At 37.9% G+C, this 72,089-nt stretch overlaps 1 protein-coding gene across 3 annotated transcripts; it reads right to left on the reverse strand.

Annotated features, from left to right (window-relative positions):
* Window positions 1–6,809: 6,809 nt before the first annotated feature.
* IBTK (inhibitor of Bruton tyrosine kinase) lies at window positions 6,810–59,781 on the reverse strand. 3 transcript variants are annotated; one of them, XM_082756620.1, is made up of 29 exons: window positions 59,612–59,781; window positions 51,345–51,999; window positions 49,445–49,541; window positions 47,967–48,091; window positions 46,211–46,321; window positions 44,831–45,001; window positions 43,522–43,639; window positions 41,671–41,851; window positions 40,300–40,423; window positions 37,324–37,501; window positions 35,994–36,168; window positions 34,582–35,178; window positions 33,293–33,379; window positions 32,283–32,365; window positions 32,152–32,189; window positions 30,373–30,469; window positions 29,900–30,001; window positions 28,706–28,823; window positions 27,814–27,874; window positions 26,994–27,121; window positions 26,100–26,212; window positions 25,577–25,725; window positions 25,003–25,166; window positions 23,132–23,224; window positions 21,700–21,858; window positions 16,490–16,642; window positions 9,848–9,916; window positions 9,612–9,744; window positions 6,810–8,224 (listed from the first exon to the last, which is right to left on the reverse strand). In XM_082756620.1, exons 2-29 carry the CDS (start codon window positions 51,666–51,668, stop codon window positions 8,099–8,101), a joined length of 4,074 nt encoding a protein of 1,357 aa, XP_082612746.1. In that variant the 5' UTR covers window positions 51,669–51,999; window positions 59,612–59,781; the 3' UTR covers window positions 6,810–8,098. The 3 variants fall into 3 exon arrangements, with proteins under 3 accessions (XP_082612746.1, XP_082612747.1, XP_082612745.1); XM_082756621.1 differs by having other exon boundaries at window positions 21,700–21,855; window positions 35,994–36,171; XM_082756619.1 differs by having other exon boundaries at window positions 35,994–36,171.
* Window positions 59,782–72,089: the final 12,308 nt, after the last annotated feature.

The following is a 72,089-nucleotide window of genomic DNA, read 5'->3' on the forward strand; positions in this document are numbered from 1 at the left end:
ACATATCCAGTAGGCTCCACAGAACAAGTTTGCTCTGCATAGTGTCACATAAATCATCACATCTGCTTTTCCACCAAAGCTTTATGAAAACTGTGATTTAGTTATTGCTGTTCATTATAAAGCTGCAAAAGAGGGAGAAAAGGACTGAGTAAATCCTAGAATTAGTGTTTCTAGGAAAGGAGAGGTTGGAGTTTGTAAGATGAGAATGATCATGGGACGGCATAAACAATTGCAGCTTGCAATTCACATTGAGTTTTCAGAAACCCAGCCAAAACCTCCTTTTTGATGCCATCAGCCAGAGGAGAGCCCTGGGAGTGGTTTCCACCCCTGTCCACTTGCATCGACGCCCAGACCTTGAGGCTGCTCTGAAAGTTCACACAGATCCAGTGACAACACATGCTTTGAAAAGTAACCAAATACTATTTTTTTTTCTTAAATGATGAAATCAGGCTTATGATTTTACATTTGTATCGTTTTGCCATTCCCCCTCCCCCATTAGTGTCCTCAAGCCCAGCTTAAGTATTTAGTAATCATTTTGATTTTATTGCTAAAAAATCTCTTATTGATTCACAAGGTATTTCTCCACTAGATTTTTCTAAATGGTCACCAGGAAGCCACAGAGGACACAAACTCGGTTTTTGTCCCTGCAGTTCACCCTCAGTCATGCCGTGAGCAGCCCCTCCAAGCAAGCAGCACGGGCCTCACATCTCGGTGCCTTCCTCCCAGGAAATCATCCCCACCGGTCCCTGCTTAAAGTGAAACCACCACGCCAAAACTGCCTGATAACAATCATCACAGGCTTCTCAAATGGTTCTTTTACAAGAATATTAGTTTACAGGATCAGAGAGCTGTGGCTTGACCAGCTTGAGAAGGGCGTGTGGCTCCGTCAGGCGCTGCCCAGGCCAGGCAGCCCAGACAAGCACTTTCTGGCAGCAGATCCCCTCGCTTTGTGAAGTGCAGAGATAAAGCTCAGATGAAAAGGTTTGCTACCAATTTATGTATATTAAGAAAAATAAAGTCTGCTGTTTTAGTGCCTGCACTATCAAATGAAAAGATTACTCGGTACATAAAGATGGAGATAACAGATAACATACTAACCGTTTGCTGAAGCGGTGCAATAATTCGATTTTACAAGTACAAACAAATCAGACAAAGAGTTCTGGTTATGCACACACATCCTCTGTCAGCCCCGATGCTATCGGCCATTTCTGCAATACATTGACAAAGATGGGATCCTGAAAACCCTGCTGTGTTCACAGCCTTACAGCTTCATTTCATCTTCACAGCATGCTTGAATGTGGGCAGCGTGTCTTGAAAACATCTTAAAATATACAGTTGGAAAAGGACTAGGATTTTAAATATATATATATGTATATATATATATATACATGTATATATAAATTTCCCCTTCCATTTCAATAAAGATAGCATTTAAAAGGCAGGATAAACAAAACAAAATCCATAAATTAAGGAAATTTCCATAAGGAAAACGAGATACCTTTGTGCTTAATAGTCTTTGTGTTTGTTTTTCTTTGTTGATTTTGTCTGGTTTTTTGCCAGGTTGTTCCAGGCATCATGTCAGCAGATGGCACGAGCACAGTTCTCTCAATGAACTGTGCCACAGTCGGTGACATTTAGCAGAAGAGAGGTAGCACCTGCTTCACAACAAACCTATAGACAGGAATAACCCTAAAAGCTTGGTCATCCTGCAAGGCAGCAACAATGATTTATCAGCTATGTCTGTAGAGCACTGAGCCGCAGCAAGTTGTTCGTATTCGCAGTGCAGTTCTCATGAACTCTTCACCTAGCGTACAGAGATCACGGACAGACTCACAGAGCAGACACAGCTCCTGTGCGTAAAGCAAAGAGCACCGGCATTCTCCCACCTAGAACAGCATAACCCACAAATCAGGCAGCTGTTTCCCTGGGGTCAGGGTTTACTGGCTGAAGAGTGGATATGACATATTTCTGTGGAATTACAGGATGGTGAAATGATTAGGTTAAGGCTCATCTACTTAAATGCCCCTTCAGTTGGAGGAGACGTAGATCTGTAAACGGCTTAGCACCAAAGAAAATGATTGAGAATTCAGGGCATTCTGGGTTGTTGCATTCCCCCTATCTTCCTAGAATAAACTTTCAAGGAATAGGAAGAAAGAAAATGGCAGGAAGCACAGAGAACCATAAACGTCACTTTTGTGTCAATTTTCCTTGCTTGCTACTTTATTTGAAAACATTTCATTATTATTTTTTTGTATAAGAAGAGAACATTAGCCAACTCTTGGTTTCCTCCTAGCTGTACATTATTATTTCAGAGAAAACCCTGTGGATCTGCTAAAGTGCGCTCTTATATAAACTTGCTTTTTGTGTGCTTGCTGGTTTTGATCAGTTTTTGACATGTGATGGAAATCAAAATTATAAAAAAACTGTTATAAACTGTTATAAAAAAAACTGTTGTAACAAAATTATAACCAAAGACTGACTTCTAACAGTGTTATTCCCATTGCTATTTGAAAAGCTTACATAAGAACTGGGAAAATTGGCCTGCAATGTTTTTTAAAAGGTATGTATTTTAAAGAAATTCTATAGACCAATAAAGAGTTGATTTAAATTGAGACTGAACTCAAGAGAATTCCTTTGCTTTATTAAAACATTATCATACATATATAAAACATATATTGCAGTCGTGAATTTATCAACCTTCTACAATTAACCTTGTGAAAGCAGTTACTAGATACCTGAAATGACACTACAAGAATAATTCCAGAAGGAGCATAAGCATTCCAGGCTACTTTAACCTAGGAAGCAGGTAACAAGGGGAAAATATATGTGTATATATATATATATATATATATATAATATGTAGATATATAATATATACACACACACAAGATGACAGTGGAATGTGTTTTTTGCCAGGCATGGTTTCTTGCAGCTGCTGTATGAAAAGCTGCTGCTTCTAGATAACATGATGAGTAAGAGCCAAAAGGAGCCATTCAAGAATCGATGGTAATTACTACTTCAAATCTAATCTTCCAGTTTTACATCAGAGAACAGACAGGCTGTTCCACCACCTACACCAAGTACAGGTGCAGGCACCCAGCTTCCTATGGGAATCACCATTGCGACACTCAAAGATGCTTTTCTAAGGCAGATTACTATGAAAGACCAAAAACTAACTTGAATGTACCAACAGATCCTGCCTGTTAACATCCTTTCAAGAGCATACATAGAAATAAATATATCTACATCGCTTTCATTGGGTTTAAGCATTTGCAGGCATAGAAATACACTAACAATGAACTTCTGTGTTTCACCATACTGCTCCATGGGCAGAAAGACTTCCGTCTTCCAGTGCACAACTGGCCGGCTATGCTGGGTCCCTTCCCTCTCAGCATTTCTGAGGTTTGCCACAGCTAGACCCCAGACAGGAGGGACTCACCTTTTGGATACCTCATCCATAACTCACTTGGCCAGGGTCACAGGCATTGGAATTTGTAAAGGAAAGAATTTTCCCTTAGGTAACCTAACAGGCTCTTTGGTGGAGCTTTACCTTTCCTAACCAGTTCCCTGTTACTGCAAAGGTCTTTGTAATGGTAGCACCTCAATCTTGCCCATCCTCAGATGGTATCGCCCAAGTCAAATATTCAGGGTTGAAGTTGCTTAATTCCAGTATAAATCTTGTATGTTTAGAACAAGATCTAGTAATCCAGTGATCTATCCTGACTTAAATTGTATGCATTAGAGCAAAATTGTAAGCATTAGAGCAAGCATTTCTTTGGGCATTGGAAAAGATTCATTTTGAAATGACATTCTCCAATCCCTTCGCAATAATGGAACAAAAAATGAACTTTTCAAGTTGAACACAAAGTCACTTTTTGTATCATTTTTATATTCCAAGTGTTTAAAAAAAAAAAGGGGGGGGGGGGGGACAGGGGGACAAAACCATTTAAAGTCCCAAAACATTTAAAGAAGTACCATAATTTCACTTTTCCAACAGAAAGCTTTGCTAGAGCCTTTATAAAGAAATTTAGGAATTTGTAGCTAAAATTTCCTGTTGTCACTTGTAAATAAGATTTACCCTTCTTGTGGGCTGAGGGGGTCTGTAAAAATTTGGTTAAAATGCATGCGTTAAGAAGGTATTATCCAGACTTGTAACACAAGTGAGATCAGTAATTTTCTCTTAATGCTCTTCTATGAAAAATTGCAAAATCAGTCTTTACAGAGATTCCATTCAACAAAACTCTAGTCCATTTATTCTCTAGAAATAGCCTCTCTTCCTAGAGAATAAAGGCTCAAAAGGGTTCTTTAATTGACTAAGTCACCTACTTTTCCTGCATTTTCATTTCAATACACAATGGAGAAGTTATACGTTTCAAAAATGCCTTGCCACAGACTTTAATAAGTGCTGAAGACACTGCAGCAGTATTAGAATTTGAGATGCAATTTTGTCTCAATTTTAATGTTAAAGTATTTTGAAGTTCTACTTATCCTTACATTTTTTTAAAAAGCAACTGAAGTTTGAGATAATGAATTATGAGGAAAAAAAAGCGTTTACCTGTGCTCAACAAAGTTTTGACGGTCTGTTTTTGAAATATAGCAACTATTTCGTAAGAAAGCTTTTGCCAATTTCATTTTTCTTGAGCCAAGTAGCTATAAAGTATCTCCTGGAAATTTATACACCAACATGCTACCTATATACACACACAATTCTCACAATAGCCTTCCACGTGGTGCCTTATGTTCATTAGGACCTGGGAATTCCACCCTTGACTTAGCAACAAGTTTTGATAGAGATGCTGTTCTGATGCAAGCTAAAGGAGTTAACATGCTCAGAAATGACTAGATGTTGTTAGAGCTAATCAAAGATGGAGTTCATCTTTAACATTACAAGAAAAAAACTCAAACGTAGGCATCTGAGCTAGAAAATGCCAGATTTTGTTGCTGAAAACGTAGCACACGCACTAGGTCATTTAATTTCTGGTTACTATTCCCTCAAACCTGAGCATTTTCCTTGTGTAGACTGGATGCAAGAGAGCAGTTGCACAGACAACTAAAATGTGATGTTTCTTTACATGCAAGCTTTGGGTATGGATGCCTGTCAATGACTTAAACTATGATTTCAGCTTGTCACTTTCTGCTTCGTATAAAAACAGTTTTATCAAGGTAAAACACCCAGGAAAATGTCCCTGTGGGATTTTGTTTTTAATTTGTCTAGGAAAAATAACTAGAAGAAATTAAACTGTGAATATTTGTTTGTCTAACATGTATAAAATCTCTAGCCAGTTCAATGGTTCTGCTTTTATCTCCTCCTTATATACAATGTACTTATTTCTTTGGCCTTAAGAATTCTGACAGACTAGAACAAAAAAATAAGATTGCCAAAAAAGATTGTGACATCAAATTTTCAAAGGTCATACGAAAATTCATTTAGAGAAGAAGGTAGCATAATGTCCACAGGCATGTTTACATAGATCATTAAAATCATACAGCCACCTACCTATTGAATGAAGTGAGCAGCACATCTCAGCACATTTCACTGGATGAATACAGATCCAGTGCTATATATCAAACAGGTATAAATAGAATCAAGTTTTAGAAGTCTTAAAATACCTCCTGAATATTTTTTTCAGAAGACATCTGGTAAAACACCTCTCGTGATGAGCTTGCACAAACTGGAGAAAACCCAGCAAAGGACCACAAAGATGACTGGGGCATCCAACATCACAGGATCGTCTAGGTTGGAAGAGACCTCCAAGATCACCGAGTCCAACCTCTGGCCTAACACTAACAAGTCCTCCACTAAACCATATCGCTAAGTTCAACATCTAAACATCTTTTAAAGACCTCCAGAGATGGTGACTCCACCACTTCCCTGGGCAGCTCATTCCAATGCCTCACAACCCTCTCAGTAAAGAAGTTCTTCCTAATATCCAACATATGAGGAGAGACTGAAAGAGCAGGGACTGTTTAGCCCATAGAAGAGAACGTTCAGAGGGATTTTAATGTGTGTAAATAACTGATAGGGAGGGACAGGGAAGAAAACGGAGAGACTCTTCTCAAAGGTACACCGTGTCATAAGAAGAGACAAAAAGCACAGACTGCAATACAGGAAATTCTGTTGAAATGTGAAAGTGCTTTTTTACTGTGAGGATGGTCAAACATAAGACAGATTACCCAGAGAACCTGTGGAGTCTCCATTCGGACTGGGCAATCTCCAGAGGTTCCACTCAGTCTTGATGATGTGATTATTATGTCTATATAAAATATATACACCTACATCACATTAATCCCTGGAAACGATATTGGCTTTAGATGAAAGCAAAGTATGCAACTGAGAATTTAAAGTTCTACCACTTCCACAGAAAGACGTTTTTGTCTGTTGAGGTAACAGATTTTTGTTTGGGCTTTCATGTGTACCGTATAAGCCATCCCCAAAGTGAACCAGTGAGTTCTTTACACAGTGACTACTTTATACTTGAGAACAAATTGGGTTCGTATCTGGAAAAGGCTGGTGCTTTTATAGCTATTTCTCACAGTACATAAGCTTTCTTTTAATTCAGGATAGTTTCAGCAGGCCCTAAGGCACAGCAGTTCATCAAGCAAAGCACTTAATGAAAGTATCCTCATCAATGTATCGATGAATCAGCAGTAGAATTTAAAACAGAACTAACATCTGCATCTTCTGTTCTCTGTGTAGCTCCACAGATCCTATAGTTCTTGTTTCACACACAGAAACTTTTATATTACTCTGTAGTTACCTAAAGCATTGATTATACATAAACAGCACAAAAAAGTACATTAACTTTGTGTAAATCAAGAATTTATGGTTTATTGCATTTGTTTACAACTTCCATGGGGGATTTTTGGTGTAGCTTAACCTGAAACCATTAGACATATCTACACAGTTGGTTTTTTTTCAAGATTCAACTCTTATCACACAGTGATCAATTCTCTACGTTCATCTTCTGTAGCTCTCTCAATTCCAGTTTTCCAGAGTTCATGAGTACCGACACTATTGAAAAAGTGGAAGTTCAAACACACCTATACAAACAAACTAGACAGAATATTGTAGATAAGGCTATCCTTCTTTTTTTCCCCATTTTTCTTTATATATATATATATATATATATATATATATAATTTGTTTAAACCAGGCACAGAGAACTTCAGAAAACACAATACTGAAAGCCACCTATGATACTCTTTGCAGGTTAGGAGTTTGCAAATTCCACAATCAAGCATTCATCCCCATAGCTTTAACAATGAACAAACGGGTCTTGTACTTCCTCAGCACTTCAAGTGAATTGTACCTTAAACACAGTGGTGCTAAAACTGTACCATATTCACCAGAATAAGACTATAGATGAGCTAATTAAGTGCCACCATGTTGCATTCAACTGTGTACTTTACTTCACAACAGAACTGACTGCTCTAAGGCCAGTCTCACAACAAGTGAAAAAAACATGCACAACTGAACTGAGAGCAGGCAATGGTTGGGCACTTAGGTACAGCATCGAGGTTCGTTGTGGAGCATAACAGTAAAGAGTACTGGTCACAGCAGTAAGAGAACCAGTGCTTACATACAGAAGTTAAGGAAAAACTGCATTATCAAACTGTACTTTTACATTAAGGTCAAGCACAAACTTTTTATCATATTCCCAATTTGCCAGAATGCTCTGAAGAACATAACCCCCCCCCCAAAAAAAAACTTTAAAGATGTATAATTCTGCACAATCAATTCCACATTAAATCACAAAATAAGCACTTGCTTTTCAGCCACCTGTGAATTTAACAAAAAAAAAAACCCTTACAATTTAAATTAGCAAACGCATTTCCAATCTACAGCTTCATGTGACACTACTAATAATAGGCCTTGTTAAAGAAATTCTCTCAAAACATACATACAATATATACTGTGGGTAAAGGACACAGTGAACAAATTATTTCCATTTTCTCTACCAAATACCTACTGATTATGTGCAATTTTTAATGCTGATGTTAAAAGTTACATGATTTGTGTTCTTCCAGTCCCATTCTAATTGTAAAAGAGTTAGGATTTCAGAAGTGCACATATAATATGGACTGTGAACAGTACAAATTAGTGCTTGTTCCACATAGGTGTTGCCATAGGTCCCTGCGGAGCCCTTTCAACAGTCACAAATTCATCAGGGTTGTCAAAAGCTTCATAGTGCATTAATAGGTCTTGAATAGCACACTCCTCAATCTGGAAGGAAAAAAAGAATATGTATTTCAGTGCCAGATCTACATTTATACCAGTAATTACACCACAGTTACAAACAGGATTTTGGGGCCCTGAGAATGTCTGCTACAGACCTCCTCAAGAGGAAGTAACAGTAGATGAGGCCTTCTTCATGCAACTGGAAGAAGCCTCGTGTCTGCAAGCCCTGGTCCTCATGGGAAACTTAAGCGACCCTAATATCTGCTCTTAGGGCATTTGCATTGGTGACAACTTCCTAATACAGGTGATCAGCCAGCTGACGTTGATCACACTGGTGGATCTCAGACTCACAAACAAGGAAGGACTGTTCAGGAATGGTAAGCTCAAGGGCAGCCTTGGCTGCAGTGACCCTGAGACAGCAGACTTCCGGATCTCAAGAGAAGGGACCAAGACAAATAGCAGAATCACAACACCCTAGACCTTCAGGAGAACAGACAATTTGATAAAAGATGTGCTTGGAAAAAAAATCATAGAACATGGCCCTTGAAAGAAGAGTCCAGAAAAGCTGTTTGATTTTAAGATCACTGCTTCTAAACTCAAGAATGGTCTGTCAATGAACAGAAAGTCAAACAAGAATGGAAGGATGGCTGCATCAATAACAAAGAACTCCTTACAGAACAAACACAAAAAGGAAGCACATACAAGGTGGAAGCAGAGACAGATGGCCCAGAAGAAAAACACAGACACTGTCTGAGCATGCACAACAGATTTAGTAAAGCAGAAGGCCAGATGGAGTTGAGTCTGGCAAGCGACATGAAAGGCAACAATAAAGCAGCAAAAAGATGGGAGCATCTGACATGGGAGAGAAACTAAGACAGCTACAGTTGCTAAGCATGGAGAAAACTCAGATCTAAGCAGTGTGTATAAACAGCTGATGGGAGAGTAAAGAAGACTGAGCAAGACATTTCAGTGGTGTCCAGTGACAGTCTGAAATACAGAAAATTGCATTCAAGCTTTTTTTTTTTTTTTTTTTTTTTAAACTGAGAGTGGTTGGATACAGGAACAGGCTTCCCAGTAAGGCTGTGGAGTCTCCATCCATTCTTGGAGATATTCAAAAGCTGTCAGGGAAAAGCCTTGAGTAACCTTCTCCAGCTGATCCTGCTATGAGCAGGGACATGGACTAGACAATTTACGGAGACTCCAGCCTCAACCACTTTTTGATTCTATGAATTGATCAGTTGTGGGCTCAATAGTCAATTTGACATTAATGTAGGCCTGCCTCATCAAACAGCGATGTGAAGCTATTAAATTATATTTACTATTATATACATGATACTGAGTGTATCAATACATAATTAGTCCTAAAAACTCATCTCTGTAACAACCAGTGGAAAATCCTTGTTTACCCAGCCACAGTAAATTAGCACTTTACCTGGATCAAAGCCAAAGGTTTCTCTCTGCTCCGAATAAGAGCAGCTTCTTGCTGGAGCTCTTCCTCTACAATAGATGCAAACATGACGGGTGCCATCACAGGAGAGTTAGCTGGCGATGTTGCTAACCAAGGACTGCAAAGAAAAAAAAGCTAATGATTATGAGGCAACATCAGAAACAAGGTCAGCACAAAACACAGAAAGCAAACACCAGAGTTTATGCCAGTTTATGCCTTACTTATGATTCTCTAGCGGCGGAGAATCCAGAACATGGTCTTCCAGACTTGGGCTACTTCTAGCTGTCCACCTGGAAAAAGGCAGTAAGGAGAAGTCACTGACAAAGCATTCTCCTAAATCATAATGAATTATGAATTCAGAGTAGCCAGTTACAAATTTTTATTTATTTATTTCCTCCATAAGATAGTCATTGCGAAGTAATGATGAGTTTGGCTTTAAGTGTGACATTGTGGCTAGTGGGGACACTTTGATACTCATTTCTGACTACCAGAACTTCACAGATTTTCAGTTTGAGCATTAACTGGCATTTCCCAACTTTTGAGCATTTGAACATGTTTTGGTTTTATTTTTTATTTTTTTAACGTGGAAAATAGTCAACTGAATTATACACTAACAGCATTTAGTATAGATCTGTTTGCAATTCACATGGAAAGAGTATGTCTTTAAGGTATAAAAACCCCTGTATTCAAATCAAAACATTAAAAGAGCCAGTACTATAAAAGCACTGGCAAATTATTTCCTGAAGTGTAATACCAGAAATTATGGACTTTCAGTGTGTAGCCTGCAAACACCTCCTATATTCATTAAGGACAGCATACAACTAGAATTTATGGAATTGAAAAAACAAACCCTGGAATACCAATAAAGAGTTCCCAACAAGAAGACATTTTATTCCTTTGTAAAATGTTAACCTGTCTACAAAAAGAAATCACATTTGGTGTATTTTATGCCTTAAGAGACAAGTATGTGTGTCAAAAAAATTCTACATCAGTAAGATGAGAGAAACCTATTCTTGTTATTTAAAATCTTTGGCAACATGTGCACTTTCCAGAAGTCTAATAAAGTGTTATAGCATAATATGAAATGCTAGCAGACTTTTTCTGAATTATTCTATGGCGCTGAAGTACTCTAATGGTGTTGGTATTTCAATAAATCAGTCTCAATTTTCTTCAAGGCTTTGGTAATCCTTCGTAAGTGGCCACAAACTCTTGGAAAAGAGGAAACATCTATAGAATGCTATCTATTAAGAGAATTCCAGTAACTGCTAAGTTCTCTGCCTGGAATTTTTTCCCCAGAACAAAACTCCAAGGACAACAAGAAGCACGATTCCTACTGCTAAGCAATGAGAGCAGGATGTCAAAAAAGCTGAAAGAAACATCCATCACCAAAAGTGACATTTAAATGAACCATGCCCAGCTTTTCGTCACAAAAGCTAATTTTGCCCACCAAACAGCCAAATACTCAATAAACAGAATGAACACAAACATTAACATCTGCCAAGGCACAACACTGGACTTCAAAAGAGGATCTCTGCAGTGTCACTCCCATGAATCAAACCCAGCAGATCTACCTTCTGCCAGCTCATATTGCTTCTGTGTTTCCACTGGAAAAGTACAGTTCATATGAGCCAAGATGATCACTTGCCTCCATTTTCAGTAATGCTGATCATATCAGACTCTAGCAAGACAGCCAGTGAGACACTGTATGGAGAGGAAGCCAAAAAGGTGTGGTACTTTCCAAACTGAGTGTTTCTGGATAACCACTGTTCCAGAAATTAGAAGGAACTGACACAAATAAGAGCTGCATGGCAAAAGAGGTCAAATCTGCTTTATCAGTCTCCACACTGAGTATCTATAGAGCCACAGTTATAGTAAGTGATGTTATTAATTTTAATTCTTTTTCCACAAGGATTGAAGAATAGATGGGGGAAAAGAAATAGAAAAGCAGTAACTTTTTTCTTCTGTTTTATCTTTGGTTAAAGAAAACTAATAGCAGGATAGACAGTCCTACTTTATTGAAGAAAGGTATCAGGTCACGCCAGGTAAGTGTGATAAACCAATTTAATAGTTACTATTAATTTAGGAAAGGATAATGTAAACAGAGTGCCTGCGAAACAAAGCAACTGGAAAGAAAATTCAGAAGTACAAGCAAAAGAGACTGTGTGAAGTGCAGCTATTTAAGATGGGAATTTTTCAGCTTGGAGAGAAAGAGGAGAATCCATGGTGTACTGATCACGAATCAGAAGTATGTGGCTGGGAGAAAAATCTTGACTCAGAAATATGTTGGACAAGTTTCCATTTGAAATAAATCTTTCTGCCACCATATACCACACAGGACGAATATTATTTGGAAGAGCTTTCAGTTATTGCCTTCTAGATTCCATGAAGAACAATCTAAATTGTCATAAATGCAGAGAAGGAAAAACTGGCATTGAGTTTTCCATTGATCATTTTCTGAGAGCCTACACGTAATCTCTAACCTTGCAAAGAAAAAAAAGAGGGAATACAACTGTACTTCGCAGACAAGATCTGGACTGATTGCTGATCTTCAGAACAGCCTCCTCCAGACACAAAACCAATCATTCCAATGTGTCTGAGTGCAAGTAAGTATGGCAGAGGTTGGCATGAATGAGCAGGCAACTCTAGACTGAGTTCAGATACAAATGGGACAACAGTCAAAACGGGGACAGACTACACAGGAGGAAAATGGAAACATTACCTCACTGTATAGGGACAGAGTTGTAAGAGCCAAAAGCTCAGATGGAGCTGAAGCAACCAGTAGATGTATGGGGCAAAGAGAAGTGCTTCTATAATAACAGGAAGAAAAAACAACCAATCAACCACAGAGGTTTCATGATGACTACAAACAGCTAAATGTTCTAATACCCACTTTTCACAAAGACGGATGTGGGGAACTACAGACTGATCAGTCTCACCTCTATCTCCAGGAACATTGTACAGTAAGTTGTTCCTCAAGTCATTTCTGAGCACACGAGACCAGATGGTGAGTGGGAAGAGCCTGCATGAATTTATCACCAAGTGCAAATTATCTGGAAACCTGCTTTCTATGAAAGAGTGACTGGCTCTAGACACAACCAGAAAGCAGATGATGTCATTATCTTTCTTTTTTGCTTTTGCAAACCAAATAGTTATACGCGGCCTTCACATAATTTGCACCCTTGCAATCAGTTTGAAAAAATATGGACTGGGTAAACGTACTATGAGATATGTGGAAAATGGGCTGGACTGCAAGGCTCAAAGGGTGCTGGATCAGATATATGAAGTCCAACTGGAAACCAATTACTAGTAGTGGTTCACAGGGACTGATACTGGAACCAATACTGTTTCATGTCTTCGGTTATCTGGAAGGAAGGATGGTGTGCACATTCAGCTCCTAATAAGAAAGAGATGGATGGGGCCAGGCTGGGGGTGCATGCAGCAGTCCACGTGCTGAATGCCAGGCTGCCCTTCAGAAGGGCCTCAAGAGGCTGAAGAAATGGGCAAATGAGGACTGATGAAATTCAAAGGCAAATGTAAAGTTACGTACTTGGAAGAGAATATCCCCACAGAGCAGTACAGGACAGGGGCTAACTGGCTAGAAAGCAGCTCTGCAGAAAAGGACCTGCAAAGTCTGAGCAGGCAGCAAGGTAAAGATGAACCAGTACATGCTCTTGCAGCAAAGACGACCAATGACATACTGGGCTAGCAAAAATAGCCATACAATCAAAGGAAATGATTCTTCCTCTCTGTGCTGCATTTATGTGGCTACAGAGTATCTTACCTATTCTGGGGCTCCTCAGTACAAGACAGATGTTGGCATGCTGGAAAAAGTCCAGTGGAGGGCTACCAAGATTAGGGACACATGGCAGGAAACACTCTGAAAGAACTGCTGCCTTCTAGGACTGAGCAAACAAAGGGGAGATCTCATTGCTGCCTTCAACTACCTCACTGGAGGGTTGAGGAAAGATGCAAGAAGAATCCTCTTAGAGGTGCACAGAGGTAGAACAAGAGACTATAGATACAGGCTGCAAAATAGGAAGTCCAAGTAAGATGTAAGGAAAAAAACACACCCTGGAGATGATCGTGAACATGTTGCCCAGAAAGGCTGGGGTATCTACATCCTTGGAAATACCACAAGTCAACTAGGCCAGGCCCTGAGCAACGTGATCTAGTTAGACCTCTTTGAGCAGGAGGCTGGACTACAGATTCTAAATTATTCTATAAGTTGTTCTATGATTTCAATACAGGGGGACTACTTTTGTGTGAAGTCTAGATAAATCAGCTTCCAGATTTTACTACAGATCATAAAAATAAAGCAAGAATAAAAACCAGGAAAGAATCAAAGAAAAGGAAGGGCAGAGAACAGGAAAAGATGATTTTCTAGTTCATTTAGTTAATTTAGAACTTGCTAGTTCATTTAATTAAGAGCATGTTTGTACAGCTTACTGAATGCCTTTATTCTGGTGTCATCTCTACTTTCCCTTTTTCCACCCGCTCTAATAATGCTCACCTTCCTGCACATCGACAATAATCTGCACCTATCCAGCCCATTTGAAAGACATTCTCCTTCCCACTCAAAATCCAAAGAACTCACAGCACTACCATAAACAAGTCAAGATAGACTGCTGTACTTAACCAGTCTGTTAGAGCATACAGAGTTTTTCTCCGGAGGAAGAAAAGAAAACACACACAAACTTCCACTAACTGCCAGTCACAGTTCCAGTGTCACAGCACACTCTAGTGATCAATTAAATGACAAGTTTAAGTACCTGTGTCATCTACCTCAATATAAGTAGGGCTTTAAAATGTAGGAAGAAGTCCAGATATTTTGAAGCTGTTTATACATACATACGTCTGTGTTTCTTGCTAGCTTATTCCAGATATTAAATCAACTGCAGATATTTCAACATGCTAGATTAATTCCTTAGCTGGCACCAAAATGACTAGGAGAAAAGGAACAGAGGGGAAACGGGAAGCAAGGATATATAGAAAAATGGAAAAGAGCCCTAAAAACATCAAACTTGGAAACCTGGAAGTCTCGAAAATTAAAGACTGATGCAGAGATGTAAGTGGCTCTGCATGGAAACAAAGCAGCCAAATATCAGTACTGAACCAGCCTGATTAACCCAGCTGGCTGAACTTGCCATGACTCCTGCACAGCCACCGACATGTCCCAACACTCGACTTCCCAGTGTTTCTTGAGGATTTGTTCACTTGAAGCCATGTCAGGTCTGGTGCCTCCGTGACCTAATGACTGCTCTCAGAAAAAGAACACAGAGGCTGGTCTCCTGCAGAACCTCTTGGGTTTTGCTGTACCGTATCACTCATGCACTAGTTATTAGCTCAATATTAGCCAAGCCAAAAGTAGGCCATTCCCATGCGAAGCCAAAGAGACATGTTTCCATTAAGACTCTTCACTGCTCCCTGGAGTAACACAGTGAAGACAACCCAGGCTGCCACAACAAAGTTAAGTCATGTCAGGCCTATGTTTTTAGCTTGCATTATGAGCTACATACACACAGCTGCGCAGCGTAACTCCCAAGGCTGAGCTGTCCCTGGAAACAACACTGATCTGCCTCTGGACCCCATCCAGTTCACATCTCCACATTCATGACATTGTTCATCTACAGAAAATTTCTGGATTGCAGAAACTGGAAGGAGACAGTGCATGGAAGCACATTTATACAACCCCCCAAAATTTCTTAGATTTAAGACTTAATAAGTTTTAGTTTAATTACTACACAGCTTACCCAGGGAAGAAAAAAAAAAAAAAAAAAGAAAAAGCAGAAACAGTAGCTGTGTAGTATCAGTAAGTCTGACATCAAGAGAGAGATGAGAATTACTTATGCTCTACACACATTCGATTTCCTTTTCTTAAAAAGGAAGAGGAAAGGATGCGGATAATTAATCTTCAGTGAAATAGTTCTTGAATGCCACTGGCAGAAGTCAGAGCCTGCTGTGACAAGAACTGTACAATCAACGATTAAAATTACCTCAAAGTAGAAATGCAATTCCTAACTTTCAGATGGATGAGCTAGTCACCTAGGCTTTTTATACCTAATAGAGAGAAATAAGCATCTTCAGAGACGATTCAAAACAACCTGAAATAGCTCTGGAAGTGCCCTCTTTTCCGACTGATGATAGTCGGTCATCTAGGCTCCCACTAGCTTAACGTATCATATTCAGACAACTAACGTATCATGCCTGGACTCAGCTCAAAGAATCCAGTTTGCGAGCCTGCAGACAGGCCAGACTCCACAGACTATACAAAGCAAAGCAAAAGGAAATGAAGTGACTTTATGGAGATCACAGACCACATGTGACAAAACTAGCAATGGCATCCTGTGCAAGTTCCCTTATCACCAGCCACGCCATCTCCCATGGGATGAAAACCTTTGCTATTTTGCTAGCAATTAAACTTTTGACACCTGTTATTTCTTCAGATTTGTGTTTCAATTATTTCCTGCATCTCCACTTACCACAGTAACTTCAGCTTTATTCCTGTTTTTGAAGGACACCGCTCCATCACACACAATCTCCAAAAAAATCCCATCTCTCTCCCACCAGTACTTATTTACATACAGATGCGTATTTTGTTTGTAGTCCAAAGTGTGTATATGTACAGACAAACACTTCAAACAAAATATTAGCAGCAGCATTGAATTCTTTTAGTCTATTTTAAGTTTCCAATTCATAATATTTCCTTCATGAAATCCTATTGACATTTAAAGCCATTAGAATCATTAGAAGAATGCTTACAGGATTTAAAAAAATGGCAATTTCATCTTTTCACATTCCAGCAAAAATTTAAACAGGTTATTGTGGTTCTTGTAAAAAGAGTTCTCAATTAGGAAAAGACTTACTTTATGGTGTTTTGGACCGGTGAATCCTCAGTTCCTTTATATCCAGCCTTTTTGATACCAGTACCAGGTGAATTATTCACACTCACACATTTTTCTTCTTCCATTACAAGATCACGGAATGACTTCGGCAAAGCAGAACATGATGAAGATGACCTTTTAAATAAATACATAAATAAATACATACACATATAAAGTAATAGATCTTAGCTTCTGCATCTAACCCTTATGCCTGCTAGACCCCATCCACTAAAACGTCACTTTGGATCAAACAGGTAAACATCAGATAAGTTCATTACTCTAAGGTACTTAAGCATTTTGGACTTTCGCAGAATTAACAGACACAGTTGTCAAACAGAACCAAGATACTGAACGAGTTACTTGTAAAAATCCCTTAACCTAAGAAGAAATTCACAAAATTCATGCGCTTCATTTTCTTTTACTTGCATAAGCATAACATACACTGCTACTGAACTAGAGCCTGCATATCATCATTAAAAAATAAAGCTTTATGAAAACACAGCAATTTAAAGTTATAGCTACTCTTAACGCTTTCTGATCCAAAGATTTATTTACAGAAATTAAGGTACTTACCCTCAGTTTCACCCCTCCCCATTAAGGCTTTAGACTTAACTCTATATATATGTGCTTACATTTAACCTTACTAACCAGAGAAGTCCCATTCATTTCAAACAAATATTCACATTGACATCAAAAACATGAAATACATTTTAGAATCCATCTGCTCATCATCTACTCAAAGAAATAACAGATTAATTATACGATTAGTTATAAATACCATTGAAGTAGAACAAGCTACCTATACGATGCTAATTAATTGTGCAACTACTGTAAGAAGGGAAGCACTTGATGTCAAAGATGTTTGAACTACATCAATGTGGTATATAAATTAAGAAAACAAACATTAGGCAATTAAAACGTTACAACAAAAGCATCTGAATGCAATATATGATATCTAAACCACATTAGACTACCCAGCGTTATTTGCTTTTTTTTTCCCCTATTGCATCAGCAGCACATATGCCATACACTTTATACGTAGACACATAAAGCAGAATGGGAACCACCAAATAGGACTCAGAGCCATTCCCCACATCCTCTGTTTGTGCTAACAGCTGGCATCCAATAGTCTGGGCAAGTGTTTGACCAGAAGTTCCCAAAACTTACTATACTGAGTAGGCAAATGGTTTTCTTAGGATATGCCGTCACAGAAGCCTCCTCTGATACCATCTAAATAGCCTACCTATCTTCATGAAAATTCTGTACTGCAATCAGATCCATTTGCAATACTGCACCAAAAAAAACAAGAACAAACACACACATCACCACCACCAAAAAAACCCACAACCCAACTGTGTCATTCTCCAGTGATCCTATCCAAAACAATACAGATGGCTTAAAATGGTTTGGCTTAAACTCTTGGAGGTGATACTGTTGGGAAAGTTTCTAAGTTTAAGCTTGCTCTTCCTTATACAAATTAGACAGAAATGACAGTATAACATTAAAAAATAATTTAAACATCATCCTTTAAAAAAAGCTTCTCTAAGTTTTAACTGCAAAACATCAAAGCATGAAATTCCAAGACAGCTGATGTTTCAGAGTAAGCTGAAATTCTGACAAGCCGAACACCTAGACATTAAAATAGACAAGTATCATATAAATCAATTCTGAAGAGAAAGTTTGAATTTCTCTATGCTTCTGTTCTTGAAAAGCCATTGGCTCTCCTGAATTTAAAAACCAAGCAAACAAAAAATAACCACCCACAATCATGATCAAAGTAATTTAGTTGTCTTTTTTTTTTTTTTATTCTTACACCTCATCTCCCCCTAAATTTCCACCATTCTTTGGGGAAGGTAGCATAGCTTCACTCCCCCCCAAAACTATGAAACCGTAGGTTACTTTTGGTAGAAAAGGTAGGGCATGGTAGAAGATATACTGTGCCTTTTAGTCAACGAAAAAAGAGCCGGAAGGTCCCACACCCTTCTGGCAAGTGTTCTCGCTGTGCATCCAAGACGAGTATCTCATTTCATTGGAACATGAGTTCTACGGCTTTGACTATACTGCATGCATGGAAATCTCACTCCATTGCCAGACACACTCTAACAGTCCATTGTGAATCTACAGAATAGAACTTTGCAAATATGGTGTTAGCACAGATCAGTAACACCCTTCTATTTCACATACAAAAAACACTTTGAACAACTAGCAGGGGCAATCAAATAATTGCTGGCTTGCCTGAAGCTGCTTAAAGTTTCTTCAACAAATGCTCTTTTTGCAGCTAGGCATACATTTAAATATTCATATACCTCCCACTGGTTCTTTGCTTGAGCTAGCAGCATTTTCCAGCTCAGAAGCCAGTGGAACACTGCTGAGGAACATACAGAATCGTGTGTGGTGAGCGTTAGACTGGATTCCATCCTTCTGAAGTAGACGCTGGCCTTTCCTCTTCGGATTCTGTGTGTAACACAGTAGAGCCCCGCTACTTTCAAAACCTGCTAAATCAGAACCTTAAGAATGCAGTATGTTTTCTGGAGAGAGTTATTCGATATACTCAAAAATCAGTCCATACTTGCTTTTTAAATGTAAGGAACAGTTCATGGGCAGTTGGTAGCTTAAAACCCAGTAAGTAAAGAATTATCTACAGGAGAGCAAATGAATAGTGATAATAGCTTACTCAGATGTCAAACAAATGAAGTTACATTGTATATTTTGATACACCTTTTATCAGTGCTTCTCTGATATTCATTGCCTGTATTCCGAAGTAAATAATTTCATTAGAAGCCACCCATTTCATGCTCAGTTCATTGACTCAAATACTTCTAGTTATTTATCTTACAATGAAGAGATAGGACTTCAGGAACACAAACTTCCGAAGAAATTCAGGTAACTCTAAGTTGCTCTACATGTATGTCCTCTAAAGCCTACTTCAGGTTTTGTATCTAAAAAGCTGTGTATGAAGGGAAGAAGAGACAGACAGATGCCCATACAGATGGCAGCACGGTCATCCCCCAAGTCACCCACTGGCTGGTGCACAAGAGCATCATTTCCCTGGTGCTGCCACACTGAGTCACTGATGGGTACAAATGTGGTGGGTTTCTAAGAACACATAAACTGACGTGTAAGTGAGCCCGAGTGATTTGTGGTTCTAAGACTGCATACATCATCACTGTAGATGTTGGGTTACACACACTGTTTATGAATAATTGTAACACCAGCAGTCAGATTAAAAAGAGTACATAAAAATTATTGTAGTAACATACCTCTGTACATTGGACACTGGAAATATACGCCACAATTTATGTTTTAGTTATAATCAACGCATGATAAACAGATGCCTACAGAGGAGACTTTTTGTCAGAATTACTATTTAAAGGATGCGTCACACTTCATGCCACAATACCTTGATCTACTATGCAGTACTCCATTTCAGATCAGACTGACATGACCCTTGAAAGGCCCTATAAAATACTAATGCCCTTTCACCATAAGGCTGAATGTACTACATGCTGTCACTAGAGAAGCAAAGCTTGTTCTGGTGCCATAACTGAAGTAGGATATTATTTTTAGAACCACTTGTTATCTGATTTAAAGCGCATGGTTTTGAGATGATTACAACATGCTCTCAAATTTTTCCCGTGAGTTACTGATAAATATTTTGTAACCCCAGCTCTACTCTACTGCTATTTATGTTCAAGAATATTTTTATTTTTACTGTGGTCTAAAACTACGGTAACAGCATACCAATAAATCTATGTGGAATCTCTAATAAATCTAAGGGCACTCCAAAATCAAGGTGGTTATCATATTAACATCTGTGCAAGAAAGATGAGATAAATACATGAAATGGAACAGAGGAAGCACGAAGTTCTAGATGTTACTGTGAATCTCTTGACACAGGATAACTCTCAGTAAGCAACTACGCTGCTTTCTGGCAGTATCTTCTCCTCAGCCAGCTCTTCATGTGATTTTTTTTCTTCTCTTTACACTCATTAAATAGCTAACAGGCTACATGTCTGTTTTCAACTTACATAGCAAACAGGCAAAGATTCCAGCAGATGCACACTACTCTTATTTCTGAAAGAAGAAAGCAGTATATACAGAGGATCAAAGAAAAGAGTCCGAAGATACAAGAGGCAGGTGGCTCTACCTGTGGAAAGCATGTCTGTCCTTAGAAAGACATACTGCAATTTTACTTTGATATCTATTCAATATGAAACTACAACATAAGTTTTTAAAACAGCTAAACCGTCTAGGGAACGATTCATTTAAAAACAAAAAAGGTTACTGCAGTGGGTATGCAGCAAGCTTTATTCCCACTGAGGCACAAAAAGGTAAACTATAGAGAAAGTAAATGACCTTAAATTCTCCTAGGTATTCTGTATAAGTACAGAAGCAAATTTTAATGAAAAACCTCCTTGAATGAGGAAAGCAGGAGAACCGTTCAACACTTGCCTCCACATGAAAGCATGCACATAAGCATTTATTCTGTAGTAATTCAACACACCAAATTCACAAAGCTTATGGCTACTTGTTCAGTTATGCCTCTATGCATCACACAACACCAATTCTAATTGTGAAAAAGAAATTGTGAATCAGGCTAGCTGTAATCGCTCACTGCTGTAAACTCAGTTTGTTGAGCAGACTGTAAACCATTCTTGTTTGATATACTGATATTTACTTGAACATTTAAATTGTGTTTAAAATGACTTTTAATACTGATTACACACATTATACCTCCTCCCACCTTAAGGGATCCTTAATAGCAGCATCCATCACTCCCTTACTCTATTCCAAAATCATTTTAGCCTTTTCCCCCAGGAAGAACAAACTTACTTTTTTCTTTCCTGACAAAGAAAAACAGCATTGCTAATGGTTACTAATAACCTCTTCCTGACTAAGTTTCAGAGCTTATGTTCTACCTTCTTTTTCTATACGTCACTTTGATAACATCTGCAAATACCACATCACACGCAGGCAAGAGCCAGATGGGATGCAGCCCTCTGACTCACTATAGCAACCACTGCATTTCCCTTCCCCCTTCAAGTTTCTAGATTACTACCAAATGTAGATACAAATAACATTAATCTTTTTAATGAACGGAATCTAGGTCATTTTTATTTAAGAAACTGCTTTTAAAACACTGATGTAAAAACCCTCCAAAACCCAGAAGTGATATTTGACTTGTAACATACCATGCGTTCCCCAGTCTTGCAACTTTTGTAGGTGTGGGTGGTGCAGTTATTAGTGGAGTAGGCTCCGTGCTGGTAGTTACTGAACCATTATCTTTTGCTGCCAAGGCAATCATTTTCCTTTGCTTCTGAGAAAGCTTGATTCCATGAGAAGCCATTCTGCTATGAATTGATATTGCAAAGAAAGACATAAGATCAGTGTCCTTTCAGATGATTTGCCTTTAAAATTGCATACTAAACTGAGAAATTTCTTTCCTAGACCAAAATACTTTATCCAGTGGGGTGACAATGGGCAGAGGGGTTGGTTGGCTGGGGAGCAAAAGGAGGATCAGTATCAAGAGCGACAGAAAGAAAAGCACCATAAAACAACAACTCATTCTAATTCCTATAAAAGAAAATATAGGGTAGGAAAAATTCTGAGAGATCCTCCACCAGACTAAGACAATTTTTGTGACTTTTTAGACTGACAAATTTAGCTCCCTTAAACCAAAAATATTCTTTTTTTTTTTTTTTTTAAATGAACACAACAGTATATAGCCATTTTTTCCTATGTGTAGTAATTTGTTTTCTAAATTATTTGGATTCTTCATTCTCAGATGTTTGGTTCACAGCTTCTAAATCAACCTACACAGCAATCCTTTACTTGGCTCAAAGAACAACAAAACAAGACCACAACAAATAGTTTCTTCCAATTTACCATAAGCATATATTATTGACTGAATAATAAATTTCTCTCCCGTGAGAGAAAGAACTTGATAAAAGGGCTCTAGGACTCTTTTCCTAGCTCTCCTTTACAAGAATGTCACACTTCAAAGGCCATGCAAGTCATTTCCAGTTCTCTTCCATACATTACCATGTAATAAACGCGTGGGTTAATTCTCTCACTATGTCTTTGAGGTGCTTCTCAGAGCAAGAACCACCCTTGACTAAGAATTGTCAGTATCAACATATTGATATGATGAGGTGATGGGGGATAGAATGTAACAGAAAGAATGTGAGACAAGATAAAACTTCATAATCAGTTACAATATAGTCCACAAGTAATTTCTTAAGTCCTATGTACAACAGTTAATGCTTTTTGGTTGAAAATAGTAAAGTTCAGCAGAGCAAACCAATTATTTAAGACAGCAGCTTCCTAGCACTTCCTTGCTTTCTTGCTTTTCATTTCAAAAGCTAGGACGTGTTTTCACAGTAGTTGACCAAGCAAGACTACAGTGAAAATAAGGGGATACATTTTGAATGATAAAAACACAAACAAACAAAAAAAAAAACACTATAATGAACTGTAATGTGAGTAAACAAAGTTGTTCAAAAAAGAAAGAGGACATCTTTTCTCCTCCTCGTTTTCATCTCTGGATTGCCAGAACCACTAAGTAAATTCATAATGGCCTATTCCATCACACTTTTCTTTTATAGATTTTGGTTTTTTACCAACCTTGAATTTGTCTTTGGCATGGTTCCACATTTCTGCATATTTTCTTCAATTTCCATGATAGTTCTTAGATCCATAGCAGGAGGGCTGGCAGGACTAAATGAAAAATGAAAAGTTACCTTACAAGGCACTCATTTTTACTTACATTCCACAGTTCCAACCTTCACTGAAATCTTCTAAATCATACATAAGATTGGTAACCGGATGTATAATTTGTGTCTGTTTCCTCAATTATGGCAAACCTCAAACACAATGTTCCTGACAAAACTGTTATAAATATATACATATTTAAGAACGTACTGTAAAAATACTCTCAAACTCATTATGCTATGAAACAAAAAGATGTGAACTGTGATTACTTTCAAAAATTAGGAACCTAAATCCAGGATACTTATTTAGTAGCCAACTGTTCGTGTTAAGTATTAGAGGAGCATTGTTCATAGCTTCTTCATGTAGGCTGAAATATCTTTCTTTGAAGAACTTGTTTAAAAATATTTCACATGGCACAGAACCTTCTTTGCCAGTTAAAGCTCTGTACAAATACTAGCTACACTGTCAAACTTTAGGAATCTTTTTTTTCTTGTAAATTACCTATTTTTAAACTTCCATAGAAACGAACATGAATTGAATCCAGGCATTTCCAATGTTTATGTAAAACTATAAATTAAAACCTATGTATCTGAAGATTTTATAAATTAACTACATTTAAAGACAGACCCTGAAATCAGACATAAGCAGCGCTTTCTCTCTCTACATAAAACCAACTGCCATGGACTAAGTAGTGAATTAATCAGTAGGAAGTCACACCAAACCCTGTCATCACTGCTCCTTATTAGTACTTCAACCAAATATGCTACACTATTAATCCTTAAAACGCTCAACAGAACAGTGCTGCCTGCCTTTTTTTGGATACCACGTACTAGCAGTACAAGAAAAAGCCAAGGAGTACAAGGGAAACCCATAAAGGTACAGGGATATTAAAACAAAGTCCTTTGGCTTTATTTGTTCCCTTTCCATGTAACTCTAAGAAAAAAAATATATATATCCCAGAAGAAGTGTAAGGCAGAAAATGAAGGGGGTACTTCTTCCAACTAGTCTGAACACTAAAGATTCAGTTGGGGGATGGTCACCCTCTCTGCACAGACTACGTGACAAGACAAAAGCCAAGACCTAATGGACCCTGCACGCTGAATCATGTACTTCAGAGCTGGGATTTTTAATTCCTACAGCTTTATCACCTGCATTCACAAAGCCCATCAGACACAAACCAACAGAGGCTGGGAAAACTCTGAGAAGTTATCGCTATATAATTCCCTAAATCCTTGACTTCTTCCCTCATCAGCCTTTATTGGCAACTGTCAGAGCCCGGACATAAAGCAGGATGGAGCTTCAGCCCATTAGAGTACTGCTGCTCTTTCATATGTAGATACTACTACAGATTAAAAAATTCATATTCAATTATTTTATTACTGTACCAGTTAAAGCTGAGGTGTTGATTTTCACAGACCGTTTAAGTTTAAAGGAATGGCTTAAAAATGCCAAAGTACAATAATGCTTCCAATGGCTCCAAGCATCATCTGACAGAAAACTGCCAACTATTTTACAAGAGGTTAATGAAGCTGGCCTCTTTAAAATAGGATTGCACAAGTCTAGACTGGTAAGACTCAAAGTTAGCTTTTCTCAAAGAAAAATTCTCGAAGAATAAATACCAGTTCAATAAAGCTACCAACATTTTTAATACATGTGTCAAGTAACTTATGATCATTTTGAGATCAATTAACTTTGCAGACAATAGCATTCACCAGCAAATGAAGACTACTGACTGTAACTTAGGTTACAACTATATAGGTTACAGGTTGCAACTATTACTCCACCTGAAACTGGTTGCTACCCAATTGGGAGAGGTTGCAGAGTTGTTTTTGGTACTGGGAATGAACTGTGGAACAGACTGTACCACTGCTGACGATCCCCTGTATGACTTCATCTCCTTGTTAGGTTGAGAGGCTTTCATGGACTGACTACATGCTTTGTCTTTTATCTAAAAAAAGACCAAAAAAATGTTGCATGAATATTCTCCAAATATTCTCACTTTTTTTCCCCTCAGAAAAAAAAAAAAAAGTGAATCCTTGCTCAGGCTATTATTTGTACCCCTCCCCCCCCCCTTTCCCCCCCCCCCCTTTTTTTTTTTTTTTTTTTTTACTTCGCACTTCACCCTGAATCAAGCTAAGTCCATCTTGTTAATGGAATATTTACTCTGAGATGTTCATTTCTAAAGCTGTAACACTTAATGTAGGCAGAATTAACTTATAATTATTTTTCTTTGCCAGTTAAGCAAGTCTCTCCGTATTAAGGATGACAGTTTCTCAGAAACACTCCAAAGATGCAAGCCCTGCTTTTGATGGATTAGATAAACATAAAAATAAATTGCTAGGAACAAATAGATCCAACCTCAGTCCTCTCTGGATGAAATCCTTTTGTGAAGTCAGGGGACTGCAAGTCTCTGGGGCTACCCACTCCTGCATAACTACCTTCAGAGTCAGAGGTTAGGAGTTCTGGAAGCGATTCTACAGAGTTAGTTTTATCCAGCTTTATGGAGCCTAAGAAATAAGAACAGGAAGTAAAACTATTATATCATGAAAGCAGGACTAAACAATGCTTAAAAAAAGCAAAGCAAAAATTATTAACTACATAGCATGGGTAAAAAATAAATAATTTGTTACATTAAAGTGTCCATTAGCGCTCTTTTTACAAAACCCATGCTTTTACAGAAAACTTCACACACAAGCTTAAGACGACAACCATCCCTTTAAGTAACTTAGTCTTAGGAATTCACCATTCAAATTCAGCTGTGGTGTTTACTAGAAGACAAATGATCTTTGTAAGTTTTAATGGTTGAAGTATAAAAATTGCATTGGATATTAAACTTTATGCTCTGTTTTTAATACCTGAAAGGAAACTCTTTCCTACTGACCTGTAGAGGCTGGGCTCTGAATAATATCTGATAGATTATATCCCCCAGAACTGTCAGAGCGTTTCCGTGGCTTCTTTTTTGCCTTAGTTTTTGCTCTTTTGAAAAGGGCTTCCCTGTTAAAAACAGAAAAATACAAGATGGATTAAACCATCAAGGAAGTCTAGTTTCAGAAGTATCAATGTCAAGCTTTTCAGGCAAGAGCCATGGTTATACTTTAAGCAGTAATAGTTGCTCCCATCAGCTGTCACTAGCTGCTTCTTCCTCCTCTGGCATTACCCTTGTTCATGTGTTGGCATAAATATTTACTAAATGATTCATGGGGGAAAATAATAGGAGAAAAAGAAAAACTCTCTCTTATGTAGATCTAGCCTCTGATCTGTTCCACTGCACAAACACTTCTGCTGAGACAGTGGAAGATACAGCAGCTGCATAGGCTGGCACTGCCACCTAGGTCAGATTAAGCTTGCTACATATCACAACAACTGGCAGAAAGCAAAGTAACTCTTATGCCCAGCACAGATGCTGACACAAAATTATCACTACAACTACAAGAGTAGGTATGTGGTCATGTAACCCAAATGTCAGTCGTTCCAACATACCCTACAATATTAGGGACAACAGAATCAAATGAAAGGACTCTATTTTAACAATACTACTAGAAATTCACAATTGAGCGAATCACAGCTACAGTACCCCCAACTTCTTCTCTACTTTGGGGGAATAAATATATATATAAACCTATTCATTCCTGCATCAATACTGTAACCTTAAAATATTTTTCTTTTTAAAAGAAAATTTCCCTATCCAGGGAGTCAGTCAGGCACCATACAAAGGGGTATAAATACCATATGTACCTCACTTAGTTACAAATGTTGATGTAAAACAGATACTTACTGAGAATTTTGTTCTGTATTCATTTCTTCCTTTAAAAAAACAAAGTTCTCTCCATCTTCAGGCTCAAACGAACTCAAATCAGGTCCATCTGGATATGGAGTAATTACCCTCCTGACCATAGCTGGAATCTGTAGTTGTAAAAGCTGTTAAAATTGTTGCTCTTAAATTGCTTGCTAGTAAATAATTGGTCTCTTGTGGAAGGACCAAAAATGACAGTTATTTAGAACATTTTTATAGATTAAGTAACTGATTATTTAACCAGCTTATAAACTTGAGTTACTTCTCTAAGTAGAACAGAAGAATTCTTTCATTTAAGTGATAGACTCAGAATGTATATATATGTTTGAGCTGCCTATAACTCCTGACAGAAGATGCTTCAGGTTTTTAAGAACAAATCAGAATTTGCTTAGACCCTTACGTATAGAAGTTCAACTTTCACATTATTTTTCTCATTACCCTTAAGATCTAACGAGAACACTGTACTTTTCACTGATTTCCTTTTTCTTCTAAGGGATGTCCTTTTCCACAAATCTTCCTTAATTTTTCCCCACACAACAACTGTTAAAGAACATTTAATACATTTATTTAATACATTTAAGGTATATTTTAATGGATTTATAGGACTATACTGTTGTAGTGATGGCTAATAAATAAGGCAATATGAGCTCCATGAGAGTGGTAATAGCAGCAGCTAACCTTCATTTTTTGAGTCATATGTTCCACTTGCAACCTGTCACCTATAGACCCTGCAGGTATGTATTACCCATTACCTGTTCTCACTTTAAACCTGAGCACCTTACACTCAAGTTGTTCAACTTACCATTTTCCTGTAATAAATAGAAAGATCCTTTACAACTTCATCACTTAAGACATCCAGAGTCCTTAAAAATAAGCAAAAAACAAATACTGCTTTTTCAAGCTTTTAAGATAAGTTTATTTTAAGATAAGTTTAGCTTGAAAAAGATAAAAATAAAAATTACATTAATGAAAAGCTCAAATGCATGTCCTAAATAAATCTCACTTAGATGCATTATTACACATCCATAGTAGTCACACAAATAGAAGTATAAACTAGTTAATGCTCTTGTTATAAGGCAGGATTAAAACCCTAACCTTTCCAGACAGTCTGCATTTCCTTAAAGCCACAGCCAACACAGACCTACGTAGTTAGATTACTATGAACTGATTATTGCCTTACCTGTTTCTGCATAGATACGTGGCAGAAAGACACATATCTAACATCCAAGTCTAAGCAAATTCTTCTGTAAAACTCAGCCACAATATCCTCTGACATTTATGCCAGAAAGTAATACTATAACAAGTTCTGTAGCAAAATTCTATCTTGCCTGCATGAACAGCTCTCCTTGCCCAAGGCTATAATGGCTAAATTTTGTCTCAGGTCAACCAGATCAGAATTCTTGCTACCTATTAATGACTGGGTATGACTTCATATGTATGAAGATGTAAATAGAAGTTTCTCCCTCTAATTCAGGCTTTTCATGCAAGATTGTAAGAGTTTTTTGTACTTGTAGAGTACATACAGATATATAATTAGTTTGTCTCCGTTTGGCAAAAATGAGACTTCCTTTACAGGAGCAGCATTCAGTTGCACATCAACATGTAACTGTTCCTTCTAGTTCTTGCAAAAGCTGCCTTTTTGCAATACCTGAATTACACAGCTAGTACACAAACATGTATGCGTCTCTCCTTACCTTGCTTCAAGCAAAGCTGCCATATTGAGTCCTATGAACTGCAGGCAGGACAGTTTTAACTGTTCAGCATTATACATTGCTGAGAACTCCAGCAGCTCAGCAGCATTCTTTAAAGTAACTGCAAAGAGAAAACACAACAAACTAAACTCATAGAATCATAAAGGCTGGATAAGATCGGAAAAGACCTCCAAGATATCTGGTCCAACCGTCCCCCTACCACCAATATTCCCCACTACACCACAACCCTAAATAGAATCACAGCGAACTGGAAAACGTTGCTATCTCATGTAGCATTTTTTCAGACTTGTTGCACAGCAAAAACAAGTTAAACATCAAGAAAAGAAATGTTTTTCCTTCCTAGAAAAAACACTAATGCTCAAATAGTCATAAACTACAGCAAGCTCCACATAACTTCATAGTAGCTTGAATGCAAAGGCTACTTCACAGAAATATAGAGGTCCTACCTATGAATTAATTTCAGTATATTGAAATTCAGTGGATCACTATAAAGGGGAAAAAAAGTTAAAAACTGCAAGTTTCATATACAGAGCATAGAACTCTTCATTAATCTCCATATCTCCCTTTAGGTGGGAGAGAGGAAAAAAAAGCTGGGGGGAAAGGGAAATCATCAAGAAATGACAAGCAAAAATTGTATGCTGACTTTGCATATGAAGCTGAGCAACATCTAATGTTTTCTAGAAGAGACAGAACTTCATAGCCATGTAGGAACACTATTGCATCAACTAAACAGAATACCTAGGAGAACTCGATGCAAGGACAGAAATAGAAACAAAATAAATTTTGTAATGTTTTAAAGACAAGAAATTTGAATTTAATGAAAAGAGAACAGAAATTGGCAGAAATAAAGCTCTGATGAAAGTCTGGTTTTTGTTATGATTTTTTTTTCCTTTTTTTTTTTTTTTTTTTTAAATAATTGAAGATGGTGAAATGAAGAAAAGGAAGCTTAAAGAAATACTGATTATGCTAATCCTGAACCTCACCCAAACTAAAGAAGCAACAGTTAGCACTGTGCAATTAACGGCAGAAGGTAACCACAGCAAAGAAATATAAGCAAGGAATTCCATGCTGAGATAAAGACAAAAAGGCAAGAACTTTAATATCTAAAAAAAAAAAAAAAAAAAAAAAAGTGTATTTCCATCTCTGAACCATTATAACAGAAGTGGAAGAACTCACGTTTTTCTGCAATGGCTACTTCACACATTTCTTTTAGTCTGGATATAAGTAGCTGGTCTGCTACCACAAGAACATTACATATGAATTCCACATGTTGAGAATCTGGAAAACAAAGCATCACAGACAATGGGGGCAAGTCATGAACAACACACAGAGCTTCAGCAAGATTTTAGCTGGAGACAAATGTACTGGCTCTGCCAATTCTGTTGGAGATTTTAACAACACAAGGAATTAAATAGGAAAGCATAAAGTGATTTATTTATTTTTTAAAGCTAAAGAAGGGAAAAGGGAAACTGGAGTGTCTGACAAACTGGGAAAAAAAGGTACAACAAAGCTCGGGGTAAACAGTCTCAAAATAAAGACATACCAATTTGGATTTTCTACATAAAACTTTAATGCAAGAATGGAACTTCTATTTTAAAAATATAAAACATACAGGAACTGCAGTTGAGTTGAAAATATGTTACTGGCACCTTTTATTGCAAGAGCTTCATCTGTATACAGGTAATCTATAATTATCTGCAGTATGTCAGAATGGATTGGCATTTCCAGAGCAGAACAACAGGAAGCCTAAAATGCAAAAGGAGAGGGAAAAAAAGGGTAAAATAAGTTGACTACTTAGAATAAAATAAAGAAGTAAGACTAATTATATTTAGCAAAGGTTCACATTTTCCATGTTAAACAATTATTTAAGCACTTGGACAAAATCTCTTCAAGTTCTTTAAGAACTAATTGAAGCAGAACAATTAAGTCGGCCCAGACTTCTGCATAACCAGGAAACTGCTCAGTGCTTTCTGTCAGTTCAAGGGTCTTCTCTAACAATCCTCTTATAACTAATTATTTTACCCACAACTGTTTAAAAGTAAAGAACTGAACTCCCTTCCTTTCAAGGTAGGAGATCTAGTGAAATCACAAGTTGCCACTTAAGAAAAGAATTGTAAGGTTAATTTAGCTTTTACTGTTAATCCCACAGAAAATAAGGTCCTCATCAAACTGTTCATTTGAAGAACCATTCTAACCACATAGGCAAAGCTTTTATATGAGCAAATATTAGCCATTAAATCATGTAACTGTCACCGTTCAAGTTTATTCAACGTCACTGCTTAACAACTTCTTTATTTCAGTCAGTGCTGAAACAAAGTTTGATACTAAAAGATTTCTTCTGCTTAAGAATGCACTACTGGTACTGACATATTTCCCACCTTAGGTTTAAAAAACTCATACAGACATTAAGATTTTTATACAACAACTAGAGCACTTGATTCACAAAAGATTTACTTATGAATATAGTATGATTTAGATTTGCTTATGAAATAATAGACAACTGACAATCTACATACAGCTGATACAGCCATCACTAACACAGACGCTCAACACTTTTTATAATCACTTATCTCCCAGTGTTTCAGATAAGTTTTCTCATGGATGACTGAGGCAGCACAGTAACTTAAATGATTTGTAAAGTTCTGTTACTCAGCAAAAAGCTGCCAGTATTTCACCAGGTTTTTAGATTCAAGCATTGGCAAAAAGCTACGGAAAGTTGAGAAAAAAGTCTTGAACATTGCTTCAGCTTTCAGTCTCTAAAAGACGCTCATCCATCTACATCTTTCCACTCATCCACTAAAAATTATCAATAGTATACAGACGCTTAAACAGAAGCATCTAGTAAAATCCTGATGTTCAGGATCAAAAAGACACTGACAGACAACTAGCAAATAGAAACTAAGACATATAGAATACCAACACCTTTTGAATCAGCATCTGGTGACTTTAGTGGAATAGCCCTTGATATGCTCTATTATATTAACAGTAGAAGTCAAATAGAGATTCTACACAGTGACTTTCAGTTTTACTGTACCTTTCACTCACTACTTGTGAAGAGCTATTCAAAAATGCATACTACTTATATTGTAAAATCTTTCACAAAAAAGATATGATAATACAACCAAAGGCATCAGTATCTTATAAGAACAGGCCAGCATCAACCTATGAACTAGCTCAAAATAAACTGCAAACAAAGTAATAATTTGATCTCCTTTGATATGTATTCTTACATTTATTATTCTCATAACACAAAATCAACAGTACAAATGTCAATTAACCAAACAATTTTTTCTTGCAAACAGAAGCCAAGAATCCAGCCCTTCCCTTCCCCCATTACTGAAGACACATTAGTCTAGAAAAAACTGAAAAGCTGTCACTTATTTGCTGTTACAAAACATACTACCACACACATTTATTGGCAAGCTTACCTCAATCCACGAGCTGCTTAACATGCTGTGAAAATAATCTGTAAAGAAAGGCATTTCAGTTGAAGATGCAATAAAAGTTCAGTTTAAAATAATAAAAAATATATAAATTTAATATACAGAGAGACACATACCAAGTCTTGCACAAAGTACACACTTATGACATGGGAATTCCTTTCCATCTGAAGATTTCAGGGTCACATCACAGACGTATGAGCTAGAAGAGATTTAATAGGATCAGAACCGTGACTGTTCAGGAGACTGTCAATTGTATACTATACAAATACATTCTTACTTGAGCAAGTTAGGACTTCACATAAAGTACGTTTGAATTTTAATAACATTAAATAAAATGAACCTAACAGTAAAGATATGATAGTTTCAAGGGAGAAAGTTTTTTTGGGCAAAGAAAAGATTCACAAAAGGCAGTAATCCCATCTCAGGTTTTTCCTTCAGAACTTTGTCAAATACTATTCCAAACAGCTACGACCAAATTAATTATGGCTAATTTTAGTTAATCTCAAGTGGTCTATATTAAGTTAGTTATTTCTGTTAAATTAATACCTACTACAAGCTTTGGCAAAGCATTTTGAAAGTAAAGTAACCCTACTTCTTTAAAAAAAAAAAAGTTACTTTTGCACAACATAGCTTTTATTAATTACATAAGCAGGCTATTCAAGCCAATCATACCAAGGGAATTAAAGAACAACGAGCCCTTTTATAAGGGTAATGAATTTCTTCTACTGAAATATATTCCAGAGATTTTTCTCCTTAGAAAAGGACATCACACATTTGCTTATTTCCAAATCCATGTAATCTCAGTGTAATAGCAAGCATATTTGCAAGAAGTCAAACTACCCACAAGATTTCTCCTGGCAATAGTATTCTATGACAGTTAATCAACACAACATAATAACATACAGGAGAAAGAAGCCAATATACACTATATATAACCTATCCCAGATTACCAAATCACAGATCAGCGTATCTAGAGAACTTCCAAATACCCATCACCGTGAAGGGGACAAGGGTACACCAGAAGCTAAAAACATACCTAATCAACTTTAGCATACACTTAACAGGTAATGAGATGACAGAAGAAGAAGATGGCAGAGCTGAGGAAAACTTAATTTTAAATGTTTACCATTTCTTCTGATTAAACTTCAGTTTGTTCCCATTCTTCCTGTTGATAACATTAATTTTTCCATTTTCTAATCTGACTCCATCCAATCTGCAAATCATTAATATCAGTTATAAGTAATATAATTAGTATACAGTCTAAACTATTAAGAAAAACAGTTTCAAGAATTAATAGCACTTCAGTGGGCTACTACTGTAAACATGAAAAAGAATTAAAACCATTTTTCAAAGAAAACTGCAAAGGGCCAGTTGTAAAATATAACTGACCTTTCTACACCTCAGCACTCTTATCTTTAGTGAACACTATACTTAAGCTATACTTAAGGCCAAAGTCCAATATCACACAGCCAAAAATCTAAGAGTTATATATTCTACTACCAGTCAGTTATCTGAGCAAAGACAGTGGTGTGGAAGAGATGTATGTTTCGGCGCAGGCTTTTTAACATCCTAATTTATAAAAAAGATTTTGAGTTGGAATGGGGAAGATGTAAGAGTGTTGCTGGTGGATTACGCAGCAATATACTTTTAATGAGAAAATGTTTTATCATGGCAATTTTACCTCGAAACTCAGATTTAGCAGCAGCTTTACATCTTTGCTGATTAATTCTAGTGTTTGTGAAAAATACAGTGAAGACAACTGCCATAAAACAGCTCATTACCTCCTCCAAAACAGAAAGACAAATGCAGGAAAAAAAATGAGTAATGTAATTCTAGAGATATTTGATATCACTTCCATTAGTTTCAACACTAAGAGTGCATCAGTTAAACAGGAATTTGGACAAAATAAATAAATAAAACAAGGCAAAGTTGTCTGTGGAAAAAAGTGGTAGACTATGGACCACAGCATAGAAATCCATCAACTCAAAACTCAATCAGATCCGCTGACTCTTACAAAAGAGATGTTTTAGGACAATCATTTTGGAAAGTCAGGTCATTTGCATCAGATGTCGAGTCTTGGCCTTTAGAATTAGGGCCAACAGTACATTCACAGCGTGTAGAAGCTTACTGGAAAATGTTGCTTTAAGTACAGGACTGCACTAAGGAAGTCTGCTTCTGACATTATTCAAAGAAGTCATGTATGCTTTGTCTTACGAAAGATCAGAACAAACTGACGGTGCTTCAAAGAGGTGACATAGCGTATGCTGTAAGCTTTTAGACTTAAAAACATAAAAAAGCAAAAAAGGCAGACTCAGCAACCCTAACTAGTCTTCAACATTAATAACAAGTTAAATCAGCTTAAATAATACACCACGAAGAGCTTGCCAGAATATAACCATATTTCCTTTCACCTACCTTCCACTTAAATTGCTGAGTCCAAATTTTTTTGCAGTACTTTGCAGCATTTTTATGAGGTTAGATTCCTCACCAACAATTTTGCCTTTTTTAGACTTGTTCTTCTGTTTTTCATTTAGAACTTGCACTTGATTATTTCTGTAAATTTGAAATGAAGACTTTCTGTTGATATCTTCTTCGAAGCTCATTTTGTTCAGGTTAGAAATTAAAGTATTCTCATATTCTTCTGATTTTTCTTTATGCAGGATTTTTGGTTTATAACCGTGAGTCAAAAGATCACAAGTATCAGTGTAAATGAACTGCAGAAGGTATGCGAACAGATCTGGATGAACTTTTTCGATTACATAAAGGTCACATCCAACAGCATCTTCATCTTTACGGTAGACATCTGGAGTGTCTAGTTGATCATCACTGGAAACAAACAGCTTCTTGAAGAAGTCAGAGCGTACAGCCAAGATGTATTTGTGCAGAGGGTAAGTTCTTGTGCCAATCTGAAAAGTCACATCATGGATGCTGTCCATTTCATCTGTTTCATTTAACAGCTTGCCAAAATCCTCTCCAAAACTTGATAATGACACGCTTGGAATTTCATAGAGACTAGAAAAAAATTAATCCCATAAGAAAATCTACTTTTTACAATCCCGTAAAATTTTACACAGTACGGTTAGTGAAGAGCTGTGAGGGTGTTCTCTTTTTTTTTTTTTTTAATATTTTTTTATTATTATTTTCTTACGTTGCTGGACTAACCAATTTCATGTCTTATTCTTTACTAAAAGAACCAATAATATGCTACTTAGACTATTAAACCACATATGTAAAATCCATCATGTTTCAGAATATCAAAACCAGCATTTCATCTTCATAATTAAGCCCGTATTCATGTATTTTCAGATCTCTCTCAATTTTCCAACAACAGGACACAAATATTTGCTGTATTTCACATTACAGTTCAAAGCAGTAGGAAAAAAGCTAATATCTACTCCTGTATCAGATATATTAGAAACTATTACAGGAGTGCAAGGAACATAATTCGGTAGTCTATTCATTTTTCCAAACAGAGATCCACTTTTCGCTTTCATTTAGAAGTTGATGAATGGATGAATTTCTACAGTGCTTAGCTCTCAGAGTGTATTAAGAACTTACTAAGAACTACATTGTAAATGCTTGCTTTAAACTCTTCAGATAAGATATCAATGCTACCTATCTTAATTACTCAAAGAACTCAACTTATTCATTTGTATAACATAGCTGATTACTAACGTGCTATTCTCTGGCACTATAGATAACCACATATACTGTGAGTTCTATATGAGCTGAAAATTAGGCTTGTTTGAAAAGCAGAACAATTTAGTTGTTATCACATGCACAGACACACAGAGGAAGAAATACATTCATTGGTATTTTAAATATACCTGGTTTTAGGATCTGACTGTAAAACAGCAAAGTTGCATCCATTAGGATCTGTAGCAACACTAACTGCTCGGTGGACAAAAGTAAGTTTCTGAAGTCGAATTCTTTCATAGACGCTGTTTGTTTCGGATGAAGAAGGTGTTTCACATGAAGCATTCTGAGGGCTTGATACAAGTTCTGCTAAAAAAAAGATGTGAAAAAGAACACAAGATGGTCAAACTAATTAAAATGTGCAACTGCTAAAGAAGTCATAAATCTTCATAAATCTTGCCTTCTTTTAAGTCCACTGATGCAGTCACTGATAAAGTCTGGACTATGCTGAAGATTTCAGCTCACATATCAACATGTTTATTAAAACTTTCAAAAAACAGTAATACATAGAAAGCTCTAATTTATTACAAAGCAATCAGAACGTCAACTAGGCATTCACCCAGTCAACAGATCTGAATTCTGAAGCTTCCTTAAAGATACTAAAGCTACAAAACGAACATCAATAAGCAGAAAGAACAGAGTGCCTACAGATATGTAGCAGCACCAGGACAAATAATGCAAAAAGGTGTTTGGGAACCACTATATGATGTAGAATAAAGGAAAGTAATGACAGAACAAAACTAGTACGCAACTCTGCAATGAGCAACAGAGGATTTTCTTGCTGTCAAAAAATAAGCTAATTTCTGCATAAAATTAAAGATGGAATCTAGATATCAAATGAGGCAGAACTACGAAATAAATCTGTAAAGCTCAAATACATCCCAAGTTGGGACTAGATCCATTGCTATCTACAGGCTTTTAAGATATCTAAATAAATAGAGACCACAGTTTCAATTGAAATCCTATCCTGTAGTAGAGAGGTATGTTCTTTGCAGAAAAACAATCCATTAGGACCTCTTCTCAGCAATATGAGCCAAGTGAATAAGCAAGAAAGTGCTCTGGAGACCATACTACTTTCAGATAAGGGTCTGTGAAGCAAAATAAGGTTTCACCAGCTGAGCAATGACAAGCAAGTACATGCTCCTCTTTTAATTCAATGCTAGTTTTCTAGGACTGGTCATTTAATGTGTGACAAAATTGTTATGCTGGACACCTGTACTATCACTGATTTTTTAGAAGTACTCTTCTTCCTGGAAATCTCCACCTGAAGGTTAACCAAAGCGTAAGCCTTAGGATTACTGATGAAAGAAAACAGTAGTGGTCAGTGTACCAACCATGTAGAAAAGAAAGAACTTGACACATAGTACCATTAGATCAAGCAGCAAGAAACAGACTGTAAAAGTTTAATCAAACTTTTTTTTATTGATTTTAAGTACTTCAAATTAGAAAGTCGTAACTAACCTTTCTTTTCTGACATTTTTTTCCCTTCTTCCAGCCACTTGCCAGTAAAGGCTTCACCATCCTGTGTGACAAACATCATTTCATTCTTATTTAAAGCAACATCGGACATGAAGACTTGCCGGCCATACACCCAACGACACTGCTTCATGGAATTGTTAGACGACTTCCAGCAAAAAACCTGTAACATCAGTACCATTTTTTCAGAGAATGGGAAAACACCCATACAATATAAAGACAGTTGATATTATACAACACAGTATTTTTTAAACACAAGAACACGCCACCTCAAAGTCACATATAAAAAGAGAACAATGTCCTCTAAAGTCTTATCCTAAAACATTATGAGCATCTATTACAAAGAACCTACAAGTAAAATGGGGAAACCCTATTACGATATCTAATCTATTTGCCCACAAAGGGCATTTGAAAAGCTTCTCTGATTATTTAAACATCTTTGTAACATTTATTTACAGGACAGTTTTTACTGCCATTTCAGTACAGACAGCAAAAGGTAACAAGTCAAGTCAAGCAACAAGCTTAATCCAATTCTTGATTTACAAGTTTTTTCCCCTGGTTTGCTTAGAAATCAGGGGAAATTCAAAGCTAACAGAGCAAAAACATAAAACATTTCTTGCTGATTGTTTGACAAAAATCTTAAGTTTCTCTGTAGCATCCAAGGTTCTGCAGCGGAGACTACAAACAAATAAAAACATGAAAACATTCAACACAAACATGAAGGACTACAGGCATGAAAAAGAAGCGTGGCCAGTACACTGAGGGAGGCGATTCTCCCCATTTGCTCTGCTCTCATGAGACCCCACCTGGAATCCCATGTTCAGCTCTGGGGCACCCAGCACAAGAAGAACATGGACCTACTACAATGAGTACAGAGGAGGGCCTAAAAGATGATCAAGAGGCTGGAGCACCTCTCCTATAAAGACAGGCTAAGGGAGTTGGGGTTGTTCAGCCTAGAGAAGAGAAGACCTGGGGAGACCTTAGAACAACCTTCCAATACCTAAAGTTGGCCAACAGGAAAGCTGGGGACAGACTCTTTGTCAGGGAGTGCAGGGATAGGACAAGGAGTAATGGCTTTAAACAAAAAGAGGGTAGATTCAGATTAGATATAAGGAAGAAATTCTTTACTCAGAGGGTGGCAAGGCCCTGGCACAGGCTGCCCAGAGAAGCTGTGGATGCCCCATCCCTGGATGTGTTCAAGTCCAGGCTGGATGGAGCTTTGGGCAACTTGGTCTGGTGGGAGGTGTCCTGGCCCCCAGCATGGGTTTGGGTCTGGATGATCTTTTAGGTCCCTTCCAATCCAAACCACTCTATGATTTTATGCACAGCAGGACCCCATACACAGGTGTACCGTGGGTGTCCGTAAGAAGTGCGCACACAGCAACAATCCTGTGGAAAGTAAGCCCAGATGTGACATCAGTGATGCTAAAGTTGGGCTTTCTTCTTGCCCCATTGAAGGAGGTGCAAAGGTCTGTCAATACCTACGTAAGGAAGAGACAAAGGAATCTGACCTGTTTCCCTCTCGTGCATTGCAGAATCAGTGGTCCAAGTGCTCTGCTCAAGCAGTGCCAACCACAGCAGGCTGCCCAGAACCATGGCCAGATGGCTTGACCATATTCAAGGTGTGAGACTCCACGATCTGTCTGGACAACCTACATCCATGCTCAGTCACCTTAACAGTGAAAAACCTTCCTGATGTTCAGAGGGAACCTCCTTGAGATTCCCTCCAAGGCCTCTCTTCTCTTGGCTAAGAAGCACTCTCCTGAAGATAGTACTAGACTAGGAAGTGTTGATACAGCAAAAAGAAGTACTAAGATCCCATCCCTCTCTTTACTCCATAATGCCTACATCACTAAATCACAAATCCTAGCATTTGCCAGCATTTAGCATGGGAAGTATGCCAGGTAGGTTGACAGTTCCACTGATGCAGGAAGATAAGTAGTTTCTCTCTGTCAAAGTAGTATCACAAAAATGTCAAAAGGGCACTACCAATAATACAGATGCTAGAGATGCTAAGCCCCATATGAGCAAATACTGAACTGGCAGTTTATCATCTCTGATACACCTAACGACCTAATAAACTGATAAGATCTATTCAAATAAATGCAAGGAGAGAAAGGAAAATACACACACTGATCTCTATTTTGATACACAAAGTCACTTTTCAACATTCTTGAAGGCAGCACTTCAGTAACAACATGTTTTCTCAAATGCCACTAGATGGCACTGAAGGCTTAGGTCTCCCAGTGAACAGACCTATGCTAGAAAAGGCTACTGAAGTACCCCATAAACTACTCTTCTGTGAGAGAACAAGGGAAGAAAACAATAAATCTTCCATATTACTGCAGTTTTAAGAAAACACAGTGTCTACATTTAGCTGTAAATCCTAAGCTATTCACTGGGTTTAGCTGTAACTTCTCTGCAATACAAGGGACATTTCATCTACAGAAATGCTGCTTTTCAGCAAACATGCCAGAGGCTATTTCTGAAACTGTTTCTGGAAGGTGTAAAAGTGACCAGGGATGCAGGATAAAAGGAGACAGGAAAGAAAAAAGACCATGCATGCTATAACCACTTCTGCAGGCAGAAATAAAAGAGCTTCAACCTCCAATGAAAAGACATCAGATGTTTACAAATTTAAAAATAAACTACTGTACATTACTTACACAGTTCATCCCATAGTTGTTTTTTTGTGTGTTTTTTTTTTTTTTTTTTAAATGAATTGCATATTCTCTATGAATGATTTTGTACCACCAGCTTATGTTTAAAGTAGAACAATAAAGATACAGTTATCTGGTTATTGTTTCAGCATGCATTTTAAATTCCTACCCAAGGTAAGTTTCACTTCAATTCTCAAATCAAAACACAGGCTCACCAAGGGAGCCCAAATGGTTTCATTCTTATTAATCAGCTTATTTATGCAGCTTACTATATAATAACAATTTTAGGAACACAACTTACCCTTCCAGCTTCATCCAGTGCTAAAATGCAAATCTTCTGACCCCCATTTTCTTTAAGATGCTGGGTATCTACCTTGTATTCCAAGCAGCCCCCATTAACCAGAACTTTTTTCAGGTTCAGCTGTCTGAAAGAACGCAAAATATTAAAGTAGTATTTCTTCTTCACATACAGATATTGCTCCTATGATAAAATGCGTTCGCTCATTTAGAGAAACAATTTAAAAAAGCTGAAGTAGTGACACTGAACAGCTACTTAAGTTTACTTAACCCCTGCTGGTATAACTAACAATTGGTAATAAAATACTATTAGTGGACTACATTTTTTGCCCCCCCCCCCTTTTTTTTTTTTTTTTTTTTTTTTTTAAGTAAGTTGCATCCTATCCACACGTTCTTCACAAAATTCCATGAGTGAAAACCACTGTATGGTTTAGCTTTGATTTTAGGCATTACAAAAACTACAGTCTTAAGAGTTTTATTTAGCAGTTTGCATTAAAAGACCTATTCTATCCCAGTAAGCTGTTTCTCACTTTCTTTGGGGGCATTGTTTTTAACTGATCAGAACCATGCAAGATAACACTTCTCAGTTTCCTAATACAAGACTGTAGTAAATGGAGTTAAGTTTTTCCAAGTATCAGCACTGTTATTTAACATGTAAAAAATAAAGTATAAAATAACCCTTAAGCTAACACATGTATATGAATATTGCTACAATTTTAATCATAGCTGAAAAGATATAACTAGGAGCTGTCAAAATTTGTTAATCACCTCTTCTGAATAGTTAATGTAAACTAAGTCAGAGAGAATGGGACCATATGATTTAATAATAGTAATTTATGAGTCATAGGCCTAGTTTCTTCAACAGGTTTTACATTCCAGTTTTAGCACATGGACCAGATGACTTCACAAGGTCACCCTTTCAAACCAAAATTACTCCGCGTAGCATGATACATCCACATGTTCTTTATTAAATACAGAGCCAAACTTACTGACTCAAAATCATAACAACATAACTAAATACAACAGCACACCTTCAGTGCCTCTGCCAAGACAAATATATACAAACTGAGGTCAACAGATGAACAAGAAATACCAGTTTCAAAGTTTTAAAACCCACGGCATGGAATATTTCTTGTTAATATGCTTTTCTAAACTTCCTCGGTGTACTACGAGTGGATCTTAGGCTCATCTAATAACAAAAAAAAAAAAAAGGATGGCTCCGGTTCATATTTAAGAACTGCAAATGAAGAAAACTCGGTGAAACATTGTATTAGCCCTACTTTATACACAAAAGTCTTTAAAATAGTTGCAAGCATAAGACTACAGTGAAATCTACACCTCATAATTCACAACAAATTAGACAAGTAACACATACTTTGAAGCCATCTTTTTGCACTGGTAGTCTGCAAGCAGATATATATCTCCTCTTTCAGTGACGCATACTGTAGCACCATCACTTGCAGACACCAGGGACACAGAGGTATCTTTATGGTGCAGAGCAGAAACTTGGCGAGGTGCAGTTATACATTTTTCACCATTAGGATCCAGCAGATAACCTAGAAAATACAACCCACCCCAAAAGCATCATTTCACATTCCACACATTGTTCATTCAGAGAACATTGTTATGCTACTTTCAAGAACTTTTTACGTTCTGTAAGACTTTCTCGGTAGTTAGATAATTTATCTTCAAAGTAAGACAGGTAACAGATGCACCACACATACTAGAAAATATTCAAGATCTGATACAAATAATAAAGTAAGACCTATGCTACAGGGCCAGCTATTTAATATGGTTAGACTCTACAGTCGTACTGCCTTTCATTCCAAAGAAAGACCGTTTGTTTGATCACATTACAGTTCATGACACTAGAAGTACTATCACACTGGCATAAATTAAGGCTGGGAGTTAATGTGAAAGAAAAGACAAGGTTGGAGTTGTAATGTAAGAACTCCGAAAACATAAAAAAATCATGTCATTACTGCTCTGCTGCATTAAGAATCCTAAAACAAATAATCTATGAAAAGGTACACAGCATAATCCTGCTTTGCATGCACTTATGTCTGCACCACAGAGTGGACTGGGGTACAAAAATCCAGGAATATGCAGCAGATCTACCTCTAAAGATGAAAGCAGCCCTGTTCTGACAGGGTAGCGCTATGCCCAAACCTCCTATAGAGGGAGGAAGTTTATTACCACAGATCCATCACGGTTCCCAGCTGATAAAACTATACCACTTATGATACAAGCTACTGTCTCCATATGGTCCTGCACTGGGCCATGTGCATATCAGAAGAATCTCAACAGCACACGCAACCACAAAGAAATGTGATAGATGCATATACAAAAATGCATCAAAAAAAAAGAACAAATATGCAATAGTAAGATACTTCTCAGACAGACATGTTTTTTCACATGCCTTTTTAATCTTAAATTGAATACAAAAATGTCTGAACCTGATGTCAGAAGCGACAAAGATTAACTAAGTACCATTAACTAAGTACCAAGCTAGCTAAATTTTGTATGCACAAAGATACAGGAGTGTGGAAATGCAAAATCTAAACCAAAACTGCAGCATCTGTTTATTAGAAAAGACAAATGCAATTAAAATATCCCATTCGTACAATAAATTAGGAAGTTCACTAGTTGGCAAGATATATATATATTTTTTTAACGTTTTCTTTCCTTCAGAATAAGATTGAATTAAGTGAAGATTCTGGTAATGATGTTGAAAAAAAATCTACAAACGGGAAAGCATTTTACTTCAAAAAGATAGTATAAAAAAAAGCTATCAGTAGCTTGTTTACAGCGCACGGGGAAAAAAAGGACATAGGCAGGATTGATAAAAGCTAGTTTATGATTTATTAAGGACAGTATCAGTGAGACTTGGGGTAATTTGCAACACAAACAGTAACATTGTTTCCTGAATGGCTTCAGTAGCAGAACCACTCAAGATACACAGGAAGAAAATGAATTATAAAGAATTCAAATGCCAGAGCTCGAGTCAGACTAGCTCCCATCATCTCAAAATGCAAGTGATTGCCAGTAATAAAAAATATTCTCCAAAAGAAGTGTGGAAGCTTGAAATCACCAGATTGGAAGAGGAAAAAAAAAATAAAGAGAGAAAGCTTTAACCAAGCTTCTGTTGTAAGAAGCAAACAACAGCTTTAGTATGAGTAACATCTTTTAATGGCTGGGTTTTACTTTCAGAACACTTCTACCTTACCTAGTTGGCCGCCATTCAGCCCCATGGTATACACTGCTTCCTTAGTCCATAGCACTGTATGGAATCTGCCTGCAGCCACTCCAATCACCATTCTACCTTTCAGGTTTTTTGCCTGAACCTAAGCACAAATCCAAAGTACATCTTAATATTAAGCAGCAACGGGTGAATTTCACATGTACAAACTTCTGACAACATTTAACTCCCAAAGTCATTAAGAATACAGTATTGGTACAGTATCCATGTACAGTCTAATAAGTCAGGATTATTTCAGAAGTTTGTCAAGTGGGACACTTGAGACCGAAAAAATCTTTCTTTTCAGTATCTCATCAAAACTAGAATCTAATCTTCTTAGGCTGTCTTCATATGTAAGATGCCAAACAGGACGGCACAGCACACGTGTAAGACAGGCAAAGACAACTCAGGTGCTGCTAAAGTGTCAATTAAAGTTTCAACTTGTAAGCCATAATGCCCTAAACACACTGCAGACCACTGTAATACTAATTCCACATGTCAAACTTGATTTGGTATTCCAGATAATTCTTGGTGATCGAGATTAAAGTAAATACTGTGGATAAACAGTTATCATTACACAACTGAAGGGCATCCCATTGCACCCCAAAACACTACCCTGTTGCACTTTTGCCAAATATTATTCCCTACTTTTATAATACTAGCAGTACAATTTTATTTTACTTTTTTTACTCCAGATCAAACTTCTTTTCAATAAAAGGTGAAATAATTCTAATTTCCTTTAGAAATATATATAGATCAAGCATAGAAATATAGTGAAGTTGCAAGTATTTAACCTCTCCTGAAGCCTCATGGGCTCTCTTTGGTTATTTCTCCTCCCCGTTTCTATTCTTCCCAAAGTACTACAATTCCAGAATCAGTGCTTCCAGCAAAGTACACTATCGTCAAACTCTTAGATCCATCATTCAGTAATCCAAAAAGTTTTAGGATTATTAGTCTCAAGTAATGGATACTCATTATTCTTAGTCCATTTCAGCTACAGAACTATTTGGGGGGAAAGGTTTTTGTAAACTGGAGCTTGTATTGTACTTGCTACTAAAAACTTTAGCATTTTCCAGATTACAAACTGAGATGTAAATCAGGACATAGGTAAGTAAGTATTTAAGATTGAGATGTATGGTAACAGATTTTATCTGAACTCAGATTCCATTCTACGGTCCTGAAAAACTTTAAAAGTTATTTATATCATCTTCTATTTCACTTTCTGTTAAAAGAAAACAACAAAAAAACAACAAAACATCAGCCAAAAACTTGTGGCGTGGTTTAATTTTATTTTTACCTGTCTGGGAACATTGCAGTTAGCAGGAGGAGGAAGAATACCCAACTGATGGAAAGTATTTAGACCAAACGTGTAAACGCATCCATCTTCTGTTAAAACAACAGTATGATCCTTAGCTGCTGCTATCTGGGAGCACTGGTGGCCAACTAAGCCTTCCACAAGTCTTGGAACCTAAACAAGAAAAAAAAAAAGTTTTATATTAGTCATTGGCCACATAATTAACTACAGTGACACAAACAGAACATCATAAAACACTGAAATACAGATGAAAATCAATGTGAAAATACAATATACTCATTAACAAAGTTACCACATCCAATGCAATGAGACAAATTACTTTCCATGAGGTATGTGAAACACATCCTTTGCTATCAAGGGAGAGATTTTAAACTACGTGCTCTGAAATCAGGGTGGGAGCTATATTTTGAGGAAGGTAGAAGTGTATTAACTGTTAGATCTTTTGTTCTTTTGTTTTTAAATTACAGTGAGCAATAGTGGTTTCTCCCTTCCACCCAAATACAGGATAATCCAAAGAAAACTACACAGAATAAGGAAGCAGTTCTGTATCTTTGACGCTTTATACCCTCTACCTGGAATTTTCTTTTATTTGACTGAGCAACATCCCATTTTGTAAACAGTTTGTATCCCCTTTGAAAAGAAAATCTCATTTTCTAGAACTGTATCCTTTAAAAAAAACGTTCAAAAGAGATCTCCAATCTTCACCATAGCATCCAGCAACAGAGTATCAAGTTTTACCAGATATTCAATATTAGTAATTCTTAAAAATTAGAAGTATTGTGCTGTAAACTAAATACACATTACCAGGTACACAGGATAAGATACTGAAATCTGAGTTATACTGCCATCATATCTGTCTTCTCAAATTTTGGTTTTGCATACTGCAATACTACTACTCAGATGAGTTCACTTAATAGCCGTGCAAGTCTAACAAGAAGCAACCCTACCATCACTACCAACTCCACAGAACTGCTTCTGCCAGTCTTGACACTTATCTGACAGCATCATAAATCTATTTAAAAGACCAGCCCAGCAGAAAACCATTTGCTTCCACTTATCTGGCATCCTCTACCTTTTGGACCAACTTAAACCTAACCCAAAAGCTTCACCTCAGTATAAAATTATCTTAAATTATAATACATTTAAATGTTTGTTCTTCTACTCTTTGTCACATCACTTCTAGTACTGTAGCAGTTTTCTTCTGTTATTTTGGTGGGGAAAGGTCATGTTTTTTATTTAAAATCAACAGTAAATTGACTAAAAAAAAGTTAAGAGTACACTCACAGAAACTCTAATTCAGACTTCCTGTTTGATATCAAAGAAATATCATGCTAGACTACACACAAGACAGGACTAAGATACCAGGCATGTCTGTTCATCACCATGACCCAAACGTCCTCCTTGTCCATGTCCACACGTATAAATTTGACCTTTGTGGGAAAGGAACACTGAGTGGAATTTGCAGAGTACCACCTGAAAGAAAAGGGACAAAAAAAGAAGACAAATTAGTTTTCTTAGATAGTCCCAAAACACCTGTGAAAACTACCACATGAACAAGTCCAACTTTATTAAAGATAACTTATCATAATACAAACAGAACTCGTAAATCCGTATCCAATGCTGCAATACAGAATCTTCAACCCAAGGCTTAAATAACCTAGGCAGTGTTTTCAAAAATGCAAATAATCCAAGCTGTTACTACGGTATCCTTTCTAGCATGCTTTTATAATTACTCATGTGAACGCTAACAAACTAAAAAAGAGAAATTGTTGCTACTGAATAGGTAAAAACACAATGAAGAGGCATGATTACAGCCTCACGCTGTTGGCCCCCTGCAAAACCTGCCCTGAAGTTAGTTCAGTTAACCAACATGAGTTCTTTCTATTACCACTATAACCACAACAAACAACCTCACAAAGAAAGGGAGAATTCAACTGAAAGTGAAATGCATCTATTGCATGCATTTCCCTGACCTCTGCTTAGATAGCAAATTTACTGCAGCTTTCCATACAAATCTGATGACTAGGCTGGCCACAGCACACAGAGTCCCCAGAACAGATTAAACTACAGTGTAGGCCACAGTATAGGAAAGTAGGCCAATTTATAAAACTATTGCCAGGATTTTCTGTTACTCAGGTACAGAAAACAAGATTTAGGCACACTTCTCGTTATTTCACTGCTTTACCTGTGTAGTAAACCTCTTTAAAAGCTAAGATTTAAATGATACAACAAATACTCTCTAAGGTTATGATTCACCTTTTCATGAAAATATGGGTAAGATTCCAGTATTACAGCACAGGCAGTACCATATCAAGTCACAAGGAACACAAAACACCTGCTTTAAATTTAATATATATTGCCTTAACTTATTTCAAGAGTTTGTATTTATCAAAATCTGTTCAAGCATGGCCCTGCAGGCTAGTAGAAGCCCAAAAGATTCAGTTTTAAGGGCAACAATACCGACTCAGATTTGCTGAAAGAAACACATTAAAACTGCTGCAGATTTTGCATTTTGCACTAAATGCTTGTTCAATCTGTACTGTAAACTATTCTTAAACTGAAGTCACAAGTTATTAGGAACAAACTACATTAATAGAAGTGCTGTAACAGCACAAGCTGCTTTCAACACAAGACAACTTTTAATTCCACACATACCAAACAAGTTCACTGTCCCACTTCAGTTCACTACGGGAGCTGCATTAGAAGTGAGAAACTTAAAACATTTACAGAAGCATCACACTTCTGAATTATTTTAGTCATCTACAAGCCATATATCCAAGGCAAATCATCAATATCTATCAAAAAACATTCTCCCCACCAAACACAGAGAACCATAATTCCCATTGGGGGATATGGGGATGTAGAGCAGCAAAAACATAATACAGCAGGCCAAGTCAAGCATTTCCTGGCTGCTCTAAGCTGCTTACCAGATCAATGGAGACTGCTTGCTGAAAAATAACTAGGAAGAAAAAAATGTAATAAATAAAATAAAAATCAGACCCAACAATTTATTCCTCTGTATACTTTCAAAAGTTGATGACATTTTTGATAGTTGCTTCCCCCTACACACCCCTCCAGGTTCACGGAGTAAGATGCCTACATAAGACTTCTAGAATACCTGCTTGATATAAATGCTGTTCCGAGGAAAGAGGTCCACCAATTCAGGATGATGTTTACTCTGTTGACCGCCATGACCCAAAGTAAAATTTATATTGTTTCCCCAGGTGTAAACTTCTGTGGGATCTGCAATGAAAAATATTATCTCTGCAGCTTGTCAACATAGCAGTTTCATGCATACTGAATTTGAAAAGTAACTCCTGCTGTTTCTATTAAAGATTTGAAGAGAAAAGTTGTTTAAAAAGATATTCTTATGAAAAGTAAGATGCTACAACAAAATACTTTGACTACAACATACAGAAAACCACCACTACTCACATTTATTTTCCAGCTGCATAAAATGCAAGCATTCCACAGCAGTAGATTTACTGTAGATGTTTTCAGAAGATCATTACTACCACCTTAGGTTACATGCGCTTTTCTTTTTCAATTTAGCAAAAAGCCTTTCCCAGAAACTCTTATGCACAGAAGCCATAAGCACCTTCATTATCTTTTATTATTTTTTAAATAACCTCTCAGTTACAGGGACATCCAGGAAACCAACGCACATTCGATCATGTTGCACTACTATTATAAGAACTAAAGAATTTCACAATACATTGCAATGTAAAATTAATACATGAAATTCAGGATTTGCAGAACCAAAACCACTTAAATTGACTGGAAAAAAAAGCTGAAAAGGACTTTCAATGTACAACCACACTACATTTGGAGACATGGAGAAAAGAACCTAGAAGAGGGGTACAAATATAATAAAACAGCATAAAAGTAAGTAAAAAAAAAACCACCGGAAAAACTTGTTTCCTGTCCAAGAAAAGCTTGTGTGATATGAGTTATTCTTACTCAATCATTTCCTATTTCAAGTTACTGTATTTAGAGTGACTGTAGCTAATGTACCAAGTTATCTTACCTTAAATGTATTCTGAAGATTCAAGAACATATTCCCTCTCTTTTCACAAAAGATATAGAAGTAATGTAAACTACCCTGATGAATTCAAAGACATTGTCTTTGCTAACTTGATAGCCTCTCTGGTAACTTGAATTGAGATAAAGAGAAAAATTGTGGAATAGCAGAGGTTAGAAGATACCTCTGGCAACCATCTAGTCCAACCTATCTGCTCAAGCACGGTCAGCTAGAGCTGGCTGCCCAGGACCACATCCTTCTCAGGTTTTGAATATCTCCAAGGTCAGTCTCCACAATGTCTCTGGGCAACCTATTAAATCACTTGCTCTCCCCCAGGCCACTCTCCCTTTAAAAAACAAAACAAAACACCCTAAACCAGTGATTATTTGTCCATTCAGCATCTACATTCTGCATCTACTGTCTTGTGACATCAGTGACACCACATCTTCAGGTATTTGATAACTTATAAGATTCTAGTCAGGAACTGAAAATAGCGTCTGTGCTGGTATATATGTTAATATGCTGTTGACATATATCTCCTTGTAAAATACAATTTAAGTTATTTGATTTCCTACCGGTTTTCTTGAACACCACATGGATTGGCCTGTCTTTCATCACAAGATCCAAGGCTGATAAGCCTTCTTTATCCTGAACATACAGACTAACACCATGCTGAAATAGAAGCAGAGAAGGGGAAGAGAAGAAAAGCTAAGGTTAACTCCACAGCTTGAAGTAAACCACGTAAACATTTACAAAGCTAAATAAATCTTTAATTGAACTTCAATATTGATAAAATAAAATCTTCAGAATATTTATGGTTAATTTTAAGTAGATCTGGGGAAAAAAAATAACACAACAAAACACCAATAGTTTAATTCTGTTCAGCTGCACACATTTTGTGGTGGTTCATTAACTGAGGAATTACTGCATGAAAACTGATTGAGCAATAAGAATCAGGGAAACACAGAGGAAACTCACCTGAATGAAAGTAAAGCACTGCCATCTAGAAAGAGCAAGAGGGCAACTACTTACCAAAAATGCTTTTATCATCTTTGAAAAATACATTTTCTTCTACTGTCAAGTTTTTTTTGTTTGTTTGTTTGTTTTTTGTTTTAAAAGTTTTGATATGCTAGAGAAGTGAAAATTTTGAAAAAAAATACCATGAATTTGAAAACAAGTAGGGAACAATACTTCACAGTTGCTGAGAAAAAAAGCAAGAGGATGCAAATAGCCAGACCAGATAGACAAGAAGATTAATCTAGAGAAGATTTACTGGGGGGAGGGAGAGGTGAAATCTTATCAACAGGTATAAAAAATACCTGATAGGAGATGGGGGAAGAGGTATTATCAGTGGTACCCAGTGATAAACCACGTGGCAATGTGCACAAATTGAAATATAAGAAATTCAATTTAAACGTATAAAAATATTATTATTGGCCTGGTGTTAGAACACCAGAATGCAGATGTTTGGACAAGATGATCACCCTTTCTAGCTCAGCTATTTTATAATTATATTCTATAATCCCTTCCTGTCATTGCTATAATACCTTAAGAACACTCGCTCTTAATAACACAGTAGAGCAGAGAGACTGGGTAAGGAACTGGAAGGTAGAGCACTCTCCATGACTCGTTCTGCTTCTTAGAGGAATATCAACACAGAGACACCTATCACAAAAACCTCACTCACTTATGCAACTGATAGAAAAGAAGAATACATTTGGGGAAAACAGCATAGATCACATATAAGCAAGTATCAAAGATACAGACAAAGACACATGTTAGAGGATAGAATACATTTCCAAACTTTACATACAGCTTTGAGTTTTCTAAAGAACAGAATCACAATTCTCCTAAAAACATTTATTTTGAAAAGAAAACATCTTCTCTCTGTAGGAATACAGCACGTGAAATATGTATTTATTCTTGTTAAGAAGCAGGGAAAAAACAGCAATGCAAGAAAGGAAGGAAGGGGACTGAGTGAAAGCCCTGGTTAACATATAAGTGAAATGGGGATTCACTTAATAAAATGCTGTGCATCTTGAACTGCTTCTCTCCCAAACATAAGATCCACTGCTAATTACTACCCCTTTCAAGCTCATTATTTCACGCTCTCTAAAAATACTAATTGGTATAATTACTGACGGGTCTATTTTTGCAACGTCTTTAGTCTGACATCACGTTCATTCTGCACTTTTCAGATCCTAGTGCCGATACTGTTCATACAAACCAGTCTTTAAGGAAGTCTACGATTGATCAAGGAGCCTGACTCAGTGCTGATTTCTGTATGGGCAAAGACAGACGCCTTTGGTAAATACAAAGACAAGTTTCAAGAAAATCAGTTTATGTTGAGATCACAGTGCACTAAGACTAAGTCTCAAGAGGCTTTCCATCAAGTTTAAAGATCTACATTTCTAGAAGTGATACAACTCTAAAAATTGTAGCTACCAAGGAAAACAGCAGCTGCAAATTACTCACCTTCAGTAATGACAAAACACAGTCGATGTACCCATAGAATATACTTCTGTGCAAAGCTGTCCATCCAGACTCCTTGTCTTTTGCTGAGAGATCTACTCCTTTGGTCTCAGCCAACCAGTCTAGCACACCTTTTTTGCCACAAGACGAAGCAAGATGTAGAACGTTTCTACCAAAGGCATCCTTTATAGTTGCAGCATTGTAGCAGTAAGAAGAGAGAAAGGCCTTGATCTGGCCTTCACTTCCTCTGGTTACTACAGAAATAACATCCAGAGCATGCTGTAGAGATCGACACTTTGACGTGCAGTCTGGCATGAGAGAATTCATCTTCACTTCGGAGGCTGCTCCTCTCCTTAAGGGGAACAACCATCAAGTATATCAAGGCACTCCAATTCAGTATACAACACAGTGCCTTCAAAAAGTTGTAACTCCAAGGATGTAAATCCAGTTTTATTGAGCTGCCATTAGAAAACTTATGTTTGGCACTTGATCCAAATAAATATTTATAAATATATATTTTAAGAAGTCTTATTTCACCATTATATATAACAAATATTGTCCATAAAAAATTCCAAAGAGAACGGCCTCACATGTGGGGAGGGGGATTCCCCCTCCACACACCCTTATTCTTCTAAAACTCCATAATTGCAAGGGAGACCTGAAAGAGAACAAAACAGAACAGATCAGTAAACTGAAAATTTTTCCCCATCAACTATACCAACTTAAATGCATAACTAGAGCTTACAAGAGCAATGTGGCAAGGGTTAACTGACTCCTCATGCCATCTGAGCTTAAATAAGGCATTCAGCCAGTCTGAAAAGCCATGACTCCCTTCCCCACCCCAGAAAATACCTCCTCCCTTCCTTTGACAGAAGTCTGAGGCTACACAGTGAACTGCTGCAAAAAGTAACCTAAAGAACAACAAAAAAAATAACCCTTTCCTTCCCAGCCTCCTTAGGACCCTAACAGTTTACTAATTATATTATTACTTTGTGATCAGAAAGCAAAGACAGATGGGGAAAACAATGAAACAAAAAACCCACACAGGTGTTGAGTACATCTTGGCTGACACAAGCTTTCAGTCCCAGCCAGCCAAAGGGAGGGACCACCACAGTCTCCTTTGGCAACTTCAATGAAGTATTATCCTCAGGTTGTCTTCCCTGGCTTGAACTTCCACCCATCTCCCCACAAAGCAGGCTTCTCTCCACCACTCCCAGAGCTACTAACAAAGGTGAGAGGGAGGATAGCAACAAAGCAAAGAAAAGCAACTAGTACAAGAGACTAGTACAAGAGACTGAATTCAGACTGCTGCAGTCATGCAAGGCAAAGGTCGAAAGCTCCTGGAACTGGCAAGAAGAAATGATGGTCTAGATTGGATGGGAATGGAGCACATCTGCACACTTATTTATGTGTGCTTTCTTATGCAGATTATGGATATGCTTACTGTATTTTAGCATATTGTATGTATTACATGTTCATTATTACGTATGTATTACATGTATTTTACCTTCCTTCTTTGGTATATACTTTAAGAACTGTAAGCAAAGCCTGACAGAAGTACTCATCTAGCCTATTAAAAACTTGCAGTTAAATTTAAGTGTCACAGCACACAAACTTGAGAGAATAAAAATTACACATAAAACCATCTAAAATAGAAAAAGTGAAGTACATGCATCACCAGTGCACTGCATAAAGCAAACTGCTATTCAGTCCCAAAAGACTTCACACTAGCATTTCAAGCATAAGCATCAAAATGAGTCAAGGTGTGTTAAATCACATCAAATTCCTTGATGGTTTTGCTCGCTATTCAAACCGCAGTTTAAAGTCGTTCTACCAATGAGTAAAATATTCCAAAAAGCCAGAGAATGCTACCATGAAAGATGGATAAATGAAAGTGTTAACAACCTCCCTTCCCCCCTCCCAAAAAAAAATCTGCCATCATTCCAGCTCAGCAGTCAATGTAGACCTGCATAGGTATAGCCATGCATACCCCACTCCTTGCCCTCTCCCCAAAAGCCTGTCCATCTCAGCTTCCATTGTTCTCAGGCACTGAACATATAACAGCATTTTGCTACTGCCTCTATCTGAAAAGATATGTCAAGGAAAAATGACTTTGGAGGAAAAATCAGAAATCTCAGTCCTCCTCCTGTTTTAAGAATGATCATGGATTGCATCACAGTTTAAAACAAATGCTAGTGATGGAATCTAAACTTTCGAGAGAATAAACAAACAAAAATAACCCATAGTTCTAATCCGAGGGCATTGAAACATCTCATGACAAAGCCTCCAATGATTATTTTTCCTCTTCATTCGGAAGGGATTAAATGCTTGGTTAGGAAATCTACAGATCACAGTTGTTCACTAGGTACTTTCAAAACAATTTCTCAGAGCAATGGAAAAAAATAGTCTTTATTCCCTATAGTTCAGTCCCTCATCTCTGTCTGGGAGCAACATTTAGAAATGTTTCAGACTTAGATTGCCAGTGCATCACACACTCTTCTAAACAGCAATCATTCTAAAACTTAGTTGGACATCTGTAGGAAAAACATCACAAGTGCTATTATTACCTTCAAACCAATTTGTCACATTTCATCAATACTCCACTAGGCAATAAGATCATGCTGTGGAAGAAGTAGGAATTTTACTTCATGCCTTGTGAAGCACATCTTACATATTATTCTTTAAGACATTGCTAGTAGTGGTACGAAGAAAAATAAACATAAAAAGCACAAAGAAAAAATCCTCAGGGAAGTCATGAATAAAGCTGACTAATCTGTTAGGCCCAGTGGAATGAAACAGCACCGCCACCCAAGGCAGCAGCCCCGCCATGCCCCATGGTGTGCCTTCCCTCAGCAAATACTCACAGAATCACAGAATTTCTAGATTGTAATAGACCTCAAGATCATCGAGTCCAACCTCTGATCTAACACTAACAGTCCCCACTAAACCATATCCCTAAGCTCTACATCTAAATGTCTTTTAAAGACCTCCAGGGATGGTGACTCCACCACTTCCCTGGGCAGCCCGTTCCAATGTCTAACAACCCTTTCGGTACTCATCTATTTACAGCACTGAACTGCACAGGTAAATGGTAAAAAGAGAATGTACATCCTGGCTCCAAAAACACATGTGCCACTACAAGAAAGGAACAGAGGGGCAAGAGAAAAACTGCTCCTTTAAAGCACCTGAGCTCTAGCCTAAGAGACCAAACACCAAAACACTGTGGACAACAAACCAATTATCAAAAGGATAAAAAGTCTGCAAACAGACACAACCCTGACATGAATGCCACTATGGTGATACTTACTGCAGCTATGTGAAATGTGACTCTGCTGAATTACTTCTTTGTAAGTCATCCTAACCCAGCCCTCCTTTTCTATAAACATTACAACACTAGATACTATATTGGTACATTGATACATGCACCTTGTATTTCAAGACAGATGGCTGTCAATCACGGCTTCAACCCTCCACAACAATGACACGCCAATAACAGTCACGTTATTGCAATATCTGAAAGGAGTTAACAATCAGATCCAGCTATCTTGAAATACGAAGTAGGTCTTTAAGTGAAACCTTTCAACTTTAAAATTGTGAAGTGATGCTCACGTCTGTGTGAAAATCTTGTGATTGCTGTCAAAACGCTTAGTTCTGCTATATGTCTCAGCTGAACAACCAGCACCGAAAACAAGCTCAAAATAGGTACAGTACCAGCAGATATTTGCAGATACTTCTATAGACTTTTCACCATTATCTAAATTCGTGTAATAACACTAGTATCTTCCTAACACTGCAGTTATTGAAAGGCAAATATGTAAGTAAGGTTAACACCTTTTAAACGTTTTTATGTATGATACAATGGGTTGGAATTCAAATTCTTCTTAATTATCATTTTCATTAGAGAAAAAAAGTTGACACAAAATGGAGGAATTAGAAAAACACACAGACTATCTCAAAGACGTTTTTATTTCAGCATCAAGTGGTTTTCTGCATTTTCCCCCAAGAGACATGAGCTACTTAGTATAATGCATGTATTCACAGCCCAAGAAAACTTAAAAAGATTACAGCCAAGCTATAGGCAGTTGGAAAGCAGGAACAAAGCCTTGGCGGTATCTGGCCTCCTAGAAGAGCCTTCCCACTCAGCTCTTCCCCTAGAGAGGGCCAAGCAGCACCACACCTCAGCTGCCAGCCTCCCTCCAAGAGAGAGGCTTTAAAGGAATGATTTCTCTTTACACGCTACCCAGTGTAAGGGCTATAGACAGATAGGAGCCCTCTGACTTTACAGAGTCAGAACTCCTCCAGATGGAAAAGTCTCTACCTTACATGCTGTCCCAAATTCCTGTTTCTTTCAAGGAGTTGCTACAAATAGGCAGAAATGTGTATCTCTTAAGAGGTCTAAGATCAAGACTGTCACTTCTCCCTCCAAGTATGAAACTAAGATTCTACACATCTGTCAGAGTAAGCTAAGAAATCCTGTAACAACTAAGGATGATAATGGTACATTTCTATTCCTGCAAACATCAGAGTGCAGAGATAAAATATCAAGATTCTGGTCAATCTTTGGAACAATAAACAAAGCAGGCAGAAGTTTCCCACTAGGGAGCTCTGGAAATCTCGCAACATACCAAATCTGTTTACAAGGGAGTACTGGTGGGTTAGGGGTCTTCTGGTCCAAGGGTTCTGTTGAGCTATTTCATTAACTAAACTTCCCAGAAGAGAGGAAAATATATCATCAATTACATTCTGGTAACATAAATCTCAGAACAATAAAGCCAGAAGAGAGGTTCCAGCATAGAAGCAGCCTTCAGAACTCCCTGTTTCCTGGTCACGGTCTTCAGAAGCCAAACCCAGCCATGGCAGAGCGTCTCCAACAACATTTTTGTGATGTCTGGAACGCTGACAGTCAGCACAGAGAGATCACGAACTAATGGATGAAGGAGAATGACAGACTGCTCATAGCCACTTCTGTACTATCCTATTCTCCATTAGCACTTCCTTTTTCTCTAGACAGTGTTTCCACACACACCTGGCTTAAAAGTACACGGGTGCTCCCAGAAGAGCAACGAACACCTACGTAGCATTTGCCAGAAACAGACACTGAAAGTGCCAGCCTAGGATACATTTGATACTGGCACGCATTTGATACTGGAATTCACATCTATGGTATTTCAGATTCTTCCTGAGGACAGCCTATTGTATCGAACAATCAGAAATTATGTCTACAAGGAGAAGTGTTGTATCTAGCAAAATCTGGCTAACATGGACGCGGACGCCATACCAAGGCAGTGCCAACTGTTGGGTGTTTTTTTTGTTTTGTTCCCAATAGCACAAAAGACAATGGCCCTGGCACAGAAGAGAAAACAAGACGAGATTCCAGCAGGGAGAATACAATGCTCCACAAGAACAGATCGCTGGGCTTGCATCTCCCATGTGCACTGCATTACAGTAACTCGACTGTTAAAAGAGCGATATGGCTTTGAAACCCAGCTTCTGGATGCTTTAGTAGGAACGTATTTCCTCAGACCTTATTTACTCACTAAATTAGCATAACCTACCCTTATCCACTCATTCACTGTTTCTTTTTCTTTTCAATTTATTTTTAAGCGGTATTGATTTTTTTCTAACTACCAACTGCATCAAGGATGCACTTGGTGAAAAAACTACCTGAGTTTGGGCTCTCCTACAACCAAAGCATGTAATGGTTTCTATTTTTCATAACAGAAAGAAGACTAGAGTCTCCTTTGTCAAGACTAATATTCCCTCCTTTTATTAGTGTAAATAACATTGCTTTTAAGAAGATGCAAAATTCATTCACTCCTTTTGATCATTTGATAAGTTTGAACTTTTGATAAATTGCTAGAAGCTTAAACAAAGAGTTGTGACTGGCAACATCAAACTTCAGTAAGGTAAATCCAACCTTCTACGTGTACTGAGAGTTCTTAAAGATTTCTAGGGTGGTGTTTTGCTTTTCTTTTGATTTTTGAACCTGTATGCTGACATTTAATAATATTCTCCAAGTTAGTCCATTCACAGTGGTTTCATAACATCACTGAAGACCTGTAGACATAACAGCATGGGAAACCTAAAAACTTTCCTAATCAAGTAATCTGCCTTGTGAAGTAATCAAAAAAAAAAAAAAAAAAAGAGATTACAGTTTATAGAATTGAAGACTGGCTGTTTGCTAGCATGTTACTGATTTTCCAGGGTCTTCTGATGACTGAAGTCTTACTTAAAGACACCAATACATGTTAGAGCAGTGGTTTAGAATCTGATAAAAGGGACTAGCAAATTGAAGCTAGGTGATAATGGAGCACTGACGTTAAGCAATGTATCCCCAAGGATACATAGCAAGAACCCACTGAAGACAGATGAATTCCTAGATAAATAACAGCAAACGCACCCTTCAGCTATAAGCAGCACATTGACCAAGGCTTTAAAGAAGAGCGAGATTACTAATTCCTACTCAGGAGATTATATCTCCACAAAGCATTTAACCCATGTGGAAATCCTCTGCACATTTGCTGGAAGTCTGAACATCAATCAAGATTATTCAACCCCTTGAAAAATATTATTTGAATATGCTGGGGGGGGCGGAGAGGGGAAAAGCATCTGAATATCAAAAAAGGGGAAATCTAAGAAATTTAAACTATATGCCATCTCCAGGTGATTTGGAAATAAGATGGTCCCAAATATAAAAACAGATCTTTCTCAATAATTTTAATGGGGCATGGCAAGCTCTTTGACTTTCCACAAGACTGTGGAAAGAGCCATTAGCATTCAAAAGGTTTACAAAACAACCTGTGAGTACAGCTTGAACAAACAGGATCTGTTTTATCCCTCAGCTGTGTTTCCTACAGACCACAGTCTTCAAACGGGAAGGTTATTTACAAAAAGAACAAACATCAATCTGTTACCCCTGACAATGGGTAAGTACTCATTCATTCAAACTTCATAAAAGATTAAGTCAGGAATCACTTTCAAAAGATACACTGATCACAAGTGAGGCTACCCACAGGTATTCTCAAAACGGACTAGACAAGCAACCTGGCAAGTTTTAAATAGATGTCACCTGCCTAGAAGTACAGATACGGATGAAATCCAATTGCATTTATAAAATAACAGTTTCCCTATGCTCCCTCAGCCATGGCAGATCCAAGTTGCTACATTTACTAGGCTGGGGCCTCTCTGCTACCGCTTAGAAACCCCGCAGCTGGTGGCTTTTACGTGTTCTCCAGACTTTCTGCAACTTCTGCCTTCACAGTGCGGACAGCACAATCCTTATGTGGATGAGACAATCAGTGATCCAGCGTTTCAACATAACTTCTTTCTTCAAGAGAATACCAACAACTCCAGCCCATTTGCCACTAAGACTGCTAACAAACACTCTGAATTGAAGGCAGACACTGTCAAACAAACACCAAAGTAACACTGAGGGCTAAATTCAGCTGCAACACCTCAGAGAAGTTCAGTTTGTCAGAAATTATGAGGTATCTCCATTAACAGTTCACAAACAGGAAACTGTGAAATACTGTGCTTCGCTTTTCTGGAAGCAATGAAAACTACACAGTTTAATAACATTATCAAAAAATTAAAACGCAGAGAAAGTAGTAACACAGAAGCACAGTTACAGCCATTTCCACGATACACTGGGATCCTGCTCCAGATCTTAAGTTTATCTGTCTTTCAGTAAAAGTGAAGAGTAATGAACCAAAAGTGCCTTCTAGAATTTCACTGTACTTAAAGCCCCATGAAATAAATAAATTAAGTCTTAGACTTAGCAGACTTTTCTGTACAAACTCAGAACTTCTAGTAAAGCGTTGTTACAAAGCACCCCCATCAGATGTTCCTGTGTACTTTTATATTTATTTTTTGCAAGCCCCAAGCTGCGGTCCCCGAGGACAGACAACCACATTGACCACGTCAGCAAGGAAAGGGCCGGACGCCGGAGATCAGGTGGCCGGCCCCAGCAGAGCCACGCACTGACATTTTTGTGGCCCAGCCAGGCGATTTCAACTCCCCGGCGCTCAACGCTGCGGCTCGGCAGCAACACCGTGAGCTGCTACCACAAGCAGCGGACAAACACCCCCGGCAGGGCCAGACACAGCAAAGGCTTGCCGGGAACCTCCAGCTAAGGAGAGCGGAGGCTATGGGGGGCGGTAGAGAAGCCGGCGGCCGCTTCACCAGCCACGGAGCTGCCTCAGCGGAGCCCCCCCCCCTCCCGGTTGTCCCCGTCCCGGTCCCCCCGGACACAGCGGCGGCCCGCCCCTTACCAGTCGCTAGATGAATGGGCTCGGCCGGGCGGGGCGGGAGGCGCGCTGGGCAGCGCGGGGGCTCATCCTCAGTGACACCGGGGCAGGGCCAGGCCGCTGCGGGGACCGCGGCACCTCAGCGGGAGGAGGCGGCGCCGGCGGCCGGTGCCAGCGGAGCAACGGGCGGCGAAGCGACGGTGGCCGCCGCACCCCTGAAGAAGCCAGCAGGCGATTGGCCGAGGCGCCGCCGCGGCTCGCGCGCTGATTGGCCCGCCCGCGGCGGAGCCCGGATTGAGTGACAGGGACGGGAGGGAGGGGGCGGGGCCTGCGCGTCGCGGCGGTGGGGTGGGAAAGGGTTAAAACAAAATGGCCGCCGTGCTGCCACGGGAGGGGGGTGTGAAAGGGTTAAACAAAATGGCCGCCGTGCTGCCACGGGGGGGCGCGCAAGGGTTAAACAAAATGGCGGCCGCGGGTGTTGAGTGTGGGGAAGGGTCGTCGGGAAGGAGAGGGTGGAGGAAATATGTTTGAGGTGTTTTAGGGGTTTTTCATGTCAGTTTTCATGGGAAAAGGAAAATTGTGGCCACGCAGCTAGAAGTGCTGGCTGCGATGTCGTGAAACACTATCGATTGGTAGAATGAAACAGGCAAAGGATGCGGGCCCCTGCCTAAGAAAAATGTTAAAACCATTTCGGGAGAATTATTATCAACATCTGAGGCTGTCCCAAAGGAAGGTGAAGAGATGCAGCTTGCCTGGATGTGAGCAAGGTTGCTGACAGGGCAGTACCTCTCTGGGAGGTCTCAAATACAAATCATTAAATAACCCATCTGCGGATCTCTAGGAAATAAAGAATTAAGAGAAAGCATCCAGAAGGCTTTATCCAGATGGGTATTCCCAAACCAGTGTAATTTCTCACTCTGACACTGTGAGTGGTCCACTTTATATGATACGACTTGATCTTTGTAAGGCTTTTGACACCAACCCACAGGGCGGTCTCATAAGCAAACCTGTACACAAGGATTTCAGATACCAATCTTGCAAAGTAATTCTCTAAATCACCTACTTAGAAAGTATCTGAAGTAAACTCCTGTTCTTTTTTTTTTTTTTTTTTGGGGGGGGGGGGGGGGAGGGGGGAAGGATGATGTAATAGGAGGTGCATATTACAGTTTAATCTGGAATAGGATTTGGGTTTTGCCTTTTTGGGTGGGAAGCAAGGAACCAGACAAGTAGTACCCAGTGTAAAATAGAAAAAAAAAAAAAAAGCACATCACTTTTTCCAAAACAGAAAGGAAAGACAGGCTATATTAATGTTTATGCCAATTGCCAGAATTTTTCTGTATTTATTTAAAGCCACAATTTTATCACCAGAGTAGTGAAAGCATTAAGGAGTTTAAAACAACCTAGTTGTTTTTTAACCACAAAACATTTGAAGTTGAAAAAAAAACTTCATGTGTATTCTTCAGCAGCAGTTTAATTTGGGGAAAATTGAGTATAAATTGTGTGTAGGTGAATCACAGGCATTTTTTTACTCAGGCCATCTGCCCCAGTTAATGTGAACTTTGCAGTCTGCCTTTTGAATTTCACTGTACAAAGGTTCAGTTTGCCAGCAGTCATTCCTCTTCGTAACTAACCCTGCATGCTGTGTGAGGTTTATTTATGCATTACTTTCCTAGTGATAGCTTCTTTCTGCTTCAGTCATGAACATGTCTCAGAGGTGGCCTTGCTACAAGTATTCTGCCAGCTGGCCTACAAACAGAAATGACCATCTGGGGAGATAAAGAGGTCCAAATACAGCTGAAGTCAGCCATAAACAATGCTTTGTTGTACAATAATAAATTCAAGTGAATAGCTTGGGCAGGCATCCTTTGGAGAGGTAAACAGCACAGTGGAAAGATCAAGGAGCTTAAAACAGAACAAGGCCCAAGACAACAGTGGTAAATTCTATATGAAAAAAAAAAAAAAAAAAATTCTAACATGCTGGAGTGCCTTTTAGGTACTTGCTCTTTCACACAGCTCAAAATACAATTGTAACAAATAGAAAACTACAGGGGACACAGAAAACTTTGAAAATAATTATGAGTTGTGAATAGGACCTGATGTAGTCCATTGGGTCAGACTAAACCTTGGCAGAATAACCAACAGTCTTTCAGCAACGGGTTTCAAAGCAAAAGTTTGATCTCCTCTGCAGGAGTTTTAATATTTTGGTAAAAAGGCAGAATATTAACTAGTTTACCTACTGTTTATTGTTGAGGCTTTTCTACTTGCTTTCAGCTCAAAGGCCAGCAGTAGAAATTCCTTCTATCTTGCATTGCCTCTGCAAGAGCAGACAACTAATGAATGCAATTCACAGTATCAGGATGATGTAGTTTGATTTGAGGCAATAAAATAACTTGTAATTAAACAAAAAAAGATAACTCAAACCTCTGTTTAAATTACTGTTTTTGTTCATTTTGTTTTTGTTTTTCAGCAATGGAAAATTACAACATCGTTGTGGAAAATATACTATTTTAAGCCTTTCAGAAGGCTTCATCTCCAAACAGTGGGTATTAAAAGACTGTAGCAAAACACTGAAGAGTATTTTCTAAGTGGATGATCCAATATATCAAGATTTTGGGATTCTTGAAGTGTGTAGTACGCATCTGAGAGTTTGGAACTGTTTTTGGTTTTGTTTTTGTTTCAGGCTATGGTGGCAAGGTCTGAATTATCACAAATAAACATGTAATTGTCGGATAGGAAAAAATGTGTCTCTGACCATTGCTGTTACCTTTTATAGTAGGAATAGACTTGTAGCCAAAAATCCCTCAGAAATGGAAAAATTAATACTTAAAAAGGAAAAACAGTATACTTACCCATCTCCATAATTTGCAGAGGAGCAACAGTTTAGAGTCTTAATTAGCTTCCAGAGTGTATTTTTTTGTGTTAGTATGCATCTCAGTTCATTGACTGTTGAGGGAGCTGTAGATTGACTGTGCTCCAAATGTGTATACTCATTTAAGGTAAGGGGAGATTAACCTAGGCTATAGGGCAGACATTATCCCATTAGGCAGCTTTCCGGCAATCCATGAATCCTTTCCATCCATCCAGAACAGTCTGCTGAAATACTGAGGTAAAGTTCTATGCCTTTTCTGCTGCACCAAGCTTAGGTCAATGGAGGAATTAGGGGAGAAGGTGTAAGTCGTTGTAAAGAAAAAATGTACTCTGCACTTTGTGCTATCACTGTAACAATCTCATAACAGATTATTGAAATTGATTCTGAATGTTGAAAAAAGATAGTAATTACTTTTATCAGCCAGTAATCCAAAAGTTCAGACTATATATCAAAAAGGAACATAATTAATCTTTTTCCATTTCAGCTACACTAAGAATCTGCTGATGGATTTCTGCCTTCAAATTTCTATTTATGTGCCTCGGATGGCCTAATTATTACCAGTGTCCTCTGGAGCCTTGAGTAATAATTCTTATTGGCAGCAGTAATACTCTCCGCTGAAAAAAAAATAATCAACTCCAGGCTTATCTACTGCTGATACTAAATAAGTTTCCAGCGATCTTTTTGCTTTATGAACTTGAAAAGAGCAGAAGAATATAAAATATTTGGAAATTTGTATTACAAAGCTAACAGAGGAAGATTCACTATAGCACCCTTTAGTAGGTAAAGCTTGTGCTTTGCAATGAAAAATAAATAAATAAATAAATAAATATTTATCAGATAGCCACACATTCAAAAAAAGCTATATTTATTACCACTAAAGGATGTCCAAATCCATAAACAAATGTGCATCTTGCTTTAAGAAACCCTATTAAATCAGAGAGACAGGTTTACTGAATTCTATATACCAATAGTGTCTGAGAAAATGTGGAGAAGTCTGAGGATAAAATAGCATGGAAAGGAGGATGGTGACGTGTGGAGACTCCCTGAAGTCTATTCAGTCTGCTTCAGAGCTTCCCTGTGAAGGTAAAGTAGGAAATGAAGATGCAGTGAGTACCAAGGAGCTATCACTCAACGAGTTTCAGCAAAGCAGATTCTTCACCGTGCAAGACTGGGAACTCCAGCGTAGCCAAGGCATGTCAGATACTCTAACATCTCTTCTTTAATGTGTGAGATCTCCAGAGTGTCAAATTAGACCTTGACAGCATTTCTGGTATCCAAGGTATATTTTATGTTACTATGCTAGTCCAGACACACAGAAACAGTCACAAGCAATGCAAACTATGTGCAATAAGAAAGCAGTCCTGCCTTTGTACAGAATTGCAGAGAATGTACAGAGAATGAAATCTCCACAGCCAGTAGACACACCTTGCACTTACCTTGCAGTGCCATCTACAGTCTAAAAACTCGTGTGACACACAGATGACACCACAGTACTATTTGGTTAGCAGCTCAGAGTTAGCAGAGTAATTCTGCAACAAAACTTGAGAGCACTGCTGTTTTGTTCATACTCGGAGCTTATTGAGTGTCCGAGGACTTAAGGATCTTCTCTTGAGCTAATCCCAGCTCTGCCAGTGGCACACTGAGTATTGTGTTAGATACTGGGGGCATGTTCATATTTCCTCATTCCCAGCATGATCTGTCTCCATACAAAATCCGAGAGAGAGTAGGCTCCTCAGCTAGGACTGCTCAAAACAGGAATTTAACTTACCTGCTTTAAATCGTCCCTTGTATGAGCCAGTTTCTGATCACTGACTCAGTGCAAAATAGGATGGAATATGATTTTGTTTGTACAAAATTGTATTGAAACCTGTGAATGAAAGGCTGTATATGAAATAATAAACGTTTCACTACTTACATTTTGAGATTCACTTGCTTTAGTGTATAATGAAAGTACAAATGAAGATGCAGGCAAAAATATAAAAGGCATGAGAAAAGTTTCTTTTTCTACAGTTTTTAAAACAAAGCTGTGCCAAAATGGAGGAGAGCAGAGGAAAGGGGGGTGTTAAAAAGTAATCCCACTCTCAAGTAATTCCAGCTTACCCAGCTATCATCTAGGACCACTTTAAAAAGGTCATGCATATGCACATTTATATTCCAGACAATATATCAGGAAATATATAGAATATTTATTTGAAAAATAAATGCATTATTGATTTTTTTTGTTATGGATTTCAAGTTTGATTATAGCAATTTTGATGCATCTGTCTGATTTTTCTGCTGCAGATTCTAACTACAATACCAAGCAGCAGCGTATTTATGAACCACTGCTTTACAGTGCATAAATATACACTGTACATTTTTTATCACCACAGAACCGTGGCTACCGTCTTCAAGGTTACTGAAAATTTATGAGTATTTTTCTCGTCATGAAAAATTCATTTTCGTATGCTACTGAATGTTCATTGTGTTTGGTACAGTGGTTAGCCACTAGATGCCACTGTCGAGACACATTTGCTTTCTTTTCATCCTGCTTCTCCAAAGTTAGTCAAGAAAACCAAAATAATAAAATAATAATAATAATTTTTCTAGTGAATATGGTATAGTGTACTGAACAAGAACAAAGGAATATTCTTTTCAGACTACTGCAAGTAAATGATTTCATTTTGTATTTAGCCATTTTAAATAGTTGTGGTACCATTTAGAGCCAGTGAATTCATTTCACCTAATCACTACCTATCCAAATATTACAGATACAAAATTGGGAACAGAAAGTGAGATTTCTATTTAATGTTAGTTCTTCCCTAGTTTTTGCCAAGGTCCACTTGTCTGGGAATATATGCCTTCCTTGCTTGGGTGAGAAACTCCCATTCCTTCTCATAAGACAGAGAGCTAATAACCAGCAGCCAGGGGAAAAGGAAAGGAGCCCATAAACTGGACCATTCTTCCCCCTGCTTTTCCCAACAGGGAAGAAAATAAGAAATTTCCCATTATCCTGCAGGTTTTGCATGGAGTAGAAGGACTCCATCAGCTATCTGGTGCATCTAAATGCATCTAGATTATCTAAAGCAAACCTGCAATCCTATTTCTAGACCTTGGAAACTGCAAATGCCCCTTAGTCATGTGCAGTTCTGAATGAAGATGTGTCAACACATTCCCACATTTGTCTGGTCTAGTGGTTATCTGAACAGCTAGCCTCATGCTAAATATTACTCAGCTCTTGACGAGGTGCACTGCAGGCAGCGGGATCATTTCTAGCCTCAGGAGGTCTGGCAGAGCAGGAGGCTGACCTGAAGTGCAGACAGGGAAACAGCAACCCCGTGCTGTAATTCTGATCCCATTCTGAGCAAACACAGTGCTGTTTTAATGAGGCAAATAAAAGGACTTGTGCTCAAAATCTCTAAGTAGCAGTTTAATGAAAGTTACTTCAAAGAGTGAAATAAAAGCTGTAGTATTTCAAATTTTAAAAGATGGTAAAAATGCAGAGGCATTCATTCATTCTTCATTTTAAAAGTCTCTCTCTCTCTTTGTTCTTTCTTTTTTTTTTTTATTCTTTTTTTCGTTTATTTTTTTAAAGACTTTTAAATATATCTGTGCATATATCCTCCCTGTTGCTGCTCATGAATTTGGTCAGGAGCAAATTGCTTCCAGAACATGAGGCTGCTACTTCTTGAAAACAGTCTAATCAGCTTGTTGCTTTTTAAAACCTTTTTAAACAGAATAAACCTGGGAGGGCAGATTACATGCATGATCAAATTAAGTTTTTACCAAACCAGTAAGCACTTGCTCAGGTCAGTGGGGATGTTGTAGACCCACATCACAAGACCTACACTGCATCCTGAAGTGATGTGGATTTCAAAAGTACTCTCCTTTTCAACCCAAAGTAGACCAAATCTTGTTTTCACCAGAGCCTCACAAACCTAATTTAGCACAGCAGAGCAAACTGCAGCACGGACACGGGAGTGAGCATCTTGGGCAGAGGACAGGGTGGAGAGGCAGAAGAAAACCTAAGGGACCTGCCCTGCTCCCAGGGAGCGCCTGCGGCTCCCACTGCCTGGCCCTGCTGGGTCCTGACACTTGCTTTATCTCAAGGAAGAGACAGTAGGAAGCAGTAGGAAGTGTTATTTTTCCTTTTTTTTTTTTTTTTTTTCTCTCCTAGTGATTAGACTTAATTGTTTGCAAGGTAGCCCTCCTTGCTCTCTCAGCTCTATTTTTGTAGCAAACAATCCAAATGAAGAAAAAAAGATCATTTTTCATGTCGAAGTTCATTAAGCAAATTTGATTCAGCTCTCCTTCCCCTCGCCCCACCCCCCCAAAAATAAATAAATAAATAAATAAATAAATAAATAAAAGGAAAGGAGCAATGTAATTCAGGAGCCAGTTTTTTTCCTATACTTCAGTAACATCTTTAATGAGCTGACCTGTGAGAAATTATTTTTGTACACCTTTTGGTTCCCTTAGTGAAAAGTTTTCAGCAATGTCTCACCTCAGCATTGTCTTATGTCTTGACTCAGCTACACAGCAGCACAACAAAACCTTTATTATGTCCTTACCAGTGCAGGCATATTTTAGCCTAAGTGACGTTATGCTGTTCTTCCACCAAAGCACTTGAAAAGGAAAGGCTGGGGCAAAAGATACTCAAAGGTGGTATTGGGAGCTTAGAGTCACATTAAGGAGTTTTCGAGTGATTGGTGTTGCCCTGCTGTGAAAGGGATGAGACACAATACAAGATTTTTGTAATAAACAGACCCAAATAGATGGGGTTTAATGATAATGTGCAGTGTGTGATGATTCACGGGTTACCCTGGAGGACATTGCTGTTACAAGCCTTCCTCTGGGTCCTTTTCTTTCTGCATCCTGCCTTTATGTGACTTAAAGCTTTGTGCTCAGCCATTTCAAGCCTGAGCAGATTACAGACAGGTTTTTCTCAACTCCTGACAAAAAGCCCTGTGTTACCAGTGCAGACAACATCCTTGCACAACCACGTTTTCCCTGTCCTCACACATAGCCCGATACCAAAGCTGGCGTGGCTTTATGCAAAGGCCAGGCTAAAGGAGAGGAAAATAACAGAAATTATAAAGGGTGTTTCTTCTGAAACATAGGAAGGTTAATCTGTCTGCTCCAGTCTCTTACGGAATGTCTCCCGTTAGCAGCTAGTAAATCTCCGATTTGGGACTCAGCTGCTTCTCACATGAAAATGGTATATGCCACTGAACCTTCAGATGCCTCAGCACCTGCAGATATTTTAAACTCATAAGCACTTGCAAAAAGTCATGTCCAGATGGTATCAGACTTAAACATAGTCTCTCTCTCATGCCAGGACTTGATTATCTGCTGTCTTGCTCTTTATATTGCTTGTACTGCTTGTACCTTCTAATTTATACCTCTGTAAAACATTGCCATTTGGGTAAGGTGACACTACACGCACACCTGTAAGTGGCTGCATGGGATATGAAGCAGGAGAAAATTAGGTCTTTGTATCCCATCTGTCCTGCAGGAGGAAAAAACAATCTAGAGAGAAAAGGAGAATAGGAATTGCCAGCCAACTAGGACAGCAGGAGATAAACAAAACTATTATTCTCCCATCACTCAAGGAAGCAGAAAAAAGCAATCTGTAGTGGACTCAGACACTTCATTTACGACTGCTTTTCACAGATCCCAAGATGTAAGTATTTCATGTAAGAAAGTCCATTAAAATGTTTTCAGGAGTTTTCTTCCTGAAAGCATATGAACCATCGTGATCCCCCTACCTTCAGCAGAGTGCTAGGTCACTCTCAGAGGCAGCAGTGATTCATTCTCTAGCATGCTTACATGGCACTTAATCAGTCTTTATCTGTGGACAGCAAGCACAGCAATGCCTATTCCAATATAGCTGAAACGCTAGGCATCTGCCTCATGCACCTGAAAAACTGGTAGGGAGCTAATTTCTTCTCTCAGCACAAGAGAGAATAGTCCCAGTGCCTCTATCGAGCTGCAAGAGAAGTACTGGAAAGATTCTGAGTAAGAAACTGATCTGCCAGCTGCCTGTGCTGTTTGCATGGGGAGGGAGGAGAGCAAAGGAAGGGGACAAGACAGACTCTTGTGAGGCTGAGCTGCTGGGAAAAGCTCGGGTCTGTGACCCTCTCACATGCCTAATTGGTCTTTTTTACCAGTATCTGTAGTACTCATGCAGCAGTTCTCATTTATGGTGTTTGTACATATTTCAGATGTACATATATACAGTTTATAATCTAATCATATACACAAATGCTATACCGGCCCCTAAACAGAACTGGCTCAATGTACTGTCACCCACCAATGTGTGACAGCTATGGCCCTTAATGCTGTTTCACCTCAAAATACTTTCTTGTTTCCTCCCTGCCCACCAAATATACCAACATTTTAAGTCTTCAGGATAAACACATAAACCGTAATACTCTTTATGAAGGACATAGATTAATAAATAAATAAATAAATAAATTGCACAAGCTTATAACTGTCAACTTTTCCAAAATGTAAGCTTTGAAGCCATCCTGGGAGAAGTTCTGATAGTGAAAAAAAAAAAAAAAAAAAAGACTCAACTGTGTTACAGTGTTCACAAATCTATTGATTGCTATGAAACATTAATACTTCATGCATCTATGTATCTTTTATATTGTCTAGAGGCTGCTCTTTATGGTCAGTTAAAGAAAACATTGGTTATCTCCAGGATGCTCTCCACATTGCCGCAGAACCTTTTTAAAAGCTGACAAGTTTCTTTGTCAGAGCATGGAGTATCAGAGAGCTGTAGAAGTTGTAGACACATTCAGAATACCAAAATACTGAAAACAAACAAACAAAAAAAACTTCAGTAACAAAATGTTATGATCTAAGCAATGCTATCTGGTGAACAGATTTAGTCAGGCTCCCAAGAAAGTCCAGAAGTGGAAGGGAGAAACTCATAAGGGATAGGGATGATTTAAAAAGTTCAGCATTAGCCTGACTCTGCTTGCATGGAAATCACTGCCTTGCAGAGGAACAATGCGTGGCAGATGTCTGGGTTTTCTGTTTGTTTATTTTTTGTTTTTGAAAGCAGCACCTGTAATCCTTTCTTATTCATTGCCTTTTTTTCCTAGAGGAAAGTTTTATTGTGGGGCAAGTAGATATATTTTAGTTGATACAAATGCCAACACAGGTCTGATCTTTCTATCTCTGGAGAGATACTACCCAATGGCATGCAGCCCATTTCATGGGACACAGCTAGGAACTGAAATGTAACATATGGAGCAGTTTGAAATTTAGTCAAACAACTTCTGTAATTTTAAATCCATTCTGACCTAGCAGAGTTATTTCCTTTCCATAACTAAGTCAATCGAAACTGTAATAGCAGCTGTATCTGATATTGAAGAAATGCTACATTAGCAAAAATGAACATGATAAGAACTACCTCATCAAAAATGAAAAATATTCAAAGTTATTAATATTTCAGTAAGAAACAGGTGAACAAGGTATCTTATTTTACATGCTTACAGAAAAAAAAAAAAAAAAAAAAAAAAAAAGAGAGAGAAAACTGCAATCCATTCCTATAAAAGTAGTTGGTCCCATAATACACAGTCCAAGCAATCTGGCATGCATCAGAAATGAAAACAGCTGTAGCAGGTCAATAGGGAACAAACAGTATAGAAAACAAAAGAAGACAGTGTAAGTGATGTATTTTAATAAAATGAGAAGTTCTGGTTGATTTAAAAACTACAGAATGAGACCACTTCACTGATTGCCAAGGCTCTCTGACAGTGCATGAAACAGCCCAGCATAGCTTGTAGATGGGAAAACAACATTTCCATGTTTCACAACAAGTCCAGTTTCAGGCAGGCAAATGTCACTGCCAGTGAGAAAGTGTGTACTGCAAAAAGGCACCTGTGTAGTGGCTGAGGCTACCGGCTAAGATACCCATATTGCAAAGGCTTTCTACTACAGACCTCCTCTCTTCCACATACAATCGAGGTGTATGTGGACCCATTCTCCTTTAAAATAAGGGGGCTTTATCCATGAGAAAGTAGGTTTGTACCAATCCAAAAATATAAATGAGTCTGATTGTGCAAATATAAGACAGGACTGTTTTCCCGAACCAGAAACATTTTATTCCTGCAGGTAGACAAGCCAACCACGGAGATGTAGAAAGTCAATAGTGGTCTTAACTAAAAATTCTCCTCACAAAATTCACTTGACATTTTTGCTTAAAAAATAGTTTCAGCCTTTAGCAAACATAATGCAAACACAGAAAAGATGGTTTGTTCAGATCTTCCCCAAACTTTGAGGTAATGTTATTTTTTCAATTAATTGAATGAAAAACTAGTTCTCTTCCCCATCCAACTAAAGATCTGCACTATACACAATTACGATTTACCTAGCCATGACTAGATCTCTTGCCTTCTGAAGTTCAACAGAATGTTGAATGTTGAACGTTGTCTGACCTTCTCACACAATCAGTATTGCTTTCTACAAATTATTTTTATTTTGAGATTAAATGATTTAAACACTTTTTTTTTTTTTTTTTTTTCTGTCTCAGAGTTGAAGCTGCCAAAAAATAAGTCCAGGATACATTCTCCCCATTCATGTTTCACTATTAAAGACATTGCCTAAACAATGAATAAACCTTCTTGGAGACTACATTTGGCAAGGTAAAGCATGAGATTTAGTAAGTGTAACCCAATTTATATATTTTTTTCTTCATTATAGGCTGAATAGTAAAATTTAAGCAACAACAAAAAATGCTAGTTCTATTTTTTCCCTATTCCCAAAGGAGATATTTTGATAGTATACATAGCATATTAATTTCTTAAGTAGTGCTATTCTAGTCATCAGGAAAGTGCAACCAGTATAAATCAGCCTTGTAGAGATGCTGACTGTGAATATCAGGATGGAAGTACCTCTGTAACCTAGAAATAGTTAGAAGTCTTAAAAAGTGCCCTGCCTCAAGAATTTATCTACTTACACTGAATAAATTAAACTCCTGGAACCAAAAGGTTAACATTTGTTAAGGTGAGAGTTTTGTTTGTTTGTTTGTTTGTTTTTCTGTTTTCTGCATGAATTCATATTCACACAAAATCAGGATCTGAAAAAAAAAAAAAAAAAGTTAAAAAAAAATAAAAACCTGGGAATTACTTCATCCTGTCTGAATTGAAAAACTATTTAATTCTGAGCCTACAATGTGAATAATTGTGTAATCAGATGAAAACATTTCTACTGAGCTCCTGCTCCCACTAAAAACACCTGCAGTGTCACATTACCTGTGGCATTCATGATTCCACAGTGTTGTCTGTCGCATGCACATTTGGTTAAGATGCCAGTTCAAGCTTTTCCTGAGAGATTTTCTACATATGTTTTCCATCTCTACTTACTCACTCATTTTATTCACTTGGTCAACACCTTTAAAAAATAATCACGTGCCATGTCAGACAAGCATACAAGTAGGTAATGTTCCATCAGCAGGCATCACACAGCCAGGGTTTATTTGTCTTTCAGAGAGAATTAGGAGACCACTAATGAGATGCTGAGAGTTATGGCAAAGCACAAAATCTTCAGTGACCCACCTTTTTGGGGGGAACTGTTACTGCTTTACCAAGGCACTAAAGTCTCTGGCTCGTAAAAAGTGTGGTGTATGCTCCAGTAAGGCAG

Source organism: Aythya marila, assembly GCF_965140915.1.
Source record: "Aythya marila genome assembly, chromosome: 3".
In the NCBI taxonomy this organism is placed as follows: Eukaryota; Metazoa; Chordata; class Aves; order Anseriformes; family Anatidae; genus Aythya; species Aythya marila.

Excerpts from the sequence above, each read along its gene's own strand:
- IBTK (XM_082756619.1), bottom strand. The coding sequence starts at position 51,668 with ATGAATTCTCTCATGCCAGACTGCACGTCAAAGTGTCGATCTCTACAG. Across the intron at positions 23,225-25,002 it reads TGGGTAGCAACCAGTTTCAG|TCCTGCCAGCCCTCCTGCTA; the intron begins GTGGAGTAATAG and ends TTTTTCATTTAG. Across the intron at positions 9,745-9,847 it reads CCGCCGCTAGAGAATCATAA|TCCTTGGTTAGCAACATCGC; the intron begins GTAAGGCATAAA and ends TTTTCTTTGCAG.